The 65,350-nt window shown below is 40.8% G+C and overlaps 1 protein-coding gene across 1 annotated transcript; it reads right to left on the bottom strand.

Moving 5' to 3' along the window:
• Positions 1–5,610: 5,610 nt before the first annotated feature.
• LOC138851744 (serine/threonine-protein kinase Nek7-like) lies at positions 5,611–46,745 on the bottom strand (the record flags this gene model as incomplete). Its single annotated transcript, XM_070081177.1, has 4 exons — positions 44,718–46,745; positions 30,731–30,989; positions 12,724–12,943; positions 5,611–5,798 (listed from the first exon to the last, which is right to left on the bottom strand). Coding segments are annotated over exons 2-4 (636 nt in total), but the record flags the coding sequence as incomplete, so codon positions are not given.
• Between the last annotated feature and the right edge of the window lie 18,605 nt (positions 46,746–65,350).

Genomic DNA, 65,350 nt, shown 5'->3' with positions numbered 1-65,350 from the left:
GATGTCTGATGTGTAGTTGATGTATTTTCTCACATCTGGGAAAAATGATCAAAAGTTGTTGGACTATCAGTCGGTAGAACTCTGTAATCAGCAGAAATAAGCCATTGATGTAAGAGACTAATAATGAGGAAAAACTGTATAAATATGATACTATGGACATAATTTAAAGGTATATTGCAATAAACATTGATAATAAAGTAGATAAAAGTATAATTTAACTAGTATATTTTGAAGGGGAGTAAGTTGGTAGAAAGCAACCACCCAGTGAGGTACTACCATCCTGCCAAGTGAGTGTGAAAAAGAAACCTGTAACTGTTTTACATAATGGTAGATTCCTGGTGTTCTTTTTCTATCTCATAAACATGCTGGATAACTGGTATATCTTGCTACTTCGCTTACACTTAAGTCACATTACACAGGCATGCACATGCATATATACACACACACCTAGATTTTTTCTTTTTTTTCTTAATAGTTCTTGTTCTTCTTTATTTTTTCTATTCTCGATGGGGAAGTAGAAAAGAATCTTTCCTCCGTAAGCCATGTGTGTCGTATAGAGGCAACTAAAATGCTGGGAGTAATGGGACTAGTAACCCCTTCTACTGTAGAAAATACTAAAAAAGTGAAGAAAGAAAACTTTATAAAACTGGGATGCTTGAATGTGCATGGATGTAGTCGGATGATAGAAAAGCGATGATTGCTAATGTTATGAATGAAAAGAAGTTAGATGTCCTAGCTCTAAGCAAAACAAAGCTGAAGGGGGTACATGAATTTCAGTGGGGAGAAAAAAATGGGATTAAGTCAGGAGTATCTGAGAGTTAGAGGCTAAGGAAGGGGAGTAGCAATAATGTTGAAGGATCAGTTATGGAAGGAGAACAGGGAATATAAATGTATAAATTCAAGGATAATGTGGATTAAAATAAGGGCTGGATGCAAAAAGTGGGTAGGGTAATAATAAGTGTGTATGCACCTGGAGAGATAGAAGTGAGAGAGAGAGAGAGAGAGATAGAGAGAGAGAGAGAGAGAGATAGAGAGAGAGATATAGAGAGAGATATGAGAGAGATATAGAGAGATAGAGAGAGAGAGATAGAGAGAGATATATAGAGAGATATAGAGAGATAGATAGAGTGAGAGAGAGAGAGAGAGAGAGAGAGAGAGAGAGAGAGAGAGAGAGAGAGAGAGAGAGAGAGAGAGAGAGAGAGAGAGAGAGAGAGAGAGAGATTTTGTGAGATGCTAAACGATTGTGTAAGAACTTATGAACCAAGTGAGAGAGTAATTGCGGTAGGAGTCCTAAATGCTAAAGTAGGAGAAACATTTAGAGGGTGTGGTAGGTAAGTTTGGGGTGCCAGGTGTAAATGATAATGAGATCCCTTTGATTGAACTTTATATAGAAATACAGCTATATCAGATCACTTTTTAGTTGTAGCTACAGTGAGAGTAAAAGGTTGATGGGATACAAGAAGAATAGAAGCAGCAAGTAAGAGAGGTGAAGGTGTATAAACTAAAAGAGGAGGCAGTTAGGGTAAGATATAAACAACTATTGGAGGATAGATGGGTTAGTGAGAGTATAGGTAATTGGGGTTGAAGATGTATTGGGTAGGGTTTAAGAATCTAGTGTTAGAGGACTCAGCAGAAGTTTGTGGTTACAGGAAAGTGGGTGCGGGAGGGAAGAAGAGCAATGGGTGGAATGATGAAGTCCAGAGAGTAGTAAGAGAAACAAAGTTAGCATGTGAGAGGTTTCTACAAAGTAGAAGTGATGCAAGGAGGGAAGAGTATGTGGAGAGGAGACAAAAAAAGAGGCTAAGAGAGTGGTGAAGAAATGTAAAAAGAGAGCAAATGAGAGAGTGGGTGAGAGGTTATCAATAAATTTTATTGAAAATAAGAAAAAGTTTTGGAGATTAATAAGTTGAGGAAGTCTAGCAAACAAAAGGATTTGAATGTTAAAAATAGAATAGGAGAGTTATTAATCCTTTCAGGGTCCCCAGGCCCTCTCCAAGACTTGTTCTCAGGGTCCCCAAATTTAAAAAAAAAAATTATTTTTTCTTATGAAAAGATAGAGAATCTTTTCCTGATCATAATGACACCAAAAGTATGAAATTTGATGGAAAACTTAGGGAATTATGCTCTCGCTAAGTCAGCGGTCTCGACGATGTTTACGCATTGGCGATTTTGCCCACTTTGAGCCCTATTTTCGGCCAATTCCAGTGTACTAGTCGACAAAAATCATAACTATTTCGCTAGAACTCCATTTTCTCTATCGAATGAGTACAAGAAACCACCCATTTATCGATTTCAACTATCCAATACAGTGGTCAGAATTTAGCAATTTTGCCAATTTCACACAAATTTCAAAAGATGCCAATTTCCGAATAGGGTCCAGAATAAACAAGAAAGACATTCCTGGCACTAAAATAACAAGTTCTCTGTTCGTTAGTCACATCTCCAGGCCCCTCTTATATTTCTTTGGCTTTCCACTTTGAATTTTTATTCTTACAAAAGATAGAAGATTTACTGTAGTGTAGAAATGGTACAAATAATATCAGCGCACTTGTGAAAGAATAGTAGACTCACCAGTTGACCTGTATTGGACGCTTGGCATGATTTGTTTACTTTTGAACTTTGGTAAAAATCGAACATTTCTGCTACTTTGAGCTCAATTTCAAGGTACTTTTCATTGTAAAACCAGTCAAAATCATCTCAATTTCTGTAATATGTCTTCCATTCTATAAAATGAGACCAGGAAAACTAGAATACAACAATAAATACCATACGAAAATACAGTGCAAAGTCACTGTTTTAATCCAAAAACACGGTCAAAGTTTTTTTTTCTCATTACGCACTATGTGCTGCAGGATTTTTTTTATACTGCGCACACTGACCACATAGACCCATTCTTTCATAATTTTGATATACCTTTGAAGAATTTCGAGAGTATATCTACTCTCTGAGCACAGCCATGGGCCAGACTTGTCTGGTGCTCGCCTGGTCAACCAAGCTGTTGCTGCTGGAGGGCTGCTGCCCCACGTATCCATCACAGCCTGGTTGATCTGGCACCTGGTGAAGATACTTGTCTAGTTTCTTCCTGAAGGCTTCAACACTTGTTCCAGCAGTGTTTCTGATATCTTCTGGTAAGATGTTGAAAAGTCTGGGACCCCGGATGTTGATACAGTGTTCCCTTATTGTCCCCACTGCACCCCTGCTCCTCACTGGGTTTATTTTACACTTCCTCCCATATCTCTCACTCCAGTATGTTGTTATGGCAGTGTGCAGATCTGGGACCAAGCCCTTGAGTACCTTCCAGGTATATATTATCATGTACCTCTCTCTCCTCTGCTCCAATGAGTACATGTTCAAGACTTGCAGGCATTCCCAGTAGTTTAGGTGCTTTACTGGCTCAATGTGAGCCGTAAATGAGCTCTGTATTTGTTCCAGCTCCAATATTTCTCCTGTCCTGGACGGGGCCGTCAGCACTGAGCAATATTCTAAGTGAGGGAGCACTAGCGATTTGAAGAGTGTCACCATCGGCATTGTTTCCCTTGTTTTGAAAGTTCTCAATACCCACCCTGTAATCTTCCTGGCTGTCGTGATCTTTGTCTTGTTTTGGTCTTTAAAAGAAAGGTCTGCTGACATAATTATTCCTAGGTCTTTTACGTGTTCCTTACGTTCTATTTGGTGACCCTCTTGAGTTTTCTATATAGTGCTCCTTTTGAGTTCTTCATTCTTTCCATACCTAAGCAGCTGGAACTTATCACCATTGAACGTCATGTTGTTTTCCACTGCCCACTGGAAAACCCTGTTTATGTCTTCCTGTACTTTTTCAGTGTCCTCTACTGTACTGACTTTCATGCTTATTTTAGTGTCATCTGCAAATGATGATACAAAAGTGTGCTGGGTGTTTTTGTCTATGTCTGCTATGAGGATGAGGAACAGCAGAGGTGCCAGGACAGTGCCTTGGGGCACTGAGCCTTTGACCTCGCTGATGCTGGATCTTGCCCTGTTCACTACTACTTTTTGTGTTCTATGTGTTAGGAAACAGAAAATCCATCTTCCTACCTTCCCCTTAATGCCCATGGCCTTCATTTTGTGCACTATCACTCCATGATTGCATTTGTCAAACGCCTTTGTAAAATCTGTGTAAATCACATCTGTGTTTTGGTTGTCTTCCAGTGCCTCCGTAATTCTGCCATAATGGTTCAGCAGCTGTAACAGACATGATCGTCCTGCTCTAAAACCATGATGGTTGTGCTGGCCCATGAAATTTGTAACCTGCCATCTCATCACTCTTTCGAAGATTTTTATGATGTGAGAGGTTAGGGCTACTGGTCTGTAATTTTTAGCTAGTGCTCTACTACCTCCCTTGTGCAAAGGAGCTATGTCTGCACTCTGTAAGGCCCCCAGTATTTCACCTAGATCTAAGCTCTTTCTCCAAAGAATACTGAGGGCTCATGCTAGTGGTACTTTGCATTTCTTTATAAATAGAGCATTCCATGAATCTGGTCCAGGTGCTGAGTGAGTGGGCATGTTTTCCATTTCTTTTTCAAAATCTATGGGATTTGTACTAATGTCAGTTAGTTGGTCCGTGCGGCCTTCTTCTAGAGTGAAAAATATTTCTGCATTTTCTACCTTGCTGTCATTTAGTGGGTTGCTGAACACCGACTCATACTGTTCTTTTAGGATTTCACTCATTTCCTGTTCATCGTCAGTATATGAGTCTCCTCTCAGTAGTGGTCCAATTCTACATGTAGTTCTTAGCTTGGATTTTGCATAGGAATAGAAATATTTTGGGTTTCTTGCAATATCCTGTATGGCCTTTTGTTCCCTTTGTACTTCTTCTGTGAGGTATGACATCCTAAGTTTTTGCTCTAATTCAGTGATCTCTCTGCTAAGTCTATCTTTCCTCTGTTGTAGCATATTTGTGTTTTTAAGCCGTTCAGCAACCCATTTTCTTCTTCTGTAATATCTCCTATACTCTCTCTATATATCTGATCTTCCTCTGGGTTTCTTCAATGGTACATGTTTCATACATACTTTGTATGCTTCTGTATTCAGCTTCTCTAGGCACTGGTGGGGATTTAGGGTGCTCATGTCTGATTCCCAGGGTATGTCTGATAGCTCTTGGTTTATTTTTTCCCAGTTAATTCTATGGTTGTTAAAATTAAACTTACTGAACATCCCGTCTCTAACTTTATCGATGCAGTTTCCTACCCCTGAGTTAATACTAGTTTGAACCTTTATGATGTTATGATCAGAGTAAATAGTTTTGGAAACTGTGATGTCTCTGATCAGTTCCTCGTTGTTTGTGAATATCAAATCCAGGGTATTTTTATTTCTAGTGGGATCAATTACCTGTTGGTTTAAAGAGTACTTTTCACAAAACCTCATTATTTCCCTGGTATGTACCTGTTGAGCCAGGGTGCTTCCCGGGGATATTTCTGGTATAACATTACGTTGTGCCATCTTCCATTTTACATGAGGGAGATTAAAATCTCCAAGGAGTAAAATATTTGGTGTAGGACTTTCTAGCCTATCCAGATAGCTATCTATCTTACTTAACTGATCTGTGAATTCTTCAGCAGTTGCCGATGGTGGTTTGTATACTAGGATAATTACCAAATTCCTATTTTCAACTTTAATGCCTAGAATTTCTACTCTATCATTCGTAGAATTCAGCACTTCTGTACAACAGAAAATATGTAGGCCTACCAGCTTTCTCTCACTAGATTTGAGGGCGCTAGAATTTAGGCGTGCTAGTATGTCAAAAACCCTGGGGATTAAGCCGTAATAGTACGGCCGAAACTCTGAAAGGGTTAAATGGAAAGTTAGAGGTATCAGAGAAATGGAGGGAATATGTTGAGGAATTGTTAAATGCTGATGAAGATAGGGAAACTGTGATTTCGTGTATAGGGCAAGGAGGACTAACATCTTGTAGGAGTAAGGAGGAGCAAGTTGTGAGTGTGGGGGAAGTTCATGAAGCAGTGGGTAGAATGAAAGGGGGTAAAGCAGCTGGGATTGATGGGATAAAGATAGAAATGTTAAAAGCAGATGGGGATATAGTTTTGGAGTGGTTGGTACTTTTATTTAATAAATGTATGGAAGAGGGTAAAGTGCCTAGGGATTGGCAGACAGCATGCATAGTTCCTTTGTACATAGGCAAAGAAGAAAAACGAATGCAAAAATTATAGGGGAATATGTCTACTGCGTATACTTGGTAAAGTGTATGGTAGAATTATTACTGTAGATGAATGGTTCAGAGAACCGACATGTTGATAAATTAGACACATGTGCAACTCTTGGGTATCTTTATTGAGGAAACGTTTCGCCACACAGTGGCTTCATCAGTCCATACGTAGGAGAAACTTGAAGAACAGGAGGAGAATGAGGTAATCAGTCCCTCAACCTTGAGTCGATGTGTTCAGTCCATCAATCTTGAATAGAATCACTGAAAGAATTAAGAGTAAGATGGAGAGTAGGATAGCATATGAACAAGGAGGCTTTCAGAAGGGTAAAGGTTGTATTGACAAAGTGTTTACAGTGAAGCATATAGGTGAACAGTATTTAGATAAGGGTAAAGTGGTTTATTGGCATTTATGGATTTGGAAAAGGTGTATGACACAGTGGATAGGGAGGGGAGCTATGTGGCAGATGTTGCAAATGTATGGAATAGGAGGTAGGTTATTGAAAGCAGCAAAAAGTTTTTACAAGGATAATGAGGCTCAGGTTAGAGTATGTAGGAGAGAGGGAGATTATTTCCCAGTAAAAGTAGGCCTTAGACAAGGATGTGTGATGTCACCATGGTTGTTCAATATATTTATAGATGGGGTTGTAAGAGAAGTGAATGCTCGGGTATTGGCAAGAAGTTTAGGGTTAAAAGATAAAGAATCTAACACAAAGTGGGAGTTGTCACAGTTTCTGTTTGCTGATGACACTGTGCTTTTGGGAGATTCTGAAGACAAGCTGCAGAGGTTAGTGGATGAGTTTGGTAGGGTATGTAAAAGAAGAAAATTGAAAGTGAATATAGGAAAGAGTAAGGTGATGAGTATAACAAAAAAATTAGGTAACGAAAGATTGGATATCAGGTTGGAGGGAGAGAGTATGGAGGAGGTGAATGTATTCAGACATTTAGGAGTGAACATGACAGCAGATGGGTCAATGAAAAATGAGGCGAGTCACAGAATTGGCAAGGAAAAAAGGCGAGTGGTGCACTGTGGAGACTGTGGAGACAGAATTTTGTCCATGTAAGCAAAGAGGAAAATGTGTGAGAGTATAGTTATATTAACGCTCTTATATGGATGGAAAGCATGGGTGGTGAATATTGCAACAAGGAGAAGGCTGGAGGCAGTGGAGATGTCGTGTCTGAGGGCAATGTGTGGTGTGAATGTAATGCAGAGAATTCGTAGTTTGGAAATTAGGAGGAGGCACGGGATTCCCAAAACTATTATCCAGAGGGCTGAGGAGGGGTAGTTGAGGTGGTCTGGACATGCAGAGAGAATGAAACAAAATAGAATGACTTTGAGAGTGTATAAATCTATAGTGGAGGAAGCTGGTAAAGGAGGTTTTGTGTGCGAGGGGCTTGTACTTCCAGCATGCATGCATGAGCGTGTTAGATAGGAGCGAATGGAGACAAATGGTTTTTAGGACTTGATATGCTGTTGGAGTGTGAGCAGGGTAATATGTATGAAGGGATTCAGGGAAACCAGCAGGCCGGTCTTGAGTCTTGGAGATGGGAAGTACAGTGCCTGCACTCTGAAGGAGTGGTGTTAAAGACAGTGATGGAGTCAATGATGGTGAAATTTTTTCTTTTTCAAGCCACCCTACCTTGATGGGAAATGGCAGATGTTTTAATAAAAAAAAAATATTTTGTCCATAATTTTAAATGTTTGTTATATCTAGGGTTGACTGTAATATGAAGACACTCTTATGTGAATAATTTAAAGTTTCTATTTTCATATTTATTTACATATTGTTCAAATCTTCTTAATTTTAATATTGATAATTAATGAGTATATTATGATGAAATTCTAAGGCTAGGTTTCAACTTAGGGGTCTTGTACCAAGCAGAAGGATAATAAGTCCCGAGTAAGGCTGTGAATAATCAAAGCTATCCGTGAAATGACCTTCAGAGTAAAGTGTTGTATAATCAAATCACACAGATTATGAAACAAGTAAATTCCATCATTCAATTGTACAACCTGGCAATTCTTGTAGGGTGGTATCAGGCATGACTATACAAGGGCTTCTAGAGTCGAGTGTGACTATTGCACAAGTACATGAACACTGAATAACATAACTGACAGCAATGGTGGGAAGACAGGTAGATCAATTCTTTTTAATGCAAAGAGCATGTTAGTCACTCATATGGATCAATGATAAGATTAGAAATCTCACAAGAAATGAGTCAGTACAGGAAAACGGTTAGTAAGAATGGCAACTGTTTGCAGGAAAGTGAAAGGTCCTGAACAGCAAACACAATGAAGAGTTTACATATTAAGTACCTCTGGCCAGGGGCCCAACAAAAGACATTTTACTTCTACCAAAGATGCAGTGCACATTATATTGAATGTGAACTACTGTATATGATAATGCAAGCAAGGAACTAAGCTTCTAAGTTGCTTGCAATAAGCCTTGAGAGACTACAATAAATAATGAAACAGACATTTAAGCAATGTGGGTAACAGCAGCAAGAGCATACAATTCTTATATGAAAATACTAGCTGATTACAAGTAAGTTTTTTTTTTCTAAACTCATTGGCCATCTCCTTCCAAGAGAGGGTAAATTTATATCACATAAAATATCTATGCTTATATTTCAGCTTTTTTTATGAAGGTTAATACACAGAGTTTACAGCGATATTCAGAAAGATATTGCATTGTCAGAAAATGAAGTGAAATGCCCTAGCATCTGGTTACATGAGGGAGTATTATAATCAGTAAAAGAGGGGTCTAGTCTGCCACCAGGTCTTTGATTGTTGTACAAGTGGGAGGCAGTTGTTTAATGGAGGAATGGTTTAAGAATTTTTGGGGGGACATTAACCAAAATTACTTCAGGTGAATCGTCTTTAAATAGGGATTTACTGTACCTACTAAGGGAGTTATTTTTATCATGACACTCATGTTTAAGACACTTTCAATGCAAGAACTGTGAGTCATATATACTGTATGCAAATTTGTTATTATGCAATGTCCTGGTTCTGTTAGTATTTCCGAATATGAAATTTACAGTCATCGTATGTGATTGGCACACTTCATAAAGTGCACTAAATACTTTTATTATGTTTATGGCCTAGTTGAGCTTAATAGACAGGCCTGGAAGAAATCTACCTCATTACTAAAGGGACATACAAGCAGACTTTCAAGCCTGGTCATATATGCCACTGTTAATAATTTCTCAATGCTCACAGAGTATCAATGCTCTTCATATTTTAATATTAATCTTAGGAAGGTAGGGAATTTGTCAGGACTTCAATTCTCAATATATGAGTATTTGTGATACCTTGTTGTTGCCTTAAACTGGATCTCAATCCCCTCTCCCTCCCTCTCTCTCTCTCTTGAGAGTCACAAGGTTTAGTACAGGGGGTTCAATAACTAAACTTAAATTTCTGTTGCTTCATACAATGCCCACATGATTCACACTTGGGTTTTTGAAGTTAATGAATCCCATGTTAACTTTACGTTCTTCTCTCGCCTTACGGTGATCTACTTTTTCTTGAGTCTACTTCTGTCTCTACATCTGGATTCTGTTGGGATTATTCTGGGGAGGCTATCACATCCCACATGGCAAAAGAAAAGTTTCTCTGCTGCCATAGGTCCAATAACCTCTTTCCCCTCCTTTCAGATATCCTTGCATCAAGCAATTAACAAATATGACTTGACTGTCTTACAGATACTGGAAAGTTACCATGTTTCATGAGGTTCCTTAGTGGAAAGTACAGCTAACAATAGTTTGCCATGGGTAATGAGCTTGGCTAGAAGATTAACCCCTGGTTATTGAGTGGAAAGCTTTAGTTCAGCATTTGAAAGATGTATTATGTCTGAGTGGGAGACTCGAGTATTTTATGAGCTAATAAGATCCATTGCTCCATAGCAGCATACAAAACACTATTCCTCTGGCAAAGATTAGGGGTAAAAAAAATAAAATGACATTCACTATCTCTTACTGTGGTTGCACTCTAAAGTGGAGTGTAGTTCAAAGAGTACAACATAAACTGTTTAGGTGTAATTAAGTAGAAATAACAGAGCAAAATAAGATGATGAAGAGTGTGCAATAAATCTAGAGGGATAAAAGGAAGTACAGTTAGCAAATGAGGAAGAGTTGGAATGAGTTTCTGAAGAAGGTTTTGCAATGGGGCATGAACATTTGGCTCATGCCCCATCTTATCAGCATGTCTGATCAAAGTCAGGGAAGGAGCTTTTGGGATTTGGCATGCTGTTGAAGAGTGACCTTGATAATGCAGCATCTATAGTGTGAATCAGAAAAAGTTACTTGAATTTAAGCTCTGTATGCAGAAACAACCATACCTGTACTCTGAAATGACTCACAAAATCATAATAACACGACTGCAAATAAATCATGGAACAGGCGGGGCCTGACATAGTTCAAGCTCCATCCATTAAATGATTTGTACAATGAAAGTCAAGTGATGAAGTTGTAGTCTTCAAGACTCAGCACAAGAACAGACTTCCCTGATGACTGCCTAATCAACCAGGCTAATTGTGCTAGCAGCCTGCATGCCCACAGCCATCACAATCCAGCTGATCCTTCACCTGATCATGCCTGTGCCCTTTGGGGTAAAATCCACTAAAGGATGATTACATACAAATAGGTAGTAAATGATTACCTACAAATAAATTATGGGTTATTACCTACAAATAGATAACAGGTGGTTACCTACAAATAAGTACAGTGGTACCCCGAGTTTCGGCCATAATTCATTCCAGAAGGCTGTTCGAGTGCCGTTACTGAACGAATTTGTTCCCATAAGGAATAATGTAAACTAGATTAGTCCTTTTCAGACCCCCAAAAATACACTTACAAAAGCACTACAATAATACACTTAAATAATTGTTCGAGTTCGGAGCTGTACAAAACTCGGGGTACCACTGTAATTACTTACAAATAAGTATTAGGTAATAACCCATAAATAGGTAAGAGGTGATTACCTACAAAAAGGTAAGAGGTGATTACATACAAATGAGAGGTGATTATCTATTAAACTACCTTTCACCCACCCCAGATTTATACACCCTCTTTAATCAATCTAAAGAATAAAAATTCACAATACCATGGCTGGAACAATACATAAATAACCTGCAATTTGGAGAGGAAACTTCATAACATTTTGGTCTGACTTGGACAACTGATAAGTCACACTGTAACTCGTCAATGGTCCAAGCAGGAACGAAACAATGCCACAAATTTTCCTTCTAAGTGTGAGTTATTTGTGTATTTTATCAACTTTTACCTTCATCATTTCTACATGAACAAAAGAAATCAACAATTTTCTCTTCCACTCTTTGAATTAAATCTTTATTAAAACCACCACCACCACCACCACCACACCATTTTCAATTTTTTTCATTTATTACTCTCTGTACAATATTCTTGTCACACATTGATCTTATTGCTCCCTGAGGCTGCTTCCTCACTGCAACATGTGCAAATCACCTTCACATCCATAAAAAAGTATGTATGTACAATACATTCCACTCTTTTGCATTCACTGACAAAATTCCTTTCTTTCCAGTGATCCATCAACATTACAGCAACTTTCTTTCCCTTACAAATTCTGTAGCTCACCTTGTCTTTCATACATCCATCTGCTGGCACATCCACTCACAAGTCTCTAAATGTATTTATTCACTTCTTACATGTTCCTTCCAGTCTTCCATTTTCTACACTTCTGCTTAAGTTCATCATGATCACTTCAAGAGGCACGTGTCTTGATGCTAGTAAAGGGTTCTTTTTTTAAGGAGCTTGAGCTATTCTCCCCTTTCTTGGAATGAACCTGATTATGTCCCAAACCCTGTGGGTCCAGCTCTTCTCCACAAAATAATAATAATATATCACCTTGCTCTTGTTAATGATAAAATGTTAACTTTCTTCTCTTACACATTCTTCCAACCTCTATCAATTTCTCTTCTGATTCACCCACAAGCACTCTGGCACTGTGTCCTCCATAAACAGAAACTTTGATAACTCCCACTTACATTGCATTCATGATCTACAACCAAACCTCTCCAATTAACACATTAATAAAAAACTTCTAAGGGTCACATAATCCCAATCTAAGATTTACATTATCCTGTCTAAGGTCCACATTATCCCTGTCTAGGGGTCCACATTTTCTGAAAATACTCCCTTTCTTTCTTACATAAAATACATTAACTAGAAATATTGCTGGAACAATAGTAGAGGTTTTCCTGAAAAAACTAACCACTACCTCCTACAAGTGCTGGATCAGCTGGGCTGTGGTTGCTTTGTATGCCTGCAGGGCATTAGTAGCAACAGCCTAGTTGACTAGCAGTAAACAAGAGAGAATGACCCCAGTCTGGGCTACATAGGTAGAAAAACTCTTGAAACTAGTCATGGTGTGTCACACATATAACATCATTATTTTGGTCTAATCACTCAGGCATCAATTTATTATTCTTGTAACATGGATAAGTATTTATTTTACTTATGGGCACATTAAATTCAGGGTGACTATGACAACAAAGTCAGCTTACCTCTATGCATTATTCGCTTTGAATGCATGTGGTCCAATGCAGAACAAAGCTGAACAAAGTATTTCCATATTGTTCTTTCTGGAATAAGACGCTGCTGCTTGCGGAAATGCCTAATCATACGGGAGAGATCGCCCGCATCAGCCAACTCTAGGACAATGTTGAGTTCATTGTCCTCGATGAATGATGCCAAGTATTGGATGATGTTCGGATGGTTGAGTTTCTGTAAGAAGCTACATTATTAATAATGTACAGGTTGCTACAAGGTTTGGAAACTTGAATACATGAAGACATTTCTAAGGTGATGAGGGTATCAAATGATTTAGATAAAGAAAAATTGGATATCATAATGGGGAGGAGGAGTATGGAAGAAGTGAATGTTTTCAGATACTTGGGAGTTGACGTGTCGGCGGATGGATTTATGAAGGATGAGGTTAATCATAGAATTGATGAGGGAAAAAAGGTGAGTGGTGTGTTGAGGTATATGTGGAGACAAAAAATGTTATCTATGGAGGCAAAGATAGAAATGTATGAAAGTATAGTAGTACCAGCACTCTTATATGGGTGTGAAGCTTGGGTTGTGAATGCAGCAGCGAGGAGGTGGTTGGAGGCAGTGGAGATGTCCTGTCTAAGGGCAATGTGTGGTGTAAATATTATGCAGAAAATTCGGAGTGTGGAAATTAGGAGATGGTGTGGAGTTAATAAAAGTATTAGTCAGGGCTGAAGAGGGGTTGTTGAGGTGGTTTGGTCATTTAGAGAGAATGGATCAAAGTAGAATGACATGGAGAGCCTTTAAATCTGTAGGGGAAGGAAGGCAGGGTAGGGGTCATCCTCAAAAAGGTTGGAAGGAAGGGGTAAGGAAGGTTTTGTGGGCGAGGGGCTTGGACTTCCAGCAGGCGTGCATGAGCGTGTTCGATAGGAGTGAATGGAGACGAATGGTATTTGGGACCTGACAATCTGTTGGAGTGTGAGCAGGGTAATATTTAGTGAAGGGATTCAGGGAAAGTAGGTAGTAGGTTGGTAGACAGCAACCACCCAGGGAGGTAATACCGTCCTGCCAAGTGAGTGTAAAACAAAAGCCTGTAATTGTTTTACATGATGGTAGGATTGCTGGTGCCCTCTTTTCTGTCTCATAAACATGCAAGATATCAGGTACGTCTTGCTACTTCTACTTACACTTAGGTCACCCTACACATACATGTACAAGCATATATATACACACCCCTCTGGGTTTTCTTCTATTTTCTTTCTAGTTCTTATTCTTGTTTATTTCCTCTTATCTCCATGGGGAAGTGGAACAGAATTCTTCCTCCGTAAGCCATGCGTGTTGTAAGAGGCGACTAAAATGCCGGGAGCAAGGGGCTAGTAACCTCTTCTCCTGTATATATTACTAAATGTAAAAGGAGAAACTTTTGTTTTTCCATCCCGCCTCGGTGGGATGCAGCCGGTGTGTTGAAAGAAAGAAAGATTCAGGGAAACCGGTTATTTTTATATAGCCGGACTTGAGTCCTGGAAATGGGAAGTACAATGCCTGCACTCTAAAGGAGGGGTTCGGGATATTGGCAGTTTGGAGGGATATGTTGTGTATCTTTATACGTATATGCTTCTAAACTGTTGTATTCTGAGCACCTCTGCAAAAACAGTGATAATGTATGAGTGAGGTGAAAGTGTTGAATGATGATGAAAGTGTTTTCTTTTTGGGTCACCCTGCCAATTCAGTGGGAGGCGGCCGACTTGTTGAAAAAAAAAAAAATTATTAATCCATTTCAGACACCCAAAAATATTAACAAAAAATACATTTTTTAAAGATTAACTATAATTTTACATACACAAAACAATGAGAACTAAATAAAATGACTAATGAAATGGATAAATGAACATTTAGCATCACTTTTACATAAGAACATAAGAAAGAAGGAATACTGCAACAGGCCTACTGACCCATGCGGAGCAGGTCCATGTCCCCCCCCCCTTCCAGATTAGACTAATGACCCACCCCCTGGATTATCCCAATGACCCACCCAGTCTGGTCATCCCCACTCAAGGATGGAGCACTGTACCAGACCCAGCAGCACAAGCTAGTCAGGTCCAACTCACACCCACCCACACCCACTCTTGCTGGCACTAATATCAACTCTACTGCTTATTTATTTATCACAGTACATCTAATATGACATAATAAACAATATTAATAACATAGAAACATACTAATCAAACTGAAACACCACTAGTCACACTGAAACAATGTACATAATTTATAAATGAGAAATATTGTATAAAAACATAATAGATGTAAAGAAATAAAGTGGTTATTGTGGAGAAAGTAAAGAAATAAAGTTGTTATTGTGGAGAATGTAAAGAAATAAAGTGGTTATTGTGGAGAATGTAAAGAAATAAAGTGGTTATTGAGATGCTGGCAGAGATTTAGGGCAATGGAAGATTCGCAGGGCGGCATATGTTGTCAGTGGGACTATGTATGTACCTCCAACAACATTGGAAGAGTTTTGTGTCATCCTTTTTCTATTGCTTAATAGCTTAACTTACTTGCTACCCTGTTAATGCTACACTTTATTGTTGGCTGGCGCTATAGCATGGATCGACTCCTGCTGCTTTAGTATCGTACATATCAGAGAATCACTGAAGAAGGCGCATTCTCCCCTCTCTCTCAGCCCTTTACAAAAGGACTGGCACTAGGAATTTTCTTTGGGCCCATGGTGGCTTATTTCACAGTTGCACTTGATCAATAACCACAAAACACAATGGATTATAGCGAAATGTTTGGATGAATGTGCGGAGGCTTGCTCACTCACCCAGAGACACAGCCAGACTGACTCATGAACGCGGCGGACGCGTCCAATATGGCCGATAACCGGGATAGAATTTCAGCCAAAAAAGCGGGCGAAAACCGAATTGGCCAATATCAGGAACGGCCGATAACCAAGGGTCCACTGTATTTATGAAGGGATTCAGGGAAATCGGCAGGCCAAACTTGAGTCATGGAAATGGGAAGTACAGTGCCTGCACTCTGAAGTAGGGGTATAAATATTGCAGTTTTATGACTGAAGTGCAAGCATGCCCCTGGCAAGACAGTGATAGAGTGAATAATGGTGAAAGTTTTTCTTTTTTGGGCCCCCTACTTTGGTGGGTAATGACGGATGTGTTAATAAAAAAATAAATAATAAATCTAAATCAATTCAAGTTACAGTTACATTTTCTGAACTGGATTAGACAACCATCATTCAGCAAGGGTTGTTACAAAGTTTCTTTCTGTACAATAAATCATGAATTATTTAGTGATTAATTATTCAGCATCCAAAATTATCCAGCAGTCTTGTTCAATCCAGCAAAATGCTGAATAATCTGGGTATTGCTAGACCATGGTCCACAAGCACTCAACAAAGTAAATTTTTTTTTTTAACACATCAGCTGTTTCTCACCAAGGTAGGGTGGCCTGAAAAAGAAAAACTTTCACCATCATTCACTCCATCACTGTTTGCCAGAGACATGCTTACACTACAATTCTCAAGCTTCATGTGCCCTCCTTCAGAGAGTGATGTATATGCCAGAGTGATTCAGAAGAAAAGAAAAAACTTCATCATTCAACATTTCCATCACTCCTTACATAATCCATTCTCTGATGAATGTCACATACAATAACAGATCTCCCTCAAACTGTGCCAATATCCCAAACTCCTCCTGCTAACCAGCACATTACGTGCTTCCCATTTCAGGACTCAAAATCCAGCTAACGGGTTCCACCAGATCCCCTTCACAAAAATATTGCCCTGCTCACACTCAACGGCTGGTCAAATAACACTGTCAGCCTGGATGATTCGATCTCTTGACAATCAGGGTGCGGTGATGCAGCTCCCCACAAGCCTGCAAAACTAATTACAAAATGAAGTATGTGTGTATCACATGGCGGATTCCCTGCCAAGGCAGGGTGGCCAGCGCTTTCTATCATTTGCTCCTCCACAAAATGTACCCAGAGGGTGCTACACTACAGTTTTTAAACTGCAACAGTAACACCCCTCATTCAGGTGCCGGGCACCATGCTTGCCCATCCTCAGGACTCAATCCTGGCCCTGCCGGTTCCCTAGAACCCAACCATAAATGTTACTTTCTTTCCACCTCCAACAACCAGCATCAAAGTATTAAAAACCATTTATCTCCATTGCTCTCCTATCAGCGCCACGCTCCCTTGCCTGCCAGAGTCCCAAGCCCCTGCACTCAAGCCTCCTTTGCACCTCCTCTCCAGCAGCTCCTGGGCAGCCCTACCGCTTCCTTCACCCTCTGGGTGAAATAGTGCCACAAATGTCTAAAACAATAAATATGCATTGAAAATATCCTACAAAACAATGAAATAAAAAGTTTTCATTTATCAGCACATAATTATGTCCAAAATGAGCCACTAAAATTATAAATTTTGGGTGCCTCCTATCATGATTGGAACAATGAATGTGATAAAAAAATCATCATATGATTTGATATTTTTGTATTGTAAAAATAAGATCTAATTTTCTGCGATCCATTTCTTCATCATTCATTCACAGTGCCAGTTCATTAAAGTAAACTTAGCAATAGTTAAAATATGTCCAGTTTCTAATGGAGTTGTATTCATGGTAGTAGAGATTTGTCAATTTATTTTCAGAATTATTTTATCAAAATCTCAGATTCATATTTGTAATTTTTGAAATTGTTTTGTGTGATTTTGGTCTCAGAGTATCTTTTAAGTATTAGGATTTATTCAGAACATACACAAGTACAGCTACAGTTATATGCCTCATGGGAGAATAGTTCAGGTGGACAGACAGGATGTTCCAGGAGGACACAGAAACAGAGTCACAACTGGAGAGATTAGAAGACACAAATAGTCATAGAGAGATGTTAGGAAGTATTTCTTCAGTCATGATTGTCAGGTGATGGAATAGCCCACAAAGTATTGACATAGTGGAAGCCCAGGAACCATCACCTGATTTGAAGCGAGAGTTTGATAAAGCTCCTTGGAGCAGGAGAGAGGCCAATGCAGCAGGTGAAGAGGCAGACCAGGAGCCTAAGACTGCGACCCCTACAGCCACACAAATGGGTGAGTACAAATGAGGTGATACCAGATTATCATACGTAGCAAGCATAGTAAATAATAAAAGTACCCAAGGATAACCGACAAGTCATTGACTTATTTCCTTGAGGTCCTTTTGCTTAGTATTACCAATATAGGGTGATAATATCTTGTTATTATTCTACTATAGGTAACATCTATATTACATTACATTCATCAGACACATTCTGGCTCTCTTCTTGAACTGGTTCATGCTATGACTGGCTTTGACATGTGCAGGCAGTCTGTTCCATTCCTTAACTGCTGTACAATAAAAGGTGTCTGAAGCCTGGCCACTGACTGTGGGTACTACAAAGTTGTGCTCTCTCCACCCAGTACTATGATTGCTTTGGTTCCCAGCCTTGACAAAATTGGCAGCAAGATATTCTGGACACTGTCTGTGAGCAATTTTATAAATATGATTTAGCTTCAGTTGTTTTACTCTGTCTTCAACATTCAGCATATTCAACTGGTGTAATTCATCCTGGCCAACATGCTCTCTTGGACCCAGGTCCAGGATGAATCTTACCATTTTGTTCTGGGTGATTCGTAGTCTATCTTTCAGTTTTTTTGTCAAGGCAGAGTGCCATGAAGAGCAAGTGTAATCCATATAACACTGTAGAAGGGCTAGACATAGGGTCCTGCAAGCCTCAGTAGGTAGACACTGTGCTTGTCTACAGAGGAATTTCAGTCTGGCATTTGCTTTCTTTATTACACTGTTCCCTATCAATTCTCCTGACATGTATGGGTCAAAGGGGATTCCCAGATATTTTACTGAGGAAACTGAAGTGATGGGCTTCCCATTACACTGGACATTAAAACTATTTACCCCTCTCAGTTTATGTTTTGTGCCAAAGAGAATGGCTTCATTTTTCCTGAGGTGTAATGATAGTTTGTTGCCTACTAACCATTCGCTGCAGGACTCCAGTTCCAGTGTTAATACATTAGTTATATCTTGTGGGTCTTTACCTGACACTATCAGGGCACTGTCATCTGCATACAGTAGGAGTTTGTATTTGACACTGATAGGCATGTTAACATAACATAGGAATAATAAGGGACCCATAATACTACCTTGGGGAACTCCACATGCTATTGGCAGGGGTTCTGATTCCATTTTGTTGATTTTGACAATTTGTCTCCTGTTGCTAAGGTAGGACTTAAACCAGTCTACAGAACCTATACCGATAGCTTGAAGTTTCTTATATAATAATTGTGGTTGACAATATCGAAGGCCTTTTGCAGGTCTAAGGTTACCATACCTATGTGGTTCCCCATTGACATTTCAGTTCTCATATAATCCATCAGATTAATTAGGGAGGTGTCGGTTAAGTAAGAACTTCTAAAGCCTGATTGATAGCTATGGAGAATGTTGTTGTCATTAAGGTACTTAACTAAAGTTACTAAAGTTACTAAATGCTGTAAAGAGTTTTTATGAGGATAGTGAGGCTCAGGTTAGGGTGTATAGAAGAGAGGGAAACTACTTCCCAGTAAAAGTAGGTCTTAGACAGGGATGTGTAATGTCACCATGGTTGTTTAATATATTTATAGATGGGGTCGTAAAGGAAGTAAATGCTAGGGTGTTCAGGAGAGGGGTGGGATTAAATTATGGGGAATCAAATACAAAATGGGAAGTGACACAGTTACTTTTTGCTGATGATACTGTGCTTAAGGGAGATTCTAAAGAAAAATTGCAAAGGTTAGTGGACGAGTTTGGAAGTGTGTGTAAAGGTAGAAAGTTTTAAGTGAACATAGAAAAGAATAAGGTGATGAGGGTATCAAATGATTTAGATAAAGAAAAATTGGATATCAAATTGGAGAGGAGGAGTATGGAAGAAGCGAATGTTTTCAGATATTTGGGAGTTGACGTGTCAGTGGATGGATTTATGAAGGATGACGTTAGTCACAGAATTTATGAAGGAAAAAAGGTGAGTTGTGCGTTAAGGTATATGTGGAGACAAAAAGCGTTATCTATGGAGGCAAAGAAGGGAATGTATGAAAGTATAGTGGTACCAACACTCTTATATGGATGTGAAGCTTGGGTTGTAAATGCTGCAGTGAGGAGACGGTTGGTTTAACCCCTTCAGGGTCCAAGGCCAAAATCTGAAGTGGTGCTCCAGTGTCCAAGAAATTTTGAAAAAAAAAAAAAAAAAAACAAAATTAAAAAGCATATTTTTGTGAAGGTAATAAGACAAAAAAAAAATTCTGATCAGTACTTACCGAGATACAGTGCCAAGAAGTTTGTCCAAAATGATGTGATGGCGGCAACATCGACGAATTCCACATACGCGCATTACTTTATTTAGCGGTTTTTGTAGTTTTTTCTTTTCTTTTCCAATTTTTTTCTTTTCCTACTAACATTTGGGGCCTGAGAGACCAATACTGTATATAATGTATATATATAAACTCACTGTATTGAACACAATAACCGCACTAAAGTTATTATCATATTATTGTTTACCACTGTTGTTTATTACAATAAACATGCACAAATCTTGTATAATACTAATGTTCTATCATATATTTACATATTTACAATCACTGGACATGGTTTTAGAACTGCTGGAGCTTGTGGAACTCCTTGAAACAAGGCACCATGCACAGAGGCACCTTACATTCCTCACACATAAACCGAGTGTCTTTGCGTCTTTGTTGCCGTCGTTTTGTTTGTGCACAGACGATGCATCTCTTCTGAGCAAATTTCTTCTGAGTTGAAGGAAGCTGTATTATGAAATGATCACCTTCCCTCCTCAAACGCTTGGGTATATCCTGAGGAATTCGAGGACCTTGTTGTATAGCAGGTGTTCTTACCTGGTACTTCATTATGAGTTGTCTGACAACAGACAAACAAAATTCACCATACGGTGGTCTGTTGCCAGTCTTTATTTGGTACATATTATATGCATTGAGCATTGAAATGTCCATGAGATGGAAGAAAAGTTTCATGTACCACTTGTAACTCTTACGAACACAATCAACAAAACCAATCTGCATGTCACATTTGTCAACCAAGCGCATGTTTTGTGTATAATCAATCACTGTCACTGGTTTTCGAATACGTTCATTAGTCACTCGATCAACTTTGCCACTGTCTTGCATTTCATTACGGTGAATGGTTGTCAACAATGTGACATCTCGTTTGTCATGCCACCGTAATGCCATGATGTCATTGGCAGTAAACACCTGCACGTCATCACCACGAGCACCTGCGTTGAGCCTGGGCATATGTTTACGATTAGAACGCACTGTGCCACACACATCTGTCTTGTTCACTCGCATGAAATCACTGAGTAATGGGCTTGTGTACCAGTTATCGGTATATAATGTATGCCCCTTACCAAGATAAGGTGCCATCATGTTTCTCACTACGTCACCTGAGATACCCAATAACATCTTGGTATCTTTCAATGTTTTACTTCCCGTGTATACAACAATATCCAACACCAGGCCACTGTCACAGTCACAGAGTACAAACAGTTTTATACCAAAGCGTTTCCTCTTGCTCGGTATATACTGCTTGAATGACAGTCTACCTTTGAACAAAATCAAAGACTCGTCAATTACAAGATTCTTGAATGGATAAAAGTATATGCTGAACTTTTGTTTGAGATACATGAAAACATTTCTAATCTTGTATAACCTGTCACTTCTGTCAGGCCTGGTTTTGTCAGAGAAGTGCAACATACGTAACAGTAAGATAAACCTGTTCACTGGGATGATTTCACTGAAGACCGGGGTAGAAATTAGCCGATCTGTGGACCAGTATGCTTTTATATTATGCTTATAGACATGAGGCATAAGCATTATTGTTGCAAAAAGCAAATACATTTCTGCAACAGTCGTCTCTTTCCACCTGTGTAGTCTTGACTGTGGTGATATGATCGTATTTGCCATGGTGTACTCAAAATACTTATTACTTTCCCTGACAATAGTTTCCATCAATGGCTGGTCAAAGAATAATTCAAAGAATTCCAGTTCATTGGCCGTGGTTCCAAGGGGACAAGTAGGTAGAATTCCACTTTGAGAGTCATCAAAGTGGTGGGGCTTGGAAACAAAATTGGGACGTTGCTGCCAATCCCAGATACAGTTTGCTGGTGGATACTGGACATCATAGGCTGGTTGTGCGGGTGGTTGTGGTGGGCTGGTGGCTGACGCTCCACTTTGTCCTTGAACTGACGAGTCAGCAGCGTGGGTCCCAGCCTGGGCTGGTGAGTCACACATGGCGGTGCCACTACCATCACTACTACCACCACCTACTGATGCCTGTGGTGTATCCATGCCAAGTGTAGCCACATCATCCTCACTATCACTATCTAAACCTGGTGTAGGGCCACGGGATGTACTCCGGGATGTGCTCCGTCCCGAGCACAGCATAGGGTATACTACCCGAGCGCATGTGGCGGCAAACATACCGGCGCTTCACTGGTAAATATGATTCCTCACTATCACTACTCGAATGATCGTCAAGCACAATAAAATCACAATCCACGTCACTATCATTATCATTACTGAAGTCAGAGGCCTGGCCATGCAAAAATATTAGTTTTCTCTTGCGTTGAGGCACAACCGACCGTGAGTCACGAGTGCAAACACCAGAGGAAGAAGGTTGAGGATCGTCAGGGTTTTCTGCACTATTATCGATATCCTGGTCATTCCTTTCGGTCACTAACTGATCAAAGCCATAGAATTCGTCTTCATTTCCACTTCCATCAGTGTCAGAACTATCAGATAGGAAGAGGAGAGTCCCAATTTTCCGGGGAGTGAGAGCTGGGCTCTGGTGGCCTGGTGGTTAACGCTCTCGCTTCACACGGTGAGGGCCTGGGTTCGATTCCCAGCCAGAGTAGAAACATTGGACGTGTTTCTTTCCACCTGTTGTCTATGTTCCCCATCAGTAAAATGGGTACCTGGGTGTTAGTCGACTGGTGTGGGTCGCATCCTGGGACACTGACCTAAGGAGGCCTGGTCACAGACCGGGCCGCGGGGGCGTTGACCCCCGGAACTCTCTCCAGGTAAACTCCAGGTCCAGAGCCGGCGTTCCCACAATGCTATGTGGCGCCTAGATTTTTTGTTTATGGCACACACCCACCACTCAGACCCGTTCTCTCACATGTAGGCCTATGAGCGCTTTCGCGCTAAATTTGACGGCGCTAGAATTTTGGCATAGATCTACGGTTTGGACACTCAACGTGAAGCCGTAGATCTACAGGACGGACCCTGAAAGGGTTAAAGTTCAGAAGCGCCATCTTTTAGGAACTTAGACGGGATGTTATCAGGGCAGGTGCTCTTAGTTTAACCTGCTTAGTTCTTTTTGAATAAAGTCATGAAATACACTTACTAGTTGACAACTGTTTGGGGTTACCCCTTTAATGGTATAGAATGTTTGAAACTTATCTGAGTCTGTGTTAGAAGTATTTGATGCACCTAGTAGTTTACTTACTAGTGTTGATGCGACAGATGTGTAGTAGGAATTAAAACAATTTGCCACCTTAGAGCACGGGGTGCTTGGTGAAGAGCACAGGGCGCTCTTCACCAAGTGTCCCAAGTGGCCGGCACAATTACTTTGAAAAAGTTAGAGGTTTCGTGGCATACCTCATTATCAATAGTGAGTACTATGTTAGACCTATCTACTCGTTTATGGCTATACCTCAACTGTTTTAGTTGTTGCCAGAGCTTTCTGGGGTTATGCTTATACTCTTCAATTTTTGAGCAATAGTGCTTTGCCTTTGCTCCTTTTATAAGTCTCTGTACTGTTCCTCACCCTTTGGAATTCATTTAGTGCTGCAATATCCTGTCTGTTTGTTTTAAATCTTTTTAGCAATTGATCTCTGAATTTCATATTAACTAGTATCTCAGTAGTCATCCAGGGTTCAGTTCTCTGTTTAATCCTAACCTCTTTAACTGGTTCAATATTATCAAGGATGGTAGTGAACATTGCTTTGAATTTTTCTCAGGCATCATTTGCGTCCGTGCAACTTGTTATCACAGTCCAGTCACAATTGTGTAGCCTATTTACCAGTGTTTCTTTATTGTAATTTCTAGTTGACCTCATTTTTACTGTCCTCAGTAGGCCTATCCTATCCCTAGTGATTTTCCTGGTGCAGTAAATAATGAAATGATCACTAAGGCCTGTGGTAATGACGCCTGACTGACTAATGTCCTCAGAGCGGTTACAAAATATGTGGTCAATTAGGGTGGTTGAGAACTGTGTGATCCGAGTTGGTGTATTAATTAGTTGAGTGTAACTATTTAAACCCAGAATTTGCTTATACCTTTTGCATAGCCTGTTATTTTGCTACTGAAAACAGATATTGAAGTCTCCCAGTATTATTGTCTCACAATTGTTTTCAAGTCTGGACAAAACTCTGGAAAAGTCTTCTAAGAACTGGTCATGGGTGGGAGGGCAGTAACAAGTTTTTACTAAGTCTTGAGAAGCAGCACTTCAAACCATAGAATCTCCAGTTTATTGTTATTTAAATCAGGTCTTGGGTTGTAAGCTAAGTCATTTCTAATGTAGGCATATACCCCAACACCTTTTCTGTTCCTATCCAAGCGTTTTATATTGTAACCTTCTATTCTGACCTCGTCGTCAGTCACCGTATCATCCAACAATGATTCAGAGATGGATGTAACTGTCGCCCTAGTTCTGTTAGCTAAAATCCTAATCTCTGCCAATTTTGGAAAAAGTGATCTTGCATTGACATGAATAAAGTGAAGGCCTGTTTTCATAAAACAATTATAATCATCAATATATGGCAATGGGTCATTTGTATTAAAATTTGGTAAATCAATATCATCATTGCTAAAGGGTAATTGTACCAAAGTGCATTTGTTACACACAAAATGAATTCTGGCACCATTACTATAATTGTACATACATCCATTATGCACCCACCACTTACACATTTTACATAATTAATAATAAATAAATAATAAATAAATAAAATAAATAAAAAAAGGTGTCTTTTCTGTTCTTCTTTTGTACTTTAGTGCAGTGTTTGCACCTGTTTGGTGGTGTTTGAGATAATAAGAATGGCTGTATTGTCTCACATTGACCTATGTATGCATTACATATGGAGTTAAGGTCTAGCTACTAGACCATCATTATCACCATCACTTATCTGCCTGTTTGGCCTCTACACAATAGCTTCAGGTCCTGGATTAATTTGGATATCACCACTTAACAGTACTACTATAAGAGCTGTGTGACACTGTTTTTGTTTGGGTATGCGGTGTTACCATACCTTGCGGTGATAGTGACATTTATGTTTCTGGAAGGATGGCAACTTTTTTTGCTTTTAGTGTCCAGGGTGCTATTACCCCATTCGCCTTTTCCAGCCCCCCCATGACTGATTTCCTTCTTCACAGAATTGCAGGAGAAAGATAACTATAATTATGGCAGCCTGTACCCCCCTAATGCCTGCCATTTTCACTCTTTACTCTTTTAATCATTCACAACAATATTTATTTCTCTTTTCCAGTCACCTAGCAAACCCTAGCAGTTGCTCTAGCAATCACCACTGATTATTAGTTGATCATGAAATATGGCCTTTTTGGCTGAGTGAAGATCCCTAATTTTTTTTTTAAATGTGCTGAATGGATTTCCCATGACAAAATCTTTCTTTCTAAGCATTCTTTCTTACAAAAAATAATTTTAATACAATTAGAACAATATTTAAAAGAGATATACAGTGGAACCTCTGCTTACGAATTTAATCCGTTCTGTAACCTTGTTCGTATCCTGATTTTTCTGTATGCTGGGTTAATTTTCCTCATTTAAGTTAATTGAAATGCCATTAAGTCATTCCAGGGAAATTCCTGCTGTCAGGAGGCATGACAAAATAGTACAGTGGAACCCCGAGTTTCGTGATTAATCCGTTCCAGAGAGCCTGCCAAAGGTCGAAATTCACGAAACTCGAAACCATTTTCCCCATAAGAAATAATGGAAATAAAATTAATCCGTTCTAGACACCCAAAAATATTAAAATAAAATATTTTTTTTTTAAATTAAATAAAGATTTACATAATGAAAACAATCAGAAATCAAGTACATGCTTTTAAAAAAATAATAATAGCATTACACTTACCTTTACTGAAGACTTCTGGGTGGATGGAAGACGGGAGGAGGAGACAGGAGGAAGGTGTACACTATTGTTTGGAAGGAGAATCTCCTTCCATTAAGACATTAGGTAGCAAGTCCTTATCTGGGGTTACTTCTCTTCTTTTAATACCACTGGGAACAACTTGAGAGCACTAGACCCCTGTTGCACAAAATATCTGTCCAGAGAGGTCTTTTTCTGGCATTTCTTTAAGATTTCCCTGAAGTGGGACACAACACTGTCATTGTACATGTTGCAGATATGGCTTGTTTCAGCTTGGTCAGGGTGATACTTTTCAACAAAACTTTGCAACTCATTTCACATTGCACAAATCTCCTTAATCTTTGAAGAAGGCACCTCATCCACTCCCTCTTCCTCCTCCTCTGAAGCAAGTTCCTCGGCTGTGGTCTGATGCTGTTCCAGTTGAAGCTCTTGCAGTTCGTCAGTGGTTAACTCTTCCCTGTGGTCCTCCACCAACTCTTCCACATCCCCATCAAAATCCCTCTGGATCGTGTTCCTCACTTTATTTACCAAAGGGCTTGCACTAGCTTTCCTTGGGTCCGTAATGGCTTATTTAGCAGTTGCAAGCACAAAAAACAATGGATTATTATGAAATGTATTGTATAAACCCGCGGGGTGATGGCCATGTGTTGGTAAACAATGGCACACTGAGCGTGAATGGCGTGGGAGACTGGCTTGGTGTGCACGGTAATGGGCGGACTGGTACCAGACGGTCGCTGAAACACAAGTCTTTTCACGAAACTCGAGGCCAAATTTTTCCAAAAAAACTCGCCAAAGGTCGAATTTCACGAAAGTTGAGGCTGCCGAAACTCGGGGGTCCACTGTACTTCAATATGACGCTGATATCAGCTCTACGGCTTATTTATCGATCACAATTCATCTAATATGACATAATAAACAATATAAATAACAAAAACCTGATATACATCTAGAATGAATAAAATATGTATGGTGGCGGGGAGGATGGTGGTCGCGGGCATTCTCGCTCAAGCTACGAAAACATCTTCCCATTCTTTCCTCCTTCAGACGTGTTAGTATAAGAGAAAATGGAGTTTGTGAGGCAAGCTGCATTAGATTACTAGCAGCTTGACAGAGTGAACAAAACCCATTCATGTCCGGGCTGGTGACAACAACAACTGGTTTGTTTACAAAACTTGCAAACCTTCTACACACTCATTCTCTCTCTCTCATTTATTCATTTAATCTAGTTTACTCACCTCTCACTCTACATTAAGACTACAGATATTTTAAAGTAAGTAATGAGTGAACACTATTATTATTATACGTATTATATTTTGTAGGTAGTAGGTTGGTAGACAGCAACCGCCCAGGGAGGTACTACCATCCTGCCAAGTGAGTGTAAAACAAAAGCCTGTAATTGTTTTACATGATGGTAGGATTGCTGGTGTCCATTTTTCTGTCTCATAAACATGCACGGTTTCAGGGACGTCTTGTTACTTCTACTTACACTTAAGTCACACTACACATACATGTACAAGCATATATATACACACCCCTCTGGGTTTTCTTCTATTTTCTTACTAGTTCTTGTTCTTGTTTATTTCCTCTTATCTCCATGGGAAAGTGGAACAGAATTCTTCTTCCGTAAGCTATGTGTTGTAAGAGGCGACTAAAATGCCAAGAGCAAGGGGCTAGTAACCCCATCTCCTGTATAAATTACTAAATTTAAAAAGAGAAACTTTCGGTTTTCTTTTTGGGCCACCCTGCCTCAGTGGGATATGGCCGGTTTGTTGAAAGAAAGAAAGAAGAAGTATTATATTTTATTATTATTATTATTAATAGTATTAGTACATGTACATACATATTATTGTAATAATAATAATTATTATTATTATTATTATTAATTTAGGGAACTGGAGCACAGATCCAATTCTCTAGATCAAGAGCCCCTCACCAAGGAACCTCCCATGAGAAGGAATTTTGCATCCTGAAATTTCGTTCATATCCAGATGCGAAAAATCGACCAAATAACTGTTCGTATCCTGGAAAATTCGCATGGTGGGGCTATCGTAAGCCAAGGTTCCACTGTATTAAAAATGCTAATAAAAGGCATGTGCAAAATAAAGGGACCATAAAACTAAAACTGCATTATCCAGCAATTTTAAAATATAGCACACTTTTATCCCCAATCAGTGCCTGATAACTGATAATATACTGTGTATGGACAAGACATGATCAAAGCTCAATCTCTTCACACACACATCTTGTCTGTTAATGTCAGCTAAGAATGATAATTCTGGCTCATTTTTCCATACCAAAGGCCTTCTTTGGCACAAATTTTCCCCTTTCCCTGTATTACTTCAAAAGGCACCTGTAGCTTTTTCTGACAATAGCTAACAAAAATTAAATTTTTGTCTATTTATGAAGTATAAATATTAGTGTGGGCAACCTTGGCTTTCTTATAGTACAGTATATTTAAAAAAAGTGAGACACTGCACACTTAAAAAAATTTTATTGAGAAAATAGGAATGGAAGAATAATGAAATAGGTCTATTGGCCCATGCTAAGCAGGTCCAATTCACACCCAATTCCACCCACATTTAAATCTATCCAAAGTTTCTGCCTCAGTGATGCTACCTGTTAGTTTATTCCACTAATCTACAACTCTAATGCCAAACCAATACTTACGTATATTTTTTCTGAATCTACATTTACTTAACTTCAATCCACTGCTGCCAGTCTTGTCTTGGTTAGATATTTTCAGTGCATTATTTATATTCCCATTATTTTTTTTTTTTTAAATTTATTTCCAATTTTCCATTTGTACACTTCAATTAAATACTCCTTAATTCCACATCTTTCTAGAAGGTCCAAATTCTGTGCCTTCAGCCTGTCATTGAAGGAAAGGTTTTTAATACATGGGATCAATTTTGTCATCCTTCTCTGTACATTTTCTGACACATCCATGTTCATTTTGTAATATACGGACCAGAACCAAGCAGCAAAATCTACATATATAGTCTTATTTATGCTTCTTGATATGATGCCAAGAATCCTATTAGCTTTATAGCAAACACTTATGCACAAAAGTCTTGGCTTTAAATTTCTGCTAATCATAGCTCTGAAATCTTTTTTATTATTTAGTTTATAAGTACAGTACCAGTCATTTTCTTTCCCAAGGATTTGAACCTTATTGTTAATGTATGTTAGCATACAGTGATACCTCTCATATCCGAACTATATGGGCCAAGACCGGTTCGAAAACACGGAGTTTCCAGATATGTGAAGGGGAAAAACATGTGCTTCCATACCATCACATTGCCATCCATATCCTGTCATATCGCAATCAGCAACGGCGTTGTAGGTTTAAAAAATTAATCCAGTGTCAATTGGCAGTGAGACCAGACACTATGGGCTCGAATAACAGCCTCCTGGATTTCACGGACCACAGGACCATAACTTTTCAAATGGGCTGTGGACAGTGGATGTTCCAAATACTCCAAAAGTATATCGACACCTGCCGTTGCTGCTGAAATTATTGGTCTTGGAGGCAATGGGTCGTCATCGTCACTTTCAGAATGTTCCAGGTGCAACACTGATTCTGCAATCTCTGCACCCATCAGAGACTGCACACCAGGGTCATCTTCATCACGCTTAAGCCAGTCCTGCATATTAAGATAAGATTTCGTTCGGATTTTTAACCCCGGAGGGTTAGCCACCCAGAATAACCCAAGAAAGTCAGTGCGTCATCGAGGACTGTCTAACTTATTTCCATTGGGGTCCTTAATCTTGTCCCCCAGGATGCGACCCACACCAGTCGACTAACACCCAGGTACCTATTTGCTGCTAGGTGAACAGGACAACAGGTGTAAGGAAACGTGTCGGAATGTTTCCACCCGCCGGGAATCGAACCCAGGCCCTCCGTGTGTGAAGCGGGAGCTTTAGCCACCAGGCCACCGGGCCACGCTATGAACCATCATACCACTACCATGTTGTTGTAGGTACCACTTCATCACACACTTATTGAGTTCCAAGCTCTGTGGCTTTGCCATCACTTTTCTTTTGGCACTTTTTGGCCACTAGGAGCCATGCTTTTAGTGGCCAACCGGTACACTAAAGTGCATGCCAATTTTGATTCAGCCTTCTGCCGTATCTGAACAGCTGTTCAGATGTTTCGGTAATAATTTTAGAATTTCGTCCTTTCTCAGGGCCTGTTCCGATATTGGTGAAGTTCAGATAATGGCAGGCCGGATATGCGAGGTATCACTATATGTACAGATGGTGTTGGCATGTCATCAGCACCAGCGTAATGGAACCAAGAAAACCTGTTTCTCACAAAACACTCACCATTTCCCTTCATATGATATCCTCTTTTATGTAATCCAATGATCTGTGCAATTGTCTCTCATGCCAGTGACTTATTCTTGCCCATATTAATTTGTCTATAATGAAAAATGTCGTACAAACTTGGCACTCAAGACCAAGCAGCACAGGGAGACCACAAACACATATCCTTACCACCACACAAGCCTAGAAAACACTGAGTATGCACTGAGCCTTAGGGATTCCTGTGACATCTCGCAACGTGTTGCCTGGTGGCTAAAAGGATGGGGCATTATTTTGACATTAAAGTATACTGGGCACCATCACCTCGCACACTTTAATGATGAGTACCCTGTATCATCCTGATCAGTATCATTTTTGACCTCATGGATTTCGTTTATTCATTTTAAAATACACAGGACAGTATTTCTGAAATCCCTGGATCCCAAGAGTAGTTTTGTCTTACATATAAAAAATTCAAAATTTGGCAAAGATGATTAGTATTACATACCTGAAGTAAATTGATCTCCTTCATACAGTCTAATCTGGCTTTTGAATCCATCATCTCGAAGATTTGGACCTTTTTCAAAGCCACTACTGCATGGTCGACCTTGCATCTTGCTCTATATACAACACTAAACTGGCCTTTACCAATTTTCTTTTCTATATCAAAACTGGAGAGTGTTCCATATATGGAGTCACTCGATGAGAGTTTGATCAGCTCTGATGCCGCATCCATTTTAAGTGGCTAAAGAGGCATATCAGCATTTCTGGAAGAACAATTTTTAATTAATTACAGCATACACATTAGAGGCAGATTATGCTGCTTATAATTGATGCTAAATACAGTAAACTCTCGAGATAACAGATTAATGGAGAATTGTCTGAGTGTTCTTTAAATCAAGATAATGTTGACAAAATAGGAAAAAACACCTAATATAGAACTGTATCCTCAAATTACAGTTATATTACAATAAACATTAAAAATAAAAGAGTTTAAAGTACAATTTACACAGTGGATTTTGCTCATTAGTTTAAAAGCCCAGTACTTTGAGGATAGTTTACTGTAATACAAAGTTAATTTAGGCTGACAGATTGGTTAGGTAGGATTAATCTATATGATATATAAATTCAAGCAAAATTAGATCAGACTTGGTTATTTAGGATACCAGACAATGTGTTCTGTCTAATATTAAAAAAATAAAAGTTTCATGCAAAAAAATGAATTTGTACATGTTAATTCATGTCAGCGTGCCTCGTTGTGCTCCCGGTTTTGTTAGGCCTGGTGTTTTCACGGTCGCTCTTACGTGCTAGAACTTTAATTTGTGTCATCAATCCTATACGATACATCCCTCTAGCGCCTGGAACCAATCTTGGGCGGAAAACATTATATACTGAGTAAAAAAAGGAGAATTGTGTGCACTACCTAACAGAGTTTACTGCCAGAGGGGAATCATAGGCCTGTCCCGTGTGGAAAAATAATAATATTGAACTTTGTGTCAGAGGAAAGAAAGTCTCCCTGAAAGCATTGAGTATACATAGTGTATAGTGTATACTACAGTGGCTCCCTAGTATATTGATGATAAAGGCTAAAGTGTCATTTGAAAACAGGTGAATTTGTAAATGAAGTGATAAGCCTATAGAGGCAGGTGCCAGAAGTCGCCAGAAACTTACCACAGGTCAGCTGTTTTTTTTAATAATCTTCCTGGCCTGCTAGTGTACTCGCATATAATCTAGTGATACCAGTGAATAGCAGAATACAGTGTTGTAGTAGCAACTAACCAGTATTATAATGGTACTTAGTGGAGTGGAGTGACTTTCATTAGTTTCTTTTTCTTGAAATACCAGACGTTACTGTGAATTTCATATAACCTGTAGTTACCAGCGGTCGCAATATACAAACGAGAAGCAATTATTACTACAGAAAAAGCGCCCTTCCTCCAAAATTTGCACCAGTCAACTATAGTGATAATATAGCATTTATTGTGGTGGAGACGGAAAAAAAAAAAAAAATAGAGAAGCTAGATACAGCGATTGATAAACAAAGGTGGAGGCTCGACCGTTCGTCATTGTAGGAGTGCCAGCAGTCACCGGCTCTTCAACACGCAAGTTATACTTTTGTATCAATCAAATCACATATTACTCGGGTAGATAATTTCCAGTAGATCCTTCATGTGTTAGCTCAAATCACCGACCAGTATGGTTTAAATAAGTGACCCACTGATCAGATCAGATAGACTGGTCCGAACCCTTGACTGGTCCGAACCCTTGACTGGTCCGAACCCTTGACTGGTCCGAACCCTGGACTGGTTTCAAACGGTTTCGTTGTGCACCACCTAGCAGGTTATTAATAGAATATTCAAGAGGTTGCTAGTAGAATTGCAGTAAATCAACCATTCAAATCATTATGAAGCTGTGTGTAGTCTGTGGTCAGTCAAACAAACGGGCTTCCACATGCATAAATTGTCATTTCTGTGGAAATTGGTGTCACGCCCCTTGTGCAGATATCCAAGAACTAGCTACAAGCAGTATTAAAACAGGGAAGTGTTTTTGGGTATGCCCAAATGAGATAAATCTGTGGACTAAAATCACAAGGGTATTAAAAGAGGTCAACATCAAAGCTGCTTTCATAGAAAACCTGGAAGCTTTCTACAACAGATGGGAACATAAAAAGTCCGGGCTGAATGGTACTGCCCTTGATACTGGCCATGTAGTCAGAAACTGTAAGGCTGGAGATGATGTCCTGGTAGTCAGTAAATGGGGGGCTGATAGTGCTGTCCTGGGAGACAGTAATGGGGAAGCTGGAGGTGCTGTCCTGGGAGACAGTAATGGTGAAGCTGGAGGTGCTGTCCTGGGAGACAGTAATGGTGAAGCTGGAGGTGCTGTCCTGGGAGACAGTAATGGTGAAGCTGGAGATGCTGTCCTGGGAGACAGTACTGGGGAAGCTGGAGATGCTGTCCTGGGAGACAGTAATGGTGAAGCTGGAGATGCTGTCCTGGGAGACAGTAATGGTGAAGCTGGAGATTTTGTCCAGGTAGTCGGGAATTATACGCAGGAAGGAATACATATGAATGACCTCATAGGGGACAGGAGCCATAGTAGGGAAACAAGTGTAGTCAAAGATAAGATAAAACCAATATTGCAAACTAGAAATACCGCAGGAAATAGCAAACAAGAGGACTCCACTAGCAATAGTGAGGATATATTACCAAAAACAAATGGTGGGAGCTCCATTGTTGGTGCTAGGGAGGATAGAAGTAAGACAGGGAAACATGCACCAACAGGGAATACAGTCACAGAAACCCAAGGCAAACGGAAACCAAGCCTGTGCACATACTATGCACTTGGTATCTGCTGGCATGGGAAATCTGGAAAAACAGATGGGACGTGCAACTATGACCACCCTAGAAAATGCCATGCCCATATGACAACAGGAAAATGCAAACTCCCTTCCTGTAAGCTTTTTCACCCTGAACTGTGTACCTCTTCAGTACAGGAAAGACTGTGCTATAACTTAAATTGCCAGGCATACCATCTAAAGGGGACAAAAAGATACAAAACATCCAGGCCATGGGAAAACCTGGGTAGCCACAGCCACTCAAGAGGGAGAGGTTTTTTAGTGCCAGGAAGGAAAAAAAACTGGCAGGAAATGGCAGAAATCGTACACCAAATCCAGTCATTCCTGGAGTGGAACCACAGTCGATGGCCTCCACTCCAAACCAACAGATACAGATACTAATGCCGGAAAAAAAATCCCCCCCCAGTACCAACAATACCACCAGTCCGATAACATTCTTCTTTGCAAATATACAGGGTCTAAAGCCAGCAACAAACAACAAAATACCTTTCATCCGTGGACTGCTTGCAGAGGCAAAGGCAATGTTCGCGGCTTTCACTGAGACCCACATAAAGGATCACTTGGACAACGAAATATGGATCCCAGGTTACAACCTATACAGATGTGACAGAGTGAACAGGCAAAAGGGGGGGGTTGGCCTGTACATTGCAGAGTCACTTGTTTGCACAGAACTGCTAAATGCCTCAAATGATGTAGTGGAAGTTTTAGCAGTAAAGGTCGAGAACCAAAACCTAGTCATTGTGATAGTCTACAAGCCTCCGGATGCAACATCCCAGCAATTCCAGGAACAGCTGTTAAAAATTGACCACTGTCTGGAAAACCTTCCAGCTCCTGCACCCAACATCTTGCTCCTGGGGGATTTCAACTTAAGGCACCTAAAATGGAGGAATATAGCAAATAATATTGTTGCAGTAATAACACCAGGAGGCAGCTCTGATGAAAACTCACACTCACGCGAGCTTTTAAATCTCTGCACAAAATTCAATTTAAACCAGCAAATAATAGAGCCTACTAGACTGGAGAATACACTAGACCTCATCTTCACTAACAATGATGATCTGATAAGAAATATCACCATATCAAAAACAATATACTCAGATCACAACATAATTGAGGTTCAGTCATGTATGCGCGGAGCCCCAGACCGACATAATGAGATTAGTCACGAGGGAGCATTCACCAAATTCAACTTCAATAACAAAAACATAAAGTGGGACCAAGTAAACCAAGTCCTAACCGATATAAGCTGGGAAGATATACTAAGCAACACAGACCCCAACTTATGCCTAGAACAGATTAACTCGGTAGCACTCGATGTATGCACAAGGCTTATTCCTCTAAGAAAAAGGAGGAGTAGATGTAAAACAGAAAGAGACAGGCGCTCCCTTTACAGGCGACGGAAAAGAATAACAGAGCGGCTAAAAGAGGTCAATATATCTGAAATGCGTAGGGAGACACTGGTCAGAGAAATAGCAAGCATCGAACTTAAGCTAAAAGAATCCTTTAGGAGTCAGGAATCGCGGGAAGAACTAAAAGCCATAAATGAAATCGAAAGAAACCCAAAGTATTTCTTCTCCTATGCCAAATCAAAATCGAGAACAACGTCCAGTATTGGGCCCCTACTTAAACAAGATGGGTCCTACACAGATGACAACAAGGAAATGAGTGAGCTACTCAAGTCCCAATATGACTCAGTTTTTAGCAAGCCGCTAACCAGACTGAGAGTCGAAGATCAAAATGAATTTTTTATGAGAGAGCCACAAAATTTGATTAACACAAGCCTATCCGATGTTATCCTGACGCCAAATGACTTCGAACAGGCGATAAATGACATGCCCATGCACTCTGCCCCAGGGCCAGACTCATGGAACTCTGTGTTCATCAAGAACTGCAAGAAGCCCCTATCACGAGCCTTTTCCATCCTATGGAGAGGGAGCATGGACACGGGGGTCGTCCCACAGTTACTAAAAACAACAGACATAGCCCCACTCCACAAAGGGGGCAGTAAAGCAACAGCAAAGAACTACAGACCAATAGCACTAACATCCCATATCATAAAAATCTTTGAAAGGGTCCTAAGAAGCAAGATCACCACGCATCTAGAAACCCATCAGTTACACAACCCAGGGCAACATGGGTTTAGAACAGGTCGCTCCTGTCTGTCTCAACTATTGGACCACTACGACAAGGTCCTAAATGCACTAGAAGACAAAAAGAATGCAGATGTAATATATACAGACTTTGCAAAAGCCTTCGACAAGTGTGACCATGGCGTAATAGCGCACAAAATGCGTGCTAAAGGAATAACAGGAAAAGTCGGTCGATGGATCTATAATTTCCTCACTAACAGAACACAGAGAGTAGTCGTCAACAGAGTAAAGTCCGAGGCAGCTACGGTGAAAAGCTCTGTTCCACAAGGCACAGTACTCGCTCCCATCTTGTTCCTCATCCTTATATCCGACATAGACAAGGATGTCAGCCACAGCACCGTGTCTTCCTTTGCAGATGACACCCGAATCTGCATGACAGTGTCTTCCATTGCAGACACTGCAAAGCTCCAGGCAGACATCAACCAAATCTTTCAGTGGGCTGCAGAAAACAATATGAAGTTCAACGATGAGAAATTTCAATTACTCAGATATGGTAAACACGAGGAAATTAAATCTTCATCAGAGTACAAAACAAATTCTGGCCACAAAATACAGTGGACCCCCGCATAACGATGGCATCACATAGCGATTTTTCCGCATACCGATTACTTTTATCGCAAAATTTTTGCCGCGCATACCGATTAAAAACCCGCTTACCGATTTTCGTCCGAGACGCGTCCAATGTGCCCTCACATGTGCCGGCCGTCCCATTGTTTACCAGCCAGCCTCCGCGGTAACATCCAAGCATACACTCGGAATATTTCGTATTATTACAGTGTTTTCGGTGCTGTTTCTGGAAAATAAGTGACCATGGGCCCCAAGAAAGCTTCTAGTGCCAACCCTGTGGTAAAAAGGGTGAGAATTAGTATGGAAATTAAGAAAGATTTTGAAGGGTTTGGGGCTAACCCTGAGAAGCCTATGCCAGTTGTGGAATCCATTGTGCCTACTTCAAAGATTAAGGAAATGTGTGCACAGTGGGTTGAACTGCAAACCTTTATAGATGAAAATCACCCTGACACAGCTGTTGCAAGCCGTGCTGGTGACTATTTCAATGACAATGTTATGGCCCATTTTAGGAAAGTCTTGAAGGAACGGGAGGTACAGAGCTCTATGGACAGATTTGTTGTGCGACAGAGGTCCAGTGACTCTCAAGCTGGTCCTAGTGGCATTAAAAGAAGAAGGGAAGTAACCCCAGAAAAGGACTTGCTACCTCAAGTCCTAATGGAAGGGGATTCCCCTTCTAAACAGTAAGAAGATAATGCTCTCCCCTCCTCCCATCCCATCAATCATCACCAGATCTTCAATAAAAGTAAGTGTCATGTAATTGTGCATGCCTTTTTCAGTTTGTGTGTATTAAAATTAACATTTCATGTGGTAAAAAAAAATTTTTTTCATACTTTTGGGCGTCTTGCACGGATTAATTTTATTTCCATTATTTCTTATGGGGAAAATTCATTCGCATAACGATTATTTCGCATAACGATGAGCCCTCTTGCACGGATTAAAATCGTTAACCGGGGGTCCACTGTAGAGTACAAAACAAATTCTGAAACACCAACGTCAAAGACCTGGGAGTGATCATGTCGGAGGATCTCACCTTCAAGGACCATAACATTGTATCAATCGCATCTGCTAGAAAAATGACAGGATGGATAATGAGAACCTTCAAAACTAGGGAGGCCAAGCCCATGATGACACTCTTCAGGTCACTTGTTCTATCTAGGCTGGAATATTGCTGCACACTAACAGCACCTTTCAAGGCAGGTGAAATTGCCAACCTAGAAAATGTACAGAGAACTTTCACGGCGCGCATAACGGAGATAAAACACCTCAATTACTGGGAGCGCTTGAGGTTCCTAAACCTGTATTCCCTGGAACGCAGGAGGGAGAGATACATGATTATATACACCTGGAAAATCCTAGAGGGACTAGTACCGAACTTGCACACGAAAATCACTCACTACGAAAGCAAAAGACTTGGCAGACGATGCACCATCCCCCCAATGAAAAGCAGGGGTGTCACTAGCACGTTAAGAGACCATACAATAAGTGTCAGGGGCCCGAGACTGTTCAACTGCCTCCCAGCACACATAAGGGGGATTACCAACAGACCCCTGGCAGTCTTCAAGCTGGCACTGGACAAGCACCTAAAGTCAGTTCCTGATCAGCCGGGCTGTGGCTCGTACGTTGGTTTGCGTGCAGCCAGCAGCAACAGCCTGGTTGATCAGGCTCTGATCCACCAGGAGGCCTGGTCACAGACCGGGCCGCGGGGGCGTTGACCCCCGGAACTCTCTCCAGGTAAACTCCAGAATTCCATTGTGCATGGAACCCAGCTTTGAGGAATATCATGGATTCAAGAAATTGTGGGTCACATCCTGGGAGAGAAAAGTGAAGGACCCCAGTAGAAATAAGACCAACAATCCTTGATGATGTATGACCTTTACTGGGTTAAACTAGGTGATTAACCCTACAAGTTAAAATTCTGAACCAAATCTTGTTGCATATTATTTTACAATGAGGCTCTCAAAGCACCCAATTACATAATGGCTGTGTTATGTGTGTCAATAATGCAGTACAACCTCTCCTCATTTAGCAACGTACAGGTCTCCCTCTACATTCACAAGGGTTAGGGGATCAAGAACCTCGCGAATGTTGAAAAATTGCAAATGTTTGGTGCACAAATATATTGTAGGGAAATATAATAAAACCAATTACTTAGCCTAACAATACTGCTTCCTTAACCTATTGAACCATGAACAATTATAAAACACATGAAAACATTGTAAAATATTGTACTGGTGCCAGCCCTTTGGTAAAGAAGGCAAGAAAGACTATAGAATTCAAGAAAGAACTCATAGCAGAGTACCAAAGTGGAGGAGGAAGAGAGAGGGGAGAATGTGCCTTCTTCAGTGATTCTACGATATGTATGATACTAAAGTAGCACTAGCCGATAAAGGCTATAGCGCCAGCCAGCGATAAAGTGTAGCATTAACAGTGTAGCAAGTAAGTTAAGCGATTAATCGATAGAAAAAGGACAGCACGAACCTAACTCCTCCAGTGTTGCTGGAGGTATGTAGGGCTACTGAGAACACTGCTGCCTCTGCTGGTCTTCACCACCATTGTGTATGGCTTATGCTCTCAGTGGGCTCTTATACACACAACAACACAACACCACTCGTTATTAATATTGTTATTAATATTAATAACGAGTGGTTATTACTGTTATTAATATTGTTATTACTGTTATTAATATTGTTTATTATGTCATATTAGATCAATTGTGATAGATAAATAAGCAGTAGAGTTGATATTAGCATCATATTGAAGGACTATCTTGTCCTGCCTCCAAACAAACTCTGCCGCCGCCATAATTCCTAACATACATAATGATATACAGTGGACCCCCGGTTAACGATTTTAATCCGTGCAAGAGGGCTCATCGTTATGCGAAATAATCGTTATGCGAATGAATTTTCCCCATAAGAAATAATGGAAATCAAATTAATCCGTGCAAGACGCCCAAAAGTATGAAAAAAATTTTTTTTTACCACATGAAATGTTAATTTTAATACACACAAACTGAAAAAGGCATGCACAATTAAATGACACTTACTTTTATTGAAGATCTGGTGATGATTGATGGGATGGGAGGAGGGGAGAGCATTATCTTCTTACTGTTTAGAAGGGGAATCCCCTTCCATTACGACTTGAGGTAGCAAGTCCTTTTCCGGGGTTACTTCCCTTCTTCTTTTAATGCCACTAGGACCAGCTTGAGAGTCACTGGACCTCTGTCGCACAACAAATCTGTCCATAGAGCTCTGTACCTCCCGTTCCTTTACGATTTGTCTAAAATGGGCCACAACATTGTCATTGAAATAGTCACCAGCACGGCTTGCAACAGCTGTGTCAGGGTGATTTTCATCTATAAAGGTTTGCAGTTCAACCCACTGTGCACACATTTCCTTAATCTTTGAAGTAGGCACAATGGATTCCACAACTGGCATAGGCTTCTCAGGGTTAGCCCCAAACCCTTCAAAATCTTTCTTAATTTCCATACTAATTCTCACCCTTTTTACCACAGGGTTGGCACTAGAAGCTTTCTTGGGGCCCATGGTCACTTATTTTCCAGAAACAGCACCGAAAATACTGTAATAATACGAAATATTCCGAGTGTATGCTTGGATGTTACCGCGGAGGCTGGCTGGTAAACAATGGGACGGGGCGGCACATGTGAGGCTGGCTGAGGGCACATTGGACGCGTCTCGGACGAAAATCGGTAAGCGGGTTTTTAATCGGTATGCGCGGCAAAAATTTTGCGATAAAAGTAATCGTTATGCGGAAAAATCGCTATGTGATGCCATCGTTATGCGGGGGTCCACTGTACTACTAAATATGATTGGGCGGCTGGGCATTCGCGAATGTTTGAAGCCTGCGAAAGTGGAGCTTGCGAATGTGGAGGGAGACCTGTACTTGTTTACTGATGACCTGAACTTACAATGGGCCCTCTGACCAGTATGCATACCTAAATAATGCATATTAGAGCTGATTTCCTCTATTCTGTTATAATAAAATATACACTACACTACTGATAAACATTTAAACTTATACTAAAATAGTTATTAATAGTGCAAGGGTGACATTGCCCCTTTCAGTGTCAATGCTATACTTGTACGGATTGAGAGCCAGGGTCGGTGCCATACTTGTACACGTAAATTCTAGCGCCTTCAAATTGAACAGAAGAAAGTTGGTAGGCCTACATACGAAAGTATGGGTCTGCATGATAAGTGTACGCAACCTAAAAAATCATGCAGCACACAGAGCACAATGAGAAAAAAACTCCGACCATATTTTTGGTTTAAAACAGCAACTTTGCAGTGTATTTTCGCATGGTACATATTCATGGTTGCATTCTCGTTTTCTTGGTCTCATTTGATAGAATGGAAGATATATTACAGAAATAGAGATGATTTTGATTGGTTTTATGATAAAAAGTACCTTGAAATTGAGCTCAAAGTAGCGGAAATGTTTGATTTTTGCCGATGTTCAAGAGTACACAAATCACGCCACACGTCCAATACACGTTGACTGGTAAGTCTAATATTCTTTTACAAGTGCACTGATATTATTTATACCATTTTTACAATAAATGAGTAGCCTACATAGCAGTAAATCTTCCATGTTTTGTGAGAATAAAAATTCAAAATGGAAAGCAAGAGTAGTATAAGAGGGGTCTGGAGACGTGACTAATAAACAGAGAAACTGTTATTTTAGTGCCAGGAATGTCTGTCTTGTTTATTCTGGACCCTATTTTGAAATTAGCATCTTTTGAAATTTGTGTGAAATTGGCCAAATTGCCAATTTTTGACCACTTTATTGGGTGGTTGAAATCGGTAAATGGGCAGTTTCTTGTACTCATTCAATAGAACAAATGGAGTTCTAGCGAAAGAGCTATGATTTTAATCAACTGGAACATTGGAATTGGCCAAAAATAGGACTCAAAGTGGGCAAAATCGCCGATGCCTAAATATCGTCGAGGTCGCTAACTTTGTGAGCATAATTCCATAAGTTTTCCATCAAATTTCGTACTTTTGGTGTCATCACCATTGGGAAAAGATTCTCTATCATTTCATGTGAAAAAATATTTTTTTTTTCTTTCAAATTTTTCAACCCTGAGAGTGAATTCGGGGGTCTCAACCCTGAAAGGTTAAAACAATATCAAAGAGGGATGACACAAACCCATTACCATTATAGTATGCTCCTCACTTATAGACGAATTCATTTACCGATGTGGTCTTAGTGGAACTCTGTCGTTAAGTGAGGAGAGGCTGTATTTCCAAATTTTATTGTTATTCTGACAAATATACCCATAAATTGATATATATTTCCTTTAAGATACCCATGATTTCCAGTACTGATTAATATAGAAGGATGTAACTCTCATAATCAAAATTACATTCTACATGGGTGATGAAATGTAAATGAGCAAGCAATCTTTGGAAAAAAAAATTCCAATTAGGTCAGGTGCTCCTTATCACCTAGGTCCTAGGAGAATGAGATGCCCATACCCTTTGTGAATTCCTTCTCACATAAGCCTCCAGGAACATGACAGTTGAAAACTTAGCCAAGCAAGAATTAAATGAAGAGAATGTCATATACAGATTGTATTGCCATATTTTATTGTTTACATTAGCTATATGAAGAAAATGTAATACAGGTCGGCCATCACTAATCCAGCAATCAGTTATCTGGTTCCATCAGCAATCCGGCACTAATTTCAGCTAGCATAATTTCAAATTTCATCATTTTACTGACTCAAATTTCATCATCATACTGACTCAGAACTTGTGCAGATGGTTGTAAATCCACAGCAGCAAGCCAGTGGAGGAGAAAGCACTGATGAAAATGAGGAAGATGTAGCAGAAAGTCTCTCTCTTGATTGGTTAATTAAGTGTGTTCTAACCTAACCACTCTGTAATCCAGCAAACTCACTAATCCGGCACACTACAGGTCCCAATGTTGCCGGATTAGTGATGGCCGACCTGTATATTGAATACCTAATATATTTTTATGATGTAACTATGACCAGAGGGATCCAACAGACCCATTACAACCTCCGTAATCCGATTTTTGCACTATTGCTCATAGGATGAGCAGTTGCCCCGAAATGCATTTGCATACCAATGGCTTTTTTTTGTGCCTAATGATGATTTATTACAAGTACCTTATCTTTATACAGCATATAAATAAATAAAAATTTCAATTTGAATAAATCCTGAAAAAAGATGGAGGAAAATTCATCAATGATACTCAGGATGGAGTTTGTAAGGGCCACCAACAGCTTATGCCACACTGAGTCCTGCTTCCCAAAGTACAAAGAAGAGATATTACTCAAAGCTGAGCAATGAAAATAAAAGGAAACAGAAGTCCCTTTGCAAACAGAAACAGAGACTTGAAGTTCCCAAGTAGGCTAGGTAGACCTCCCCTTCCTCTTGCCAAACCCCAGCAGAGCAGGATGCCCACACCCTCATCTAAGTTCATTAACCAGTTTCCCACAAAAATTAAGAAATATCGGCAGAGAGAAAAATGGAGCTGATGAATGGTGCGCCTCCTGTAGAGTACCCAAGTGATAAATGATAAACTTCATTTCCACAAAATATGGCTCACAGTTAATTCAGAAAAAAGGTGACATTACCAACATGCTTTATAGAAAGCCCCTGGTTATGCAGAGTATTTTGGGCAGATTTAAAATACACATATAACTGTTTATAACGTGTAACAATTACTGGAATTTTTGCAAGCAATTTGCTGGAAGTTTTAGTAAAACAATTTATTTTAATGTTTACGGTTATTACACATGCTGTTCAAATACAGATGCAACTATACTGATCTAAATTTCAGTATTACTGCGAAGGGCTGTGGAGTTGTTACATAAAACTTTCAACTCTGACTCCTTTATTTATGCCACTAACTACTCCAGCTCTGACTCCTTTATTTGTGGCACCTCCAACTCTGACTCCTTTATTTATGGCACTTCAGACTCCTTTAATAATATATCGATATAGGGAATAAATTTTTTTTTTTTTTTCAACAAGTCGGCCGTCTCCCACCGAGGCAGGGTGACCCAAAAAAAAGAAAGAAAATCCCCAAAAAGAAAATACTTTCATCATCATTCAACACTTTCACCACACTCGCACATTATCACTGTTTTTGCAGAGGTGCTCAGAATACAACAGTTTAGAAGCATACACATATAAAGATACACAACATATCCCTCCAAACTGCCAATATACTAATATACTAATTATATAATTATATAATCCCTATATCGATTGTAAGCATGCAACATACAAGCTCAGTAACCTGTCAAAGCTTGGCTCTAAAGGCTATAGCTATGCCATTCTGGCTTTTTATTTTATTAAAGAAATTACAAACATTCAGTAACCTTACAGTGAAACAAAGGACAAAACTTAAAAATTAGAAACAATGAGGATTATATTTAAAAAAAAAGACTATCAACTATAAAGGAATAGTATGTCAAAGAAACTATAAAAGAAAATCTGAATCAGAAACATTTTTCTCTACTAGTTTAAAAATCTGAAGTGCATCCTTTGACATTACTAAAAAGAATTCAAAGTTAAAACTACAATAAAAAAATAAAATGTAATTGAACACATAAAAACAGCTTAATAAATAACCATTTAAAAAAATGAACTCAATTCGGTACACATTTCCTTTACCAGATTAAACAATTGTTTTACTTATATTCTATTATAATTTAAATTTATTAGGAGTTGGAGTAGGTACATTTTTACCAACTCTGACTCCAGTAACCCAAGAACTGCTTCCGACTTCAATTCCAGCAACCCAAGAATTGCTTCCAACTCCAACTCCACAACTCTGACTCTGGCTCCACAGCCCTGATTACTGAACACAAAATACAATAGCCAAAAGTCTCACAGAATGTATAGCATTTCTGATAAAACTTAGTCTATACTATACTTAAAATTTGGAGACCTCTGTTATACACTGGATGTAGGTACTGAATTTCAAGCTATTAAGATACAGACCTAAGAATTTTTCCTTGGCTTGTCTTACAATAGAAGAACCATTAATCATTATATTTAGTTGGAAATTTGCAGGTTTGTTCCAAAGCATCATGTTGGTCTTGTCAGTATTAATAGAGTTTATTGATAGCCATCCAGGTAGACATCTTTATGAGCTCCTCATTAACAGTGTCACCAAAAGAATTTGGATTTGAGTGGGAAATGACAAAAGTTGTGTCGTCTCCCACTGGGATGATCATTGATGTATATGAGGAAAAGCAGAATTGTTCAACAATGTTGCAATGATGGGTAATAGAATATGAGCTGATTTTTGTACATTAGTAGTGGCACATTTGTTTTTCAGTGAATTTATCATCAAAAAGGCCTCAGTAGGATTAGTTGGAGTTAGACAGAGCGAGTTTCAAACACTTCCAACAAGGTACTCACTTGTTTTGGCATTGGAACTATGAATTTTGCTAGCCAGACTTGATCCTACAGTGCTAATCACGGCATTATGCCAGGTGAGCACCCCAGCATAATGCCATAACCGAAAATCAAAGGTCTACCATAGAGGGGGGTCTTTTTCATCAATGCATTATGCCGGGTAGCAACCATTAGAATGAAGTCACGGCCTGCTGCCACACTCCACAGTGACTCCTCAGTGCTCACGCGGCTGCCACGGTGAGAGGAAGTGTTGTACTTTTGTCTCTCATCTGCCCCACTTGTTGTCTGGTGGTTCCTTTGGTTTTGGGGCTATACATGTTTGATTATGGGTAAAAGGAAGTCTTTAACACCTGAAACTATAGCTCAAATCATAGGGCATCACAAAACTGGGCGTCAGATGAAAGAAATAGTGGAGAATGTTGGTGTGTGTGAGCATTCAGTGAGGAACTGGGTGCAGTGTTTCAAGGCTGGTGGCAGTGTCAAGTTACCGTCTGCCAAACCTCGGCCTGGCCGCTTGAAGAAACATCTGTTCGTACCTTAACTGTGTTAAAGAAGCAGTTAGAGAGTACACCTAAGATAACTGGTGGAGAATTGAAGGAAAAGGACCCACATCTTCTCTCAGAGGTGTCTGTAAGAACTGTTAACAGACATGTGTCAGAACTGGGCTACAGTAATCACTGCCAGGTTAAGAAACCGATCCTCTCCAATCCACAGAAGAAACATAGGCTGGATTATGCAAAGAAATATCTTCATTTGAATCCTCAACAGTGGTCTGAAGTACTTTGGAGTGATGAAGCATGGGGGACATGTGTACTGGCTCAGAGGTAGTGACCCGCTAGACCCACGCTACACCTGTGGGACCGCCAAACACCCAGATTTGGCGGTCATCCTACATAAAAAAAATCATCCTGCATAAACCATCATCCTGCATAAACCATCATCCTGCATAAACCATCATCCTGCATAAACCATCATCCTGCATAAACCATCATCCTGCATAAACCATCATCCTGCATAAAAACCATCATCCTGCACCATCCTGCATAAAAACCATAGCCCCACACTTGTCAAATGCCTCAGGTAAATTGTCACACAATAACTCCAGGCAATTATACTGGTTCATACTAGTGTTTGGGAAGCACAATGAGTTCACCAACACTCTGAGCACTGAAACACCCCCAAACTGCCAATCAGTGTATTGGTGAACTCATTGTGCTTCCCAAAAACCAGTATATGAACCAGTATAATCACCTAGAGTTATTGTGTGACAATTTACCTGAGGTGTTTGACAAGTGTGGGACTATGGTTTGGGGGTGTTTCAGTGCTCAGAGTGTTGGTGAACACACTGTGCTTCCCAAAAACCTGTATATGAACCAGTATAATTACCTGGAGTTATTGTGTGACAATTTACCTGAGGCGTTTGACAAGTGTGGGGCTACGGTTTTTATGCAGGATGGTGCACCGTGTCATACCACCAAATCTGTAGTTCAGTGGCTTAAGAATTGTGAGGTGAGGTTCTTTAATGACTGGCCAGGCAATTCCCCAGACCTAAACCCTATTGAGAACCTCTGGTCAATAGTGAAACAAAGTTTACTGGGCAAGGACATCAGTTGCATCCCACAGCTGGAGGCTGCTTTACAGGAGGCATGGAATAATATACCTCCCCAAACCCTCAAGAAATTATGTGAGAGTCTTCCTACATAGCTGAGGGACAGGATTAAGCATAAAGGATGCAGCACCAAGTATTAAAACCTCATTAAGTGTGCAAATATATATATATTATAATCTTTCATGGTATGTACGTATTTGTGTTTTGGTATGTGTGTGGGGAGGGGCAGCATAATGCCGTCACTAGCACTGTATAGTAAAAAGTAATCATTTAGTATACTCGCTGTTTCAGCAGGCTGGATGTAAGGGTAAGATAAAATTTGTTCAGATTTTTAACCTGGAGGGTTAGCCACCCAAGATAACCCAAGAAAGTCAGCGGGTCATCGTAAACTGTCCATCTTATTTCCACTGGGGTCCTTCAAAGATATCTTGTCCCCCAGGATGCAACCCATATGAGTCTACTAACACCCAGGTACCTACTAATTACTAGGTAAACAGAGACAGCAAGTGTAAGGAAACACACCCAACATTTCAACCCATCTCAGGGACTGAACCATGGACACTCAGTGTGTGAAGCAAGAGTTCAGTTGGTTTAGTTAAGAAAATATCTCTGGTTTGGGTCAATTTTTAAGTGCCCAAGATTTGGGACAATGTTTTCAAATCCCTTTATTTCATTAAACCTGCTAGCATATACAATTGTTCAGACTTCCTTATTATGGTATGTACAGATTCATAGCTTTTAGTCTGTTCTTTAGTTATTAATCCCACTCTGCACTGTTTTTTTTATACAGTTAGATTTTTATTTCAATGGATCTCAGAATGATATTTGTTAGTCAAGGGCTACTTAGTCTCTTTGCTGTAATCTGCTGAGTATTAATAGGATAATACCTATTGTAGAGGCATTGTCTTTTTTGTAGAAAAGTACAGACCCATATGTCAACTACAAAATTCAAATTAAAAAAAGATAAATTTTTATTTCTTTATATGCTGTACAAAGACAATGTATTTAAATGTAGTAAAACATTGTTAGGCACAAAAGAAACTCACTGGTATGCAAATGCATTTCCAGAAAATTTTGATAAGATTTTGTTCTGATTTTTAACCCCGGAAAGCGAGCCATCCTGGATAACCCAAGAAAGTCAGTGTGTCATCAAGGGACTATCTGTCTTATTTCCACTGGGATTCTCAGTCTTGTCCGTCAGGATGTGACCCACACCGGTCAACTAACACTCAGATTAGCGGGACAACAGGTGTTAGAAAAAACACCCACTGTTATCACCCTTGCCAGGAACAGAACCACAAACACTGTGTGTGAAGTGATTATGTTGCCTACCAGGTCATGGGCCACCTGTAAAACTTACAAGCTACCTGTAGATAATCTCTTAACTATGATTTAACCCCACAGAGAAAACACTGACAAATATTATCATTATATTCTTGCCAGAGTTTTCAGACCACATACACGAGGTGTTAGTGGTTGCTTGTTAAACCTTCGTTTATGTACACTTCCTCCATTATGGTGGATAAAATAATTTAGTCTTTTTTTCCTCAATGAAGAATGGAATCTTAGCATTAGTAAGTTTACTCAGGTAAAGGTACACATAAATACAGTTACATAAATTATCATACATAGTAGCATATCTATATTACCTAGGACAACCAAAAATCTCAAAGTGACTTATTTCCATTGGTTTTTCCTCCCAATTTGCCTAACTAGCAAACCCCCCTAATATATCTACCAGGGTTGTGTAGACAACACTCCCACTGGACGTGTTTCCTTACAAATGTTGTCCTGTTCACCTAGCAAGCAAGTAGGTACCTGGGTGTTTGTCCACTGGTGTGGGTTGCATCCTGGGGAACAACATTGAAGACCCACAATGGAAATATGACAGACAGTCCCTCGATGACGCACTGCCTTTCTTGGGTTATCCTGGATATCCTACGATCTGGCCTCAGACCGGGCGTGGGCGTTCACCCCCGAAACCCTCTCCAGGTAAAACTCCAGGTGGCTAACCCTTTGGGGTTAAAACTCGAACCAGATCTTAGTTTATCCCTAAGCAGTTGTACAGTGGTTCCAAGACAAGAAATTAGCTTAATCTTATCGGGCATATTATTATGATTATTATTATAAAAAAGAAGCGCTAAACCCACAGAGCTGCATCAGGCAGATGAGACCTGTTTACAACTACGGCATCACATAACTACTTTATCAACGGACGAGCGAAGAGTGAAAATGGCAGGCATTAGGGGGGTACAGGCTGCCATAATTATATTTATATTTCTTCTTCAATTCCATGAAGAAAGAAATCAGTCATGGGGGCTGGAAAAGGTGAATGGAGTAACAGCGCCCTGGACAGTAAAAGCCCAACAGTTGCCATCCTACCAGAAAAGTAAATGTCACTATCGCCGCAAGGTATGGCAACACCGCATACCCAAACAAAAACAGTGGCACACAGCTCTTATTGTAGCGCTCTTAAGTGGTGATATCCAAATTAATCCAGGACCTCAAACTATTGTGCAGAGGCAAAACAGACAGATAAATGACGGCGATAATGACGGTCTAGTAGCTAGGAATGATAACCTTAACTCCATATGTAATGCATACATAGGTCAATGTGAGACAATACAGCCATTATTATCTCAAACACTACCAAACAGGTGCATACACTGTACTAAAGTACGCATGAAAAACAGAAAAGGCACCTTATGTAAAATGTGTAAGGGGTGGGTGCATGATGGATGTATGTACAATTATAGCAACGGTGCCAGAATTCATTTTGTGTGTAACAAATGCACTTTGGCACAGTTACCCTTTAGCAGTGATGACATTGATTTACCTAATTTTAATACAAATGACCCATTGCCATATATTGATGATTATGATTGTTTTATGAAAACAGGCCTTCACTTTATTCATGTCAATGCAAGATCACTTCTTCCTAAATTGGCAGAGATTAGGATTCTAGCTAACAAAATTAGGGCGGCAGTTATAACCATCTCTGAATCTTGGTTGGATGATACGGTGACTGACGACGAGGTCAAAATAGAAGGTTACAATATAAAACGCTTAGATAGGAACAGAAAGGGTGGTGGAGTATGTGCCTACATTAGAAATGACTTAGCTTACAACCCAAGACCTGATTTAAATAACAATAAACTGGAGATTCTATGGTTTGAAGTGCTGCTTCCTAAGACCAAACCCATCTTAGTAGGAACTAGTTACCGCCCTCCTACCCAGGACCAGTTCTTAGAAGACTTTTCCAGAGTCTTGTCCGGAGTTGAAAACAATTGCGAGACAATAATACTGGGCGACTTCAATATCTGTTTTCAGCAGCAAAATAACGGGCTATGCAAAAGGTATAAGCAAATTCTAGGATTAAATAGTTACACTCAACTAATTAATACTCCAACCCGGATCACACAGTTCTCAGCCACCCTAATTGACCACATACTTTGTAACCGCTCTGAGAACATTAGTCAGTCAGGCGTCATTACCACAGGTCTTAGTGATCATTTCATCATTTACTGCACCAGGAAAATCACTAGGGATAGGATAGGCCTACACAGGACAATAAAAATGAGGTCAACTAGAAACTACAGTAAAGAAACACTGGTAAATAGGCTACACAATTGTGACTGGACAGAGATAACAAGTTGCACGGACGTAAACGATGCCTGGGAAAAATTCAAAACAATGTTCACTACCATCCTTGATAATATTGCACCAGTTAAAGAGGTTAGGATTAAACGAAGAACTGAACCCTGGATGAATACTGAGATATTAGATAATATGAAATTCAGAGACCAGCTGCTAAAAAGATTTAAAGCAAACAGACAGGATATTGCAGCACTAAATGAATTCCAAAGGGTGAGGAACAGAGTACAGAGACTTATAAAAGGAGCAAAGGCAAAGCACTACTGCTCAAAAATTGAAGAGTATAAGCATAACCCCAGAAAGCTCTGGCAACAACTAAAACAGTTGGGGTATAGCCATAAGCCAGTAGATAGGTCTAACATAGTACTCACTATCGATAATGAGGTATGCCACGAAACATCTAAGGTGGCAAATTGCTTTAATTCCTACTACACATCTGTTGCATCAACACTAGTAAGTAAACTACCAGCTGCATCAAATACCTTTAACACAGACTCTGATAAGTTTCAAACATACTATACCAATAAAGGGGTAACCCCAAACAGTTGTCAACTAGTAAGTGTATCTCATGACTTTATTCAAAAAGAACTAAGCAGGTTAAACCCAACTAAGAGCACAGGCCCTGATAACATCCCGTCTAAGTTCCTAAAAGATGGTGCTTCTGAACTGTCAATCCCTATTGCTCACATAATAAATCTATCAATCACCACTAATACCGTACCGGAGGGGTTCAAGGAGGCCAGAGTTACTCCTATCTTCAAGAAAAATAGTAGGTCTGATGTAAGCAACTATAGGCCTGTTAGTATACTCAGTATAATATCTAAAATTCTAGAGAGGGCGGTGTATTCTCAAGTAGTTAAGTACCTTAATGACAACAACATTCTCCATAGCTATCAATCGGGCTTTAGAAGATCCTACTCAACCGACACCTCCCTTATTAATCTGATGGATTACCTGAGAACTGAAATGTCAAAGGGGAACCTCATAGGTATGGTAACCTTAGACCTGCAAAAGGCCTTCGATACTGTCAACCACAATATATTATGTAATAAACTTCAAGCTATCGGTATAGGTTCTGTAGACTGGTTTAAGTCCTACCTTAGCAACAGGAGACAAATAGTCAAAATCAACAAAACAGAATCAGAACCCCTGCCGATAACATGTGGAGTTCCCCAAGGTAGTATTCTGGGTCCCTTATTATTCTTATGTTATGTCAATGATATGCCTATCAGTGTCAAGTGCAAACTCCTACTGTATGCAGATGACAGTGCTCTGTTAGTGTCAGGTAAAGACCCACAAGATATTGCTAATGTTTTAACACTGGAACTGGAGTCCTGCAGCAAATGGTTAGTAGACAACAAACTATCATTACACCTAGGGAAAACTGAAGCCATTCTCTTTGGCACGAAACATAAACTGAGAAGGGTAAATAATTTTAATGTTCAATGTAATGGGGAGCCCATCACTTTGGTTTCATCAGTAAAATATTTGGGAATCCCCTTTGACCCATGCATGTCAGGAGAATTGATAGGGAACAGTGTAGTAAAGAAAGCGAATGCCAGACTGAAGTTCCTGTATAGACAAGCACAGTGTCTACCTACTGAGGCTCGCAGGACCCTATGTCTAGCCCTTATACAATGCCATATGGATTACGCTTGCTCTTCTTGGTACTCTGCCTTGACAAAAAAACTGAAAGATAGACTGCAAATCACCCAGAACAAAATCGTAAGATTCATCCTGGGGCTGGGACCAAGAGAACATGTAGGCCAGGATGAATTACAGCAGTTGGATATGCTGAATGTTGAAGACAGAGTAAAACAACTGAAGCTAAATCATGTTTATAAAATTGCTCACAAACAATGTCCAGAATATCTTGCTGTCAATTTTGTCAAGGTTGGGAACCAAAGCAATCATAGTACTAGGGGGAGAGAGCACAACTTTGTAGTACCCACAGTCAGTGGCCAGGCTTCAAACACCTTTTATTGTACAGCAATAAAGGAATGGAACAGACTACCCGCACATGTCAAAGCCAGTCATAGCATGAACCAGTTCAAGAAGAGTGCCAAAAGGTGTCTGATGAATGTAGCTACAGAAAGGGAGGGGAATGATTTTCTATTTTTTAGCTAACATACGTGTAAATTTTACCTTATTCCTAGTAATGACCCTCGTATTGTAGATAGTCTTAATGACCCTCGTGTAGTAGATAGTCTTTTTAGTATGATAATAAGATGTTATCTTCATTGTAGAATAATAAGAAAATATTATAACCTTTATATTATAATAATAAGGTAAAAGGACCCCAATGGAAATAAGTCACTCTGTCTGACTTTTTTGGGTTATCCTAGGTTCTCTACACATATGCTGCTATGTATGATAATTCTATGTAACTGTATTTGTGTATACCTGAATAAACTTACTTACTCAAACTGAATTGTTTGCAATCCTAATGGCGCTAAAGCTAACCTATGACACTGAGCTTGACTCTATCATCATTACTGATTCTATGTCATCATTGAAGGCTCTTGACTCATATAATGACTCCAACAACATGCTCATTGGGGAAGCCAGGTATAGATACTCAAAAATTAGGGACAAAGGAATTAATGTACAATTGCTATGGATCCCATCACACATTGGATTACTCCTTCATGATAAAGTTGATATGTTAGCCAAGAAGAGTACCCAGAAGGAGAATGTAGAATATAACTTTGGTATAACTGTGTCTAGCATTAGGAATAATATTAGGAGAGAAGTAAATAATGAAAATGATTGTTATAGGAATGCAGTTAGAAGCCTGAGTAGATCTATAACCCACTATGATAACATGAACGTAGATAAGTATGTTTATGGAGCAACTTGCAATGTGAACAGACTGACTGATGTTGTAGTGGCCAGGCTTAGGCTTGGTTACAAGTACTTCTGGCAGTTTGGGAGACACACAGATGATGATCAAACTAAATGTAAATTATGTGATCAGGCATATGGTCACTCTCTTGAACACTATGTGCTTAATTGTCCACTTATTGAGGAATACAGAGACAGACAGTATAATAACCTATGTGACATGTCAAGATATCTTATTAATGAAAATAAGATACCAGATATACTAAGCAAATTTCCTAAATTTGCTTGTAACAGATAAGTGAACTATAGATATGTAGATATAAATCCATATGTATTCCTGTTAACCCTTTGGGGCCTAGTTCCTAGGCCTTTTGTGTATCCATATGCTCTCGCGCTACCGTCCACAGGATGGATATGGGGTGCACAATAAACTAGCCACTTCGGTGGCAAAATCTAAAATGAACCAGTGAACCTGGACCTAGTATTCACCTTGCGATTAGTTACGACGATAGTGTATATATAGAGTTCAGTAAGTTTCTTTTTTTTATAACATTTCATATAGTTGACTGGTGAAGAAAGTAGTGTCACATGGTATAGAAGAGAAAAAATCTCCTTGGTCGAGGTATGGCTGACTGTCAGGCAATACAGAGTTCGGATTAATAGCAAGAAATCAGAATGGGGACCAATTACGAGCAGTGTGCCACAAAGGCCAGTTGGAACCCTTGTTGTTCACATTCTACATAAATAAATTTGATGAGGCAATAAATAGAAATATAAGCAAGTTTGCCAATGACACTAAACTAAGCCGTTAAATAATTCCTCATGAGGAATGGACAAGCGACAACGTGGATAGGGACAGGATGTTTCAGAGATGGGACACAGCAACAAGGGGTCACAACTGGAAGTCGAAAACCCAGATGAGTCACAGGGATGTTAGGAAGTATTTCGTCAGTCATAGCCTCTTCAAGGGGGGCTCCTTGGTGTGGTGAAGAGGCTCTTGGTCTGAGGAATTAGACCTGTTGGTCTCCTTCCTCAGACCGAACCTAATTACCCCCCAATCCCTCCTTCCCTATCCCATCCTCCCTTTTTCCTTTCCTCCTCCTCCCCCCCGTCCCTCCCTTATTCGCTTCCTCTTTTTGGCCTTTGGGATTCTTCCCACAGGCCTACTGGTTCCTAGGTAGGGGGAAGGGTACCAGGGTCAATCCCATTCCATTGAGGTTCTTGGCGGTGGTGTAGTTTGCCGTGGAATCTGGATCGCCTGAAGATATCTCGTTCCCTCTCCGGTCTTCCGGGGGGTGGCTTTGGGTGTCTTTCGGGTGATGGGTGTATCTCTGGAGGCCGCCTTTCGGATTCCAGGGGTAGTGGCCAAAGGAGGTATGCTTTGTGGCGGATATCCGGCCGCCCTCTCTTTTGTCCACCGAGGTAGCTCGGCAGATGTGAGGTTGCTATCCTGGATTGTTGGTTTACTGGCATGAAGGGTGGGGTATGGCACGGGTTCCATGCCGCACCTGCACTACTTGCGGTGTTGAGGTCCTCTTGGGTGCGGAGGGTGATTTCTGACCCTTTCATTCCTTCTGGGGACTATTCCTCCCCGTTCCCCCTTTTTCTTTTTTGTTTTTATTTTCTTTTCTTCTTTCTTTTTTTTTTCTTAAAAACAAAAAGAAAGAAGTAACCTAACCATGGAAGCCCTAGTCCATGAACCTGCTATCCCCGGGCCCCTTACTGATACCGCACCCCATTCTGACCCTGCCTCGTTTTTTGACCATTCTTTGGACACTCCTGATGCCCCTGTACCTCTTGCTGGTGCTGTTTCATCGCCAGGTTCAGGTACCAGGGTCTCGACTGGCTCCTCCGATTTGTCTGACCTCCGCCCTCCTTTGATTATGCTTCCGGCCTCTCCCTCTACGGTGCGGCAATTTTCGAATCGCCAGCCCGTCCCACGCCGGACCAACTCTGGTCCCACTTCTAAACGCCAACGACAATCTCCTGATGATGTTACTTAGTTACCTTCCCATTCTACTCGGAAAAGACCGACACGTCATGCACTCCCTCTCCACGCTCAGTTTCGGACCACACAATGGACTAAATTCTTTACTTTACGACCGACTTCTTCTATTGCCTATCTTTCCGACCATAGTATTGGCAAAGCGATCCTACACCATGTTGGTAGAGATATTTCATTTCATGCTCTCAAGAGTGGCACACGCATCGTCACTGTCCAGAATGCTACCCAAGCTCATGATCTTTCTCTCCTTTCACATATCGATACTATTCCTATCACTATTGAAAAACATCATTCCCTCAATTCTTGTAGTGGTACTGTCAATTTTCCCCATACCATAGTCCAACAGAATTTCCAGACATGAGGCAATGACATTCTTGAACAGATGGAACTCCAGGATCTCCCAATCCTCAAAGTAGACACTTATGTCCTTCCTGCCAGCAGGCGGAGATGATTCCCTTGCAATGTGACTCGATTAACTTTCGACAGCTGTGAACTCCCATCCTCTGTTTATGTAGCTGGACATCGGTTGCAAGTTCAAAAGGTGATCCCTACACCGCAACAGTGTAGAAATTGCTGGCGATTTGGTCACCCAGCAAAATATTGCAGATCTATATCCGAATGTCCAGTCTGTTGTGCCGATGACCATACTAATAAGTCTTGCAGTCAACCACTCTCTTGCCTTAATTGTTATGAGGCTCACCTTTGTACTCTCGCCGTTGCCAGGTCTACTTAAATGAGCGTGAAATCTGTTGTCTCAAAGAGGCAGAAGGTCTCCCTTATGCTATGGCAGTTTCTCATCTCCGCCTCCAAGGGAGACTGCCCCGTGTTTCTTATTCTCGTGTTTCCAAATGTCCCCCCACTTCTGGGGTCCCATCTTCTGCAGCCTCCTCTGTGGCTACCCCTCCCATAGCCACTCCTGTATCTAATTCTTTTGCTGCCCTGGGCTCAGACGTCCCTACTACAACACCTCAGTCTGTTCTCACATCTTCGCGTCCTTCATCACAAGCCCCGGTATCGACAAGACCTCGTACGACACCTTCTGCCAATCGCCCCTTTACTTCTCAGAAGTCCAAAAAATCCCCATTGCTCAAATCTTCTTTGTCCCCTCCTTCCCTTTTTCCAGCCTCTGCATTTTACCTGTCCAGTCTCTGTGCCTAGTTCTTCCCCTCTCACTGGCTCTATTACAAATGTGGAGGTTCACCCTCCTCCTCGTACTATGCCTTCCACCCCTGTCCCCTCCCAAGTTTCTCCCTCTTCTGCCACCTCCCAGCTTCTGCCTCTTCTGTCCCCTCCCACACTTCTTCTCCAGTCCCCTACACTCTTTCGTCCCCCCCTACTTAGGTAAAGTCCATTACTGTCCCAATCTTTACTCACCCTCATCCTACCTCCCGTATTATCTCCCATACGTCTTTGAATTCAGAAACACTTGAAGCCATTTCAGAATATATTGCAGAGACTAAACCTTCAATGGACACTGATCCACCTCCTGTTCCTTCTCCTCCCTCCCCTCCATAACTTTCTTCGCAACGCTCCATTCCTTCGCTGCTTAAACATCTTCCGATGCCACCACACAGACTTTTCTAACCCCCTCTAGTCCATAGGTGCCCTTACCTGTGGATTCCTGATATTTTTCTCATTGCCAATCATGGCATATTTACAGTGGAATATCCGCGGCCTCAGGGGTAATCGGGGTGAGCTGTGGATGCTGCTTTTACCAGTTTTTCCCTGTTGGTGTTTGCATACAAGAACCAAAATTACACTCGGCTGTTTTCCAACCCATCTCGAGCTATAATTTATTACATTCTTCGGATTCTTTTTCTGATGGAACCTTTAATGAAAGTGCCTTTCTTATATGCAATGATATTCCGTACCATCCACTGTTTGTTCATACCTCACTGCATTACACTGCAGCCCATATCCACTTGAATAAGTGGTTTACAATATGTTCTTTATATCTCTCTCCTCGGGCATTATCTATCCCAGATTTTGCCTTTGTTGTTTCATCCTTACCACCACCACTTCTGTTACTTGGCGATTTTAATGCCCACCATTTCATCTGAGGGGGCGTCTCATTGTGACACACTTGGCATTCAGTTGGAGGTTTTTCTCGCCTCTCACCCCCTCCATGTTTTAAATACGGGTACTCCCACCCATTTTGATCCTAGTACTCATACTCTCTCTTGCATCGATCTATCGGTCTGCTCTTCCTCCACTGCACTAGACTTCGCCTGGTCTGTTCTACCGGACTTACATGACAGCGATCATTTTCCAATCATTCTTACTTCTCCTTCATATTCACCACCTTTCCATAGCCCTCGCTAGCAATTTGATCGGGCAAATTGGGACCTTTACTCGCAACTCACTGCTTTTAGTAAGGTTCCTTCTTCATCCTCCATTGATGAGCTCCTACACCTCTTCTCGACGTCAGTTTTAACCGGAGCTTCTCATTCTATACCCCAAACCTCAGGCAGGCATTCTCAGAAGTGCGTGCCTTGGTGGTCTCCTGCTTGTGCTCGTGCAGTACGTTTGAAACGCGCTGCGTGGGGTAGGTACCGGTACAATAGAACCGATGAGAGACTTCTTGATTTTAAGCAGAAGTGTGCGGTCGCTCGCCGTGTCATCCGTGATGCTAAACATACTTGCTGGGGAGATTATGTTTCCACCATCACCTCTGCTTTCTCTATGAGTACATTCTGAAAAAAAAGTGAGGAAATTGAGTGGTAAATATTCTCCTGACCCGGCTCCTGTTCGACGGGTCGCCTGTGTTGATATAGCAAACCCTCTTGACGTTGCCATTGAAACTGGCACTCATCTGATCCGTATTTCCCGGGGGCTCCATCTATGCCCCTCGTTTCTTTCCTCAAAGTCTGCCAGAGAGTTAGTACCCTTGGGCTTTTCTTCCCTCAGAGAAGAACAGTATAATGTGCCTTTTACACTTCGGGAACTGGAGGCAACACTCTCAGCTTGCCGATTATCGGCAGCTGGGCCTGACGACATTCATATTCGGATGTTACAGCATTTGCATCAGTCAGCCCTTACAGTCCTCTTACACCTCTTCACACACACACACACACACACACACACACACACACACACACACACACACACACACACACACACACACACACACACACACACACACACACACACAGTCAAGGACCAGGTAATCAGACTGAGGAAGGGTGATGGGGAATTCACAAGAAACGACCGAGAGGTATGTCAGGAGCTCAACACAAGATTTAAAGAGGTATTTACAGTGGAAACCAGTAGGACTCCAAGAAATCAGAACAGGGGGGCACACCAGCAAGTGCTGGATGAGGTACATATAACCAAGGAGGAGGTGAAGAAGCTGCTATGCGAACTTGACACCTCAAAGGCGGTGGGACCAGACAACATCTCTCCATGGGTCCTTAAAGAGGGAGCAGAGATATTGTGTGAGCCATTAACAAAGATCTTCAACACATCATTTGAAACTGGGCAACTCCCTGAGGTATGGAAAATGGCAAATGTAGTCCCAATTTTTAAAAAGGGAGACAGACATGAGGCACTAAACTACAGACCTGTATCTCTAACGTGTATAGTATGCAAGGTCATGGAGAAGATCATCAGGAGGAGAGTGGTGGGGCACCTGGAAAGAAACAAGTGTATAATTGACAACCAGCACGGTTTCAGGGAAGGAAAATCCTGTGTCACAAACCTACTAGAGTTTTATGACAAGGTGACAGAAGTAAGACAAGAGAGAGAGGGGTGGATCGACTGCGTATTTTTGGACTGCAAGAAGGCTTTCGACACAGTTCCTCACAAGAGGTTACTGCAAAAGCTAGAGGACCAGGCACACATAACAGGAAAGGCACTGCAATGGATCAGAGAATATCTGACAGGGAGGAAACAACGAGTCATGGTACGCGACGAGGTGTCAGAGTGGGCGCCTGTGACAAGCGGGGTTCCACAGGGGTCAGTCCTAGGACCTGTGCTGTTCTTGGTATACGTGAACGACATAACGGAAGGGATAGACTCAGAAGTGTCCTTGTTTGCAGACGATGTGAAGTTAATGAGAAGAATCGAATCGGACGAGGATCAGGCAGGACTACAAAGAGATCTGGACAGGCTACAAGCCTGGTCCAGCAACTGGCTCCTTGAATTTAACCCTGCCAAATGCAAAGTCATGAAGATTGGGGAAGGGCAAAGAAGACCGCAGACACAATATAGTTTAGATGGCCAAAGACTGCAAACCTCACTAAAGGAAAAAGATCTGGGGGTGAGTATAACACCGAGCATATCTCCTGAGGCGCACATCAATCAGATAACTGCTGCAGCATACGGGCGCCTGGCAAACCTACGGATAGCGTTCCGATACCTCAGTAAGGATTCGTTTAAGACTCTGTACACCATCTACGTCAGGCCCATACTGGAGTATGCAGCACCAGTTTGGAATCCACACCTAGTCAAGCACGTCAAGAAATTAGAGAAAGTGCAAAGGTTTGCAACAAGACTAGTCCCAGAGCTACGGGGATTGTCCTATGAAGAAAGGTTGAGGGAAATCGGCCTGACGACACTGGAGGCCAGGAGGGTCAGGGGAGACATGATAACGACATATAAAATACTGCGCGGAATAGACGAGGTGGACAAAGACGGGATGTTCCAGAGATGGGACACAGACACAAGAGGTCACAATTGGAAGTTGAAGACTCAGATGAATCAAAGGGATGTTAGGAAGTATTTCTTCAGTCATAGAGTAGTCAGGCCATGGAATAGCCTAGAAAGTGATGTGGTGGAGGCAGGAACCATACATAGTTTTAAGGCGAGGTATGATAGAGCTCATGGGGCAGGGAGAGAGAGGACCTAGTAGCAATCAGCGAAGAGGCGGGGCCAGGAGCTGTGACTCGACCCCTGCAACCACAAATAGGTGAGTACAAATAGGTGAGTACACACACACACACACATGGAGGTATAATATTTTGGCAATGAATTATCAACCCCCTAGCATTGAATTATCAACCCCCTAGCATTGAATTGTCAACCCCTTAGCAATGAATTATCAACCCCCTAGCATTGAATTGTCAATCCCTTAGCAATGAATTATCAACCCCCTAGCATTGAATTGTCAACCCCTTAGCAATGAATTATCAACCCCCTAGCATTGAATTGTCAATCCCTTAGCAATGAATTATCAACCCCCTAGCATTGAATTGTCAACCCCTTAGCAATGAATTATCAACCCCCTAGCATTGAATTGTCAACCCCTTAGCAATGAATTATCAACCCCCTAGCATTGAATTGTCAACCCCTTAGCAATGAAATATCAACCCCCTAGCATTGAATTGTCAACCCCTTAGCAATGAATTATCAACCCCCTAGCATTGAATTGTCAACCCCCTAGCAATGAATTATCAACCCCTTAGCAATGAATTATCAACCCCCTAGCATTGAATTGTCAACCCCCTAGCAATGAATTATCAACCCCTTAGCAATGAATTATCAACCCCCTAGCATTGAATTATCAACCCTCTAGCATTGAATTATCAACCCCCCTAGCATTGAATTGTCAACCCCCTAGCATTGAATTGTCAACCCCCTAGCATTGAATTGTCAACCCCTTAGCAATGAATTATCAACCCCTTAGCAATGAATTATCAACCCTCTAGCATTGAATTATCAACCCCCTGGCAATGAATTGTCAACCTCCTAGCAATGAATTATCAACCCCCTAGCATTGAATTATCAACCCCCTAGCATTGAATTATCAACCCCCTAGCATTGAATTGTCAACCCCCTGGCAATGAATTGTCAACCTCCTAGCAATGAATTATCAACCCCCTAGCATTGAATTATCAACCCCCTGGCAATGAATTGTCAACCTCCTAGCAATGAATTATCAACCCCCTAGCAATGAATTATCAACCCCCTAGCATTGAATTATCAACCCCTTAGCAATGAATTATCAACCCCCTAGCATTGAATTGTCAACCCCTTAGCAATGAAATATCAACCCCCTAGCATTGAATTGTCAACCCCTTAGCAATGAATTATCAACCCCCTAGCATTGAATTGTCAACCCCCTAGCAATGAATTATCAACCCCTTAGCAATGAATTATCAACCCCCTAGCATTGAATTGTCAACCCCCTAGCAATGAATTATCAACCCCTTAGCAATGAATTATCAACCCCCTAGCATTGAATTATCAACCCTCTAGCATTGAATTATCAACCCCCCTAGCATTGAATTGTCAACCCCCTAGCATTGAATTGTCAACCCCCTAGCATTGAATTGTCAACCCCTTAGCAATGAATTATCAACCCCTTAGCAATGAATTATCAACCCTCTAGCATTGAATTATCAACCCCCTGGCAATGAATTGTCAACCTCCTAGCAATGAATTATCAACCCCCTAGCATTGAATTATCAACCCCCTAGCATTGAATTATCAACCCCCTAGCATTGAATTGTCAACCCCCTGGCAATGAATTGTCAACCTCCTAGCAATGAATTATCAACCCCCTAGCATTGAATTATCAACCCCCTGGCAATGAATTGTCAACCTCCTAGCAATGAATTATCAACCCCCTAGCAATGAATTATCAACCCCCTAGCATTGAATTATCAACCCCTTAGCAATGAATTATCAACCCCCTAGCAATGAATTATCAACCCCCTAGCATTGAATTATTAACCCCCTAGCAATGAATTATCAACCCCCTAGCAACGAATTATCAACCCCTAGCATTGAATTATCATCCCCCTAGCAATGAATTATCAACCCCTTAGCATTGAATTATTAAACCCCTAGCAACGAATTATCAACCCCCTAGCATTGAATTATTAACCCTCTAGCAAATGAATTATCAACCCCCTAGCAATGAATTATCAACCCAATAGCACTGAGTTATCAACCCCCTAGCAATGAATTATCAACCCCCTAGCACTGAATTATTAACCCCTTAGCAGTGAATTATCAACCCCCTATCAATGAATTATCAACCCCCTAGCAATGGATTATTAACCCCCTAGCAATGAATTATCAACCCCCTAGCAATGAATTATCAATCCCCTTGCAATGAATTATCAACCCCTAGTATTGAATTATCAACCCCTATCATTGAATTATCAACCCCCTAGCGCTGAATTATCAACCCCCTAGCACTGAATTATCAACCCCCTAGCACTGAATTATCAACCCCCTAGCACTGAGTTATCAACCCCCTAGCACTTAATTATCAACCCCCTAGCACTTAATTATCAACCCCCTTGCACTGAATTATCAACCCCCTAGCACTGAATCATCAACCCCCTAGCACTGAATTATCAACCCCCTAGCACTGAATTATCAACCCCCTAGCACTGAATTATTAACCGCCTAGCACTGAGTTATCAACCCCCTAGCACTGAATTATCAACCCCCTAGCACTGACTTAGCAACCCCCTCGCACTGACTCAGCAACCCCCTAGCACTGAATTATCAACCCCCTACCACTGAATTATCAACCCCCTAGCACTGAATCATCAACCCCCTAGCACTGAATTATCAACCCCCTAGCACTGAATCATCAACCCCCTAGCACTGAATTATCAACCCCCTAGCACTGAATTATCAACCCCCTAGCGCTGAATTATCAACCCCCTCGCACTGAATTATCAACCCCTAGCACTGAATTATCAACCCCCTAGCACTGAATTATCAACCCCCTAGCACTGAATTATCAACCCCCTAGCACTTAATTATCAACCCCCTAGCACTGAATTATCAACCCCCTAGCACTGAATTATCAACCCCCTAGCACTGAAATATCAACCCCCTAGCGCTGAATTATCAACCCCCTAGCACTGAATTATCAACCCCTAGCACTGAATTATCAACCCCCTAGCACTTAATTATCAACCCCCTAGCACTGAATTATCAACCCCCTAGCACTAAATTATCAACCCCCTAGCACTGAATTATCAACCCCTTAGCACTGAATTATCAACCCCCTAGCACTGAATTATCAACCCCCTAGCGCTGAATTATCAACCCCCTAGCACTGAATTATCAACCCCTAGCACTGAATTATCAACCCCCTAGCACTGAATTATCAACCCCCTAGCACTGAATTATCAACCCCCTAGCACTGAATTATAAACCCCCTAGCACTGAATTATCAACCCCCTAGCACTTAATTATCAACCCCCTAGCGCTGAATTATCAACCCCCTAGCACTGAATTATCAACCCCCTAGCACTGAATTATCAACCCCCTAGCACTGAATTATCAACCCCCTAGCACTGAAATATCAACCCCCTAGCACTGAATTATCAACCCCCTAGCACTGAATTATCAACCCCCTAGCACTTAATTATCAACCCCCTAGCACTGAATTATCAACCCCCGAGCACTGAATTATCAACCCCCTAGCACTGAATTATCAACCCCCTAGCACTGAATTATCAACCCCCTAGCACTGAATTATCAACCCCCTAGCACTGAATTATCAACCCCATAGCACTGAATTATCAACCCCCTAGCACTGAATTATCAACCCCCTAGCACTGAATTATCAGCCCCCTAGCACTGAATTATCAACCCCCTAGCACTGAATTATCAACCCCCTAGCACTGAATTATCAACCCCCTAGCACTGAATTATCAACCCCATAGCACTGAATTATCAACCCCCTAGCACTGAATTATCAACCCCCTAGCACTGAATTATCAACCCCATAGCACTGAATTATCAACCCCCTAGCACTGAATTATCAACCCCCTAGCAGTTAATCAGCTGCTTGCATTAAATTTGCTCCGTCAGCACCAAATCGTACCATATTTTCTTTATAAGGAATATGATTACTAGTAAAGAATTTGGTAAGAATATCTTATAAAGTAATGGCAGTAGCATCTTGTACAGGAAAACAACCTTCAAGTTGACCAGCCACTAGAGTTCCGGCTACCATGCATAAATGTTTGGTACATCGCTTTTCAGTGCTTTCATCAAGAAGTGAAAATTTTTAATCCTGCAACTCCTAATAGCATAATTGAACTTTACTCACCAGTAACATTACTGATAATTGCAAACTTTCAAATTCTTTGCAATTTCAGAATCTGGACATATTGCTGGGATGAGTTCAGGGACGTGTTCAACAGTTCCGGTCCCGGTGGCCTGGTGGCTAAAGCTCCCGCTTCACACACGGAGGGCCCGGGTTCGATTCCCGGCGGGTGGAAACATTTCGACACGTTTCCTTACACCTGTTGTCCTGTTCACCTAGCAGCAAATAGGTACCTGGGTGTTAGTTGACTGGTGTGGGTCGCATCCTGGGGGACAAGATTAAGGACCACAATGGAAATAAGTTAGACAGTCCTCGATGACGCACTGACTTTCTTGGGTTATCCTGGGTGGCTAACCCTCCGGGGTTAAAAATCCGAACGAAATCTTATCTTATCTTCTTATTGGTAAATCATGCTCACAAACACTACCAATCTCACGTCACTTTCTTTTATGACATCATTCCTTTTCTTTCTATCACTTTCAGAAGGCAGGTTAAGAATATAAAGTTGTATATTCATTGCAGCAGTTTTGGATGTTTTCTTTCAACTGGATGCTTTTTTTGCCTAATTTTTCCAGAGCAAAGAGATATATTAACATTGCAAACACTACGCTTTGCTGGAGTCAGCCGTCCTTCGAAGTCTGGCTCAGATTCCCAGGATCATTTATATTCCTGCTCAGTTTTAGCTTGCCTCTCTGAGAGGATTGCGAGACGATGCTACTGCAGCTGAACCATCATATGATGGGTATGGGGTGCATAATAAAGATATTACACTAAAGTTGAACCATCCTCGCCAGAGTCTGTTATTGAAGCTTCCAGCCAGGGCTGGCCTTAAGCCGACTGGGCCGATTGTTCCCTATTGGGCCCGCGCCTAAGGGAGCTCCGCGCTGGAGTGTAATCTACTCTTGGCTTGTCAAGTACACACTACAACAAGAAATAAAAAAAAGGGGGGGGGGGCTTTGGATATAATATGTTGGCGAATTTCCCCGAAAGCGGTGGCGAAGTTGCCCGATGGGGTGGCGACTGTACCCGACATTGGACACTAAAAACAGTATGCTGTGTTTTTTATCAGTTCTGCGATGGATGCAACTTTTATTTTTTTTTTATTTTTTAGGAGCCTATGATTTCTGTAAATATGAGTAAACGACCAAGAGACATTGACAGAAAATATTTAAGTGGCAGTAAGAAGAGGGCTGTAGCCGAGGCAAAGATGGCCGAAGCAGAAAACGAGGAAGGTCCATTAGATAAGTATTTCAACAAAACTTTCTCAGAAAATGCAGAAAAGAAAGTAGAGCCACAGTACAGTGAAGATGATGACACCGAAGGCAGCCAGTCTGATGAAGTTACACAAGACAATCAAAGTGGGAACTTATTTACTGACAGTGAGATTGGCCATCTCGAAAATGTTGAATTTGACAAACAAGAAGATTCACCTGCTGACATGCCTACTGGCGCCTCTGAGGCAAGGGAGAATGAAAATTCAAAATCTGCCAGTCTTGTAGAATTAA

The sequence above is a fragment of the Cherax quadricarinatus genome, unplaced genomic scaffold (assembly GCF_038502225.1).
Source record: "Cherax quadricarinatus isolate ZL_2023a unplaced genomic scaffold, ASM3850222v1 Contig1890, whole genome shotgun sequence".
Lineage (NCBI taxonomy): Eukaryota > Metazoa > Arthropoda > Malacostraca > Decapoda > Parastacidae > Cherax > Cherax quadricarinatus.
This window is presented reverse-complemented; position numbering and strand designations above follow the sequence as displayed.